At 35.7% G+C, this 72,089-nt stretch overlaps 4 protein-coding genes, 1 non-coding gene and 1 pseudogene across 5 annotated transcripts in view; 2 read left to right on the plus strand and 4 right to left on the minus strand.

The window, feature by feature from the left end:
- Positions 1-699, minus strand: part of LOC133293066 (UDP-glycosyltransferase 91A1-like) — a 1,410-nt gene extending 711 nt beyond the window's left edge. The window contains exon 1 of the mRNA XM_061491582.1: positions 1-699. This exon is cut by the window's left edge and continues 711 nt beyond it. Coding sequence (XP_061347566.1) covers positions 1-699 — 699 coding nt within the window.
- Positions 700-22,976: 22,277 nt separating this feature from the next.
- Positions 22,977-32,649, plus strand: LOC133293064 (uncharacterized). The gene is given in 4 exon segments (XM_061491581.1): positions 22,977-23,166; positions 30,403-30,768; positions 30,770-31,050; positions 31,938-32,649. Coding segments are annotated over 4 exon segments (1,341 nt in total). The 5' UTR covers positions 22,977-22,978; the 3' UTR covers positions 32,444-32,649.
- On the plus strand, positions 28,763-28,869 carry LOC133293068 (small nucleolar RNA R71). The gene has a single exon (XR_009749007.1). It is a non-coding gene; the product is annotated as a small nucleolar RNA R71 (small nucleolar RNA).
- Positions 32,650-33,003: 354 nt separating the features above from the next.
- On the minus strand, positions 33,004-33,720 carry LOC133293062 (DNA-directed RNA polymerase subunit alpha-like; annotated as a pseudogene).
- A 60-nt stretch (positions 33,721-33,780) lies between these two features.
- On the minus strand, positions 33,781-34,513 carry LOC133293063 (small ribosomal subunit protein uS11c). The gene has a single exon (XM_061491580.1). The coding sequence runs from the start codon at positions 34,195-34,197 to the stop codon at positions 33,781-33,783; it is 417 nt and encodes a 138-aa protein (XP_061347564.1). The 5' UTR covers positions 34,198-34,513.
- A 36,401-nt stretch (positions 34,514-70,914) lies between these two features.
- LOC133293067 (uncharacterized) overlaps positions 70,915-72,089 on the minus strand; it is a 1,383-nt gene continuing 208 nt past the window's right edge. The window contains exon 2 of the mRNA XM_061491583.1: positions 70,915-71,100. Coding sequence (XP_061347567.1) covers positions 70,915-71,100 — 186 coding nt within the window. The remainder of the gene's footprint in view (positions 71,101-72,089) is intronic.

Here is a 72,089-nt window from a genome sequence, read left to right on the forward strand (position 1 = left end):
CACTTGAAACCACTCCGGTTCGAACTCGGTGCAGCCTCGAATCGCAACGAGATCGCAGTTCTGGATACCCGCACCAAATCTATACGTGTCCGAAACGCTCGAGTCATTGTCAGAGAGACTATCTGAGATCCTCATGATTTCAAAGTAACGGAATGCCACGGTAGTCGGAAAAGGGACCCACGGTGGGGTAACAGTGAAATCTTCGAGTTTTGTCCGGACCGAGTCTTCACCAGTGAGAACTGAACCGGGTCCCAAGAAGCCCATACACGGAGCAGTATAAATGCTATAAAAGGCGCTCCTAATACCGAGTTTAGAAGCCAAAGAACCCACCCAGAAAGGAACAAAGTCGTAGAAGATCCAATCAGCTTTGGAAAATTCCAGAAAATGGGTCAAGGGTTCTTGGAGGGAGTCGTAGGCTTGTTTAAGGTATTGAACGACGTCGTAGGGGACATCGGTGGTGGCCTCTGCGTTTTCTGGGAGGTTATCCACTTTGGGTAATGGAAGGTTCACGTAATTGATGAGAGTAGACAAGTTTGGTGGCAGTTTGGGAAGGCGTTGTATGTTTCTTGGGGTGGATACGAAGCTGATTTGGTGACCCTTTTGAGCTATCAGCTTTGCTAGCTCAAGGTTTGGAATCAAGTGTCCAAAGGCAAGCCATGGGAACATTACGATGTGAAGCTTTTCCTCAAACACAGCCATGGCAGAGTCAACAGCCAAAATTGCTTCTACTTTTTCTTTTACTCGTGATATATGGTGTCTATATTATATAATGAATGATAGTTGTGAACGAGCCATGGGTGTTTTGAGTGGTTCGATGCAAATGGAGGAGCATGAATATTAAAAAAATTTATAATATTTTTTTTACAACGTGTGTATTAAATAATGGGATATGTATTCAAAAATAAAATAAAATAATGGGATATGTTACCATTTTTTTTCTTGTCTCTCTTTTTTTACCATTCTCAAATATCATTAGATCATAATTTAAATTAATATTTATCTTTTTCTCTCTTTTTTAGATTTTGATCTAACGATATTTGAGAGTGATAGACAAAGGTAAACAGAAAAAATAGTAGATAGAATAACATATCACTAAAATAATATAAGTTTATTTTTTATTTGAAAGAGTTCTGAGTAACCAGCTCAGCTCAAGGTATGGGACCACGTGACTAAGTCTAGCCATGTAAACTTTTACAAATAGAAAGCTAATTGCAGAAGATGCAAAAGAGAGAGGAAATATAATTGTATTTCGTTGATTCTACAGTAATGTGAAGGTTCCTACTATATAGGAATGATACAGAATAATTAACTCTCGCGGATTGCTCACAGGAGAGAAAACAGAAAAGGTAAACCATCAAAAGAGGGAATAATAGCTAAAAGAAAAGAATAAAACTATATAAAAAGGGAAAATATTTTCTCATGTTAGATGAGAAAACTTTTCCTTCTTATATATACAATAAATGAGTGGGTTCCACCTTGATTTTTTTGTCTTTTTACTTTTTTATGAACCTCACTCATTTATTGTGTATAAGAAATGAGAAAATTATTTTCCATATGAAAATTATAAAAGAATTATGTATATCTTTAATACCCTCGTCAAGTTGGAAAGTGGATATTGATAACTCCCATCTTGAAAAGAAAGAAATTGAATTGTGTGTGATGCAGGGCCTTGGTAAATAAGTCCGCAAGTTGGTTGGAGGAATCAACAGGGAAAATTTGCAATGAACCCTTACAAATGTGCTCCCTAATTAGATGACAGTCGATTTTGATGTGTTGTGTATGCTCAGGAAATACAGGGTTGGCAGCAATATGGAGAGCAGCCTGGTTATCACCAAAGAGGTCTGCAGAGGAAGAGAGAGCAATGCGAAAATCATGCAGTAAAGAGAGAATCCAAATTATTTCACATATGGCATTGGCCATAGATCTGTATTCGACTTCTGCAAATGTAGGGGTGTGCATGGAGTGGTTCATAACTGATTTTAACAAAAACCAAACCGAACCTGTTTTAAACGGTTTGGTTTTCAAACCGAACTGGTTTTCTTCTTTTAAAACTGGTTTTTAATTTTCTAAACTGGTTTATGGTTTATAACTGGTTTTGATTTTATAACTGGTTTATGGTTTTCAAAATCGATTTTAAATCAAAATCGGTTATGAACCATAAACCTGTTATCAAGTTCAAAATCGGTTTTTTCACAAATTCAAAATCGATTTTTGATGGATTGTGCTATTTTTATAAATAGTCGTTTGTTTCTCCCGGTTATAGGTAGTTGACCTACTATTTCTTGCAAGAATCTTCATTGTTTTGGAACTCTCACGACGAAATGATTCTTATAGAAATTGTTTCACGTTGTTTTGAGAGTGATAGGTAGAAGAATAGTTGAATTATTTTAAAATTTTAAAAAAATTGCTCTTCGTTCTCTCAAGATTTATGTTACTAAGAGTTTCATTTAAACTAATGGAGGAAGGTATGGGTAGGGATATTCAAAATATCCAAAAGAACTAAACCAATCCATAACCAAGTTGTTCCACATTTTAAAAACCGGTTATTTTTAAAAATCGATTTCATATGAAACTGTATTTTATTTTTATAAACTGGTTATTTAGCAAACCATAAAAATAATTGGTTATCCATAACCAAACTCCTTTATAATTAAAGAACAAATAAGTAAATCCATTGTGAGTTGTCCTTTTAACAGCGCTCTCTCAGAGACGTTAAGCCAATTGATTAATTTTGTTGCCCTTTTCGTTATGATTTTTTAACTTCATCTTTGTCATTTCAAAATCTTTGCCTTGTCAAGTTATGAATTTGACAGGAGGCATGTATGTGGGTTTTTTGGAAAAAAAATTGTTACATTACATAAGAAGTGCTTTTATTAGGATGCAACCTTTCGATTTATGTGTAATTTTTTTTAAATAAATATTTTCTACTTGAGCTGCTTAACTTTTTTTGCTAGTTTATTGTTTGAAAGTTTGGGTCAATTGACTAATATAATAGGCATGATAAAAGATAATGCTTATTTGTTCTTTAATTGTAAAGTAGTTTGGTTATGGATAACCTTGGATAACCAATTATTTTTATGGTTTGGTAAATAACTAGTTTATAAAATAAAATGCAGTTTCATATGAAACCAGTTTTTCAAATTAACTGGTTTTTAGAATGTGGAGCAGTTTGGTTATGGATCGGTTTGGTTCTTTTGGACATTTTGAACACCCCTATGCAGATGATCTCGAGATAATGGATTGTTTCTTGGACTTCCAAAAGATAGGAGAGTTACCAAGAAAAACACAAAATTCGAAGACTGAGCGGCGGGTATCCAGGCAACTAGCCCAATCAGAATAAGAAAAAACATTAAGTTGAAAAGCATAATCAGAGGAGCGGAGGATGCCTTGACCAACAGTATGCTTCAGGTAAGTGTTGGGTAGTAAAATCTGAAGATTAGGATCGTTCTCTAGGAACGATTGTTTTAGTTCCTTTTTCTTGGTTCTAATCTTATTTCTTGAACTGTAAGTGACCAATCTTTTAAACTGCAAACTAAATGAATCAAATTATTTATCAGATTTGTATTTAACAAAAATAACAGATATGTCTATTCAACAATTGCAGCAATTATAACATCCTGGAATTCTTGAATTATGGACTTCCCTAAGCAATTCGCATCTCTGCGTTTTTACACTACTAAGGCACTTTTATAACAGAATTTGAACTACTAAAGCATGTTTAGCTAGAACTTCCCAGTTCCAGCTTTGTTCTTCAAAAGGGTCTTTTCCCAAAGTCTTCTGATTCTTTATACAAAAATGTCAATTCCACCTCTAGTTATCCCTAACCTAAAGGGTTCAATTAGCAAGAAAACATTTACTTGATTTCCCAATCAAAGCTCATGCAAGAATGTTCAAGAATCTTTTCCAAGATTTCTTGAAACTAAGAGAGTTGTTAATCAAATTAGATGAAAAGATGCATAACAGTGTTCTATAAAAAGAGGGGTTGTCCACTCATCTTGAATTCCAGAAAAGAGGAAATTAGCAAGCCATATTAACAAAGAACAAAACTAAAGATTATGAAATTACTTCTACAAGAATTACCAAAATAAGAAGGCAAAAGTAAAAGTACAGACCAATTATCCAGAATTAACAAAGGTTCTAAAAGCTATAACTAATCATAAAGTGCAGATTCAAGCTTGCATGCAGCTAGGTCCTTGATTCCTTCCCACAAAGCTTTGTTGTCAGCATTCTTCGAAGTCAAGAATTGAAAGAACATATGCACTTAGCCTTCAATAGATTGAAAAAAAAAATTATGAGAAATCTAACTTTTTTTTACAGCCAACTCTATCTTACGAAAAACTAATAATATGTATTTAACAAAAAAAAAACTAAAATAGATCCAACATGCAATGTTATCCGTCCAATTAAGCTTTATCCAAGGTTCAGACTTGTTCCAGCTCACAATTCATCCATGTAGCTTTTCCTATTTTTTTACCTTAGCTGAAAGTAAAATATAAAGAAACGTGTAAGAACCTACAACCACTTCTCTTTTTACCTTCTTTTTTACTTGGGCCATTTTAATTTTCTTTTGGCCCATTTACCTACAATATCAACTATTCACAGCCCAAATGTTATCAAAATTAACCCATTTATATCAGTAAAATATATGACTAACAGTAAGCCATAACATGATGTGTAGCCTGCAAATGAGGAATTCGAGGGGCCGATAAAAACTGGTTGAGGTGATTGACAACAAAAGACAAATCTGGTCGAGTGAAGGATAAGTATAGTAGTTTGCCAATGAGACGCTGATATGGAGTAGGGTCCTGTAGCAAGTCACCAGTATGCTAGGAAAGTTGCAAGTTTGGTTCCATAGGAGTCGATTTAGGCTTTCAGCCGAAGAGGCCAGTGTCAAGGAGAATATCAAGGATGTATTTGCTCTGGCTAAGGAAAATACCTTTGGAAGATCGAGAATATCAAGGATGTCTTCTACAAGCCTGCCCACACCTCCTATGATTCTAAAATTTTGACACAAGGTAGTTGACATCTCAAGCTTTAAAACAGTGTATAGCACGTTCCTATTGGACTTTTTTGGAGGGATATATGCTCTCCCAAAGTTCATCCAAATTCTATCAATTTTTAGAAATTTCGCCAGAGTTTCCTTTGTTTTTCCAATAAATCCCACCTTTGAATGTGTGTTATCTAACCTCAGTTTTGTAGCTAATAATCATGGGTGGCACTCAAGGATCATCAATTCCTTGGTGCTCTTACAACCCTTCACAATTTATATCAACTTTGATCCATAATCATAATCCATTCTTACTTTCTCCAAGTTAAACTAATTTCAATCAAAGTATTCATTTGCAGGCATCTTGAACATAAAACATAAATCCTCCAAAATAAAATGTGGTACACATAAGCTAAACATAGACAAAACATGGCATGAACATCAATGATACAATGCATAACTCTAACTCAATACGATGTTCATGTCCTAGGTCTATCCTAGGCCCAATGGCCCCAAAATGAAAAATCCAACATAAATTCATGAGCTCATCCTACGGGCCTCTTGCCCTCCGCTCCAACACCACTGGCACTACCTGAAATAAAGTCCCCAAAGCGGGGTAAGATATATCTCAGTAACCCAGAGGTTCTGGAGAATACTCTGCCCAATGACTCACTTCAATGTATATCAACAACATAATATAACATTTAAAACGGGATAAAGCAAGGGATTTAGTGAAGTAGGGAAGCATATGGAATCAAAATACGACGAAGCTGGAATGGTCAATGCCAAAGCCATGCAACGTCCAGCCTATTGGCCTTGGCATATAGCCTACGGGTTTCAGACCAAGGAGTGTTCCCAGAACATCAACCAAGGCACCCTTCATCCATATCCACCCGAGAATTCCTAGTGTGCTACTCTACGGATCACACACCACTACCCCAGGGCAACTGGAACTCCCTCATGGAGACCTATCCAGTGGAAGTCCGTAACGCCCGAAGGCAACTGTCTACTGGCCAGAGACTCGGTACATCCTATGTACCACTAAACATACAATAATGCTTGAACATGTTATACTATATTATTCACATACACCTCCAACAACTACCCTCAACGGGCATGGTGGAGCACGCACGGGGATCAAACCCCAGTACCAAGGGATTACCTGAATAATCTCCTTCTTACAGCTCCAAATCAATATGTTCCCGAGCTTGGTACAAACAGAAAAGCCTACACATAGGACATTTCCCAATTCAATTTTCATTCAACCAAATACATGTAAGTTTATCAAGTATACATGCATTGTTCCAGAGCACTTACCAAAATCCCTTTGGTCCGGGACCAAAGGCAACCCACCAATCTCACGGTTCTGAGTTCAATTCCGCGGGAGGCAACCTACAATGATCACACAAGGATCATCAATACAAGGTGAATCCACCAAAATCACAACATCAAAATCCTACCCACCAAGTCAAGGTTCGGCCATATTAGTGTTATTTTACAAAATATTTTTTTTATTTTTTTTTAATTTTTCTTTAGCATCCCAAGACTACCACAACACCATTTTAGGTCCCACTTTCCATCCTACACCATCACAACACCATTTTTCCATTTATTCCACTCTAGGTCCAATTGCAAATTCCATAAAATTCAAGTATTTTTCCTTTGATTTTCCATGCATCCACTCATCACACAACACCTCTAAATACCATTTAACAACATAATACATCCATTACATGATTTTACAACATCACACCCCAAGTGCCCTCATTTGGTCGAAATCATCAAGCTCCTCCACCAAAGGTTATTCAATCCAATTTAGCATTTCAATACATCATACAATCCTACCATTAACTCATACAAACACACCACAACTCAATTACACAATCCTACAAACAATCAAAATCACAAAGTCATGGAATCCCAACCCAAAAATTCACTAAGTTATCATCCAAATTGCTCAATAATTTTTATGGCATTTATCACTCTAAAACATCATTCTAAACCACAATTGTCTAATACACAATTTCTATTTAAGCTCTCTAACAACATAAACATGCTCTAGGTTTCATGAAATTGATCTATCAATTCAACCAATAAAAGGTGTAGAAACTTACCCACAATCAAGTCCCAAGACTCCTCCAAGTGATCCCCAAGCAATGGCTTGAGCAAACAACTCCAAAAATCCCAAACTTCCACCAATTTTCGTGGCTGACTTTTCCCTTTTCCTCACAAATGAGAGGGTTTCAAGGGAAACTAATTGGTGGGATGTGTTCGGATGATGATTTCCAACAACTTTGCTCGCAAACTTTTCTTGATTCGGGGTTGTATTGAAGGAGTTATGATGGAAACAAGGTTTGAAAGAAAACGACAATGGAGGGGGAGGTGGGGTCATGTTTTTAGCAGAAAGAGGGAGGAAAAGGATGATGAATAGTGGTTTGATACATGTGTCATGACTTAACTTAAGTGGGGTGGGACCCAGTGCCACCTCACGCAATTCAATTTAACTCAAATCTCCCTCTAATTTCACTAAACGTCCATAATTTCATAAACTATTTAGAAATTCTAATTTTTAACATTAACCATTGTCCTTTAATTGCCCTTGATCAGATGAATCTGGAGTTTTCCGGTCAATCGGAGAAATCGCAGTTTTGAGCTGTTATGCACGTCGTGGGCACGCTTCCCCAAACTCACTAATTTCCATCAATTTTCATCAGAAATCATATTTCCTAGTCCTATATACCATTTATAACTTATATCCAAACCTAGAGCTCAAAATTTAATCGGCACGCTTTACGGTGCAACTGTATCGCGATATTTTTACCCGGTAAAAACATTATTCACCGAATTTTCGGAAACTTGCCTAACCACTCAATTTTTTTTTTGAATCCATTTCCACGATTATTTTTATCATTTGAGACCTCCTACTCAATTTTACCTTCCTAGGGTTACGTGTTTAGCTAATTACTGTTTTACCCTTCCTTTGTATTTTGACCTAATTTTCAGGATTTTCACTAATTCTTCCCTTTAATCCATATTTAATATATTAATATATGTTTTAGAAATGTGAGGTGTTATATTAACCATTTCCGTAATCAATTAAAACAACACCGTAATTGTAAATGCAAAACTCGCGCAAACTTAAAACTTAGAGTAAACACCCTTTTTGGTCCCTGGCAATATCTACGAAATCCTTTTTAGTCCCCGACAATAAAAAAGGACCAAATTGGTCCCTAACAGTATGCAAAAAGGGCCACGTTAGTGACGGAGGAGTTGACATAAGGACTAATGTGGCCCTTTTTTATAATTTTAGGGACCAATTTGATCCTTTTTTATTGCCAGGGACTAAAAAGGATTTCGTAGATATTGCTAGGGACCAAAAAGGGTGTTTACTCTAAAACTTATTAATTACAACCCCTCCAAGCAATACCATTAACTTAGGTTATAAAAACACTTATTTTCAAAAATTACACAGTGGTAATCGATTACCACTGGGTACTGTAGAAGTCAGTAGCTCAATTTGGGCTCCCCTGTTTTGGATAATCGATTACCTTGACATAGGTAATCGATTACTGAACTAGGTAACCGATTACCAAAGAAAGGTAATCGATTACCTTGCTCACAGTGGCTCAATTTTTGTATAACAACCCTAAATATTGTATCATGATTAATGAAGAATTATGATAATTAATAAACAAGACATTTCAGATGAAATAGTTTATGATTAAGTAAATTAGAAGTATGGGTCCAATGGACCAAAGACATAAGCATTAAGGATCCAATGAATTCATGGATCAAAGTATAACCCAACAAAGGAAGTTTTAATTCCATTTAATGTGGACAAGTCCAAGTGATACAAAGAAAGCTCTATATGATAAAGTAAAGTCCAATAAGGTAAATGAAACCCAAATCAAGTTAAAGCCCAAAGTAAGGCCATGACATAATAAACCTAAAGAAGTACTATATGACTAGGAATTTAATTAGAATTCTTTTCCTACAAGCAAGAAGCCCACGGTTTTACAAGAGAAAACAAGCTCTAAGAAGTCAATTTAAAGTGTCATAAGATCATGGAAAAATAGGCACAAATTAGGTCAGGTTAATAGGTTAAAGGTCCATAATCTTAAGGAATAAATCATGGTCCAAAATTAAAGGAAATCTTTTCCTTCCAAGCATTTAAAATCCGCGGCCTAGGTGTAGGAAATGAATTTGATTTTATTTTCAAGCCATTAAATGCAAATCGAATTTCCTTAAGTCAAGCCAGTCAAATTCCTTTAAACAAGGAAGTTAGGATTAGGATGATTAGTAGTCAATCACTTTCCCTAAATCAAGCAAATTGATGACAATATGTCAATCAATCAAATAATTCTGTTTCTTAAATCAAGGAAGCAACCTTTATGACGATTAGTCACACCTCATCAATCCCTTAAATCAAGGGAGCAACTTTTAATGACGATTAGTCACACATCATCAATTCCTTAAATCAAGCAATCACTAAATTTCCTTAATCAAGGAAATTGACATCATGTTCTTGTCCCTAAATTAAGCAATCTAACCTATGACAACAAATCACCACCTTACTCTCATTTAATGTGATCGAAACCTACCAGCAATCAAGTAATGGCAAGGCTTCTAGGTTGCCTATTTGAACAAGCTTTAGTCTCTCCTTTTTCCCTCTATAGCCGCGGCACTACCAAAGGAAAGAACAAAGAGTTTAGTTCATTTTGTGAAGTCCATGAATGCTTCGAAATGGTGAGTGTGTTAGTGAGAAATACCTAATTGTTCCAAGATCAAACACAAGCCTGGATCTTAGTCCTTCTTCCTAACAATTCCACCAAAGAACCCTTCATCTCTAAGCAAGAAATCCCTCTTCTCCTCTCTTTAAGCTTGCGGCCTTGTATGTTCAAGGAGGAAGGAAGTTCATTCAAGAAGATTCAAAGTAGTCAAAGGTCAAGAAGTGTTTCCTTAAGTCGTTGATCATCATCAAAGGTAAGTCTATGAACCTTCTTGGTTAGGAATGACATGTAAAAGCATAAAAGTGATATCCTAAGTATATGATCCCTAGAAGGCCGAACCATGTATGATAATTATAAGCATGAAGAGATGTTTAAATGATATGAAAGATGATGAAATGATGATGTTAGATTAGCATGTTTGGTAGCCTAGGTTCTAAATCAATTTTGCATGATCATAACCTTAGTTGGCCGAATATATGAGATGATGTTTTGAATGATGCTCTAGGATTTAAATATGATAAATTATCAATAATGTTAGAAGCATGTTTTAGAAGTAATCGCTTAGGTATTTTAGGGCAATAAGGCCGAATGGTATGTAACTAAAAGAGGTTTTATTTGATTAATGTTGAAAGGATCTAACCATGTTAAGTTAATAATATAATTGAAAGCATGTTTTAAAAATTATATTCCTAGATGTTTATCTATTGTGGCCGAAACTATACATGCCTAGAATGAAATCTTTAATAATTCTATTAAGTGTTATGATGACCTAATAATGACCTAAAACCTACACAAGTGGGTAAGTAAGCAAAACAACTCCTCTAGGTAATTAAACCTGCAAAGCCGAGACCTATACATGGATAAAACACAAATGTTGAATGTTATATAAGTTACTAAAAGATGATATGATGATGTTAGGGAGTCAAGGGAGCAAACAGGCAAGTAAAGAGATCAAAAGTTGAAAGTATACAAGTAAAGAACGACAAGCACTGTAAGTGTTTACAGTTGTTGAAGTAATCTCTCTATGTATGCCACCATTATGAAACTATGATAAGTTATGGTCTGACTGCAATATGTTTATAGTGCTTTACATTATGTGATTATGATATTTTTTAAACTTAAAACCATGCTATTAAATGTTGGCCTGTGCACTGATACTCCAGTTGCAACCTGACGAGGACTCTGGGTATCTCCGTAAGTCCGTAAAAGCCGCCAGGAATATGATGATGATGATGATGATGATGGCATGATATTTTTATATGATGATGTTAAATGTTCCATTTTGTATTGTTATTATAAACTGTTGCAGGAGTAAGCGTCATAGTTGGAGAATGCTCCAGCTGTGAACCTTACTGAGATTTTCCCCAAAATCTCACCCCCCTTGACCACCCATTTCAGGAAAAGATGAAAGAAAGTAATAAGAAAGTTATGTGGGAAAGAAAGGGTAAGAGACTGGTACGTAAAGAAGAAGAAACTCCACCTACCTGGGAAGAGAAACTAAAGGATCTAACAGATAGAGGCCTATGGACTGAGGCTATGAAATTATTAATAGAAGTTTTTCCACATTATGATTTCGATGAAGCACTAAGTACACAATGGCTAGAGGAACCACAACCATATTATGACTGGGCTGATGATGCGGCATAAACTATGTTTTTATTTATGATTAGTTAATCTTTTTGGGATTACATTAAATAATGTTTAGTGTTATTTATTTTGTATTGACGTTTTAACGCTTTTAATTTTATATGGAATAAGTATGGTTATGTGTTTCCATTCCGCACTCTGATATTTGCATTCGTAAAGTTTAAATTTAGACTTCCGCGCGTTGAATGCATGATGAAGGTGCACCCTATATGTATATCCACATTTGGGGTGTTACATTTATGGTATCAGAGCAAAATTTCGGATTAGGATGGAACACTAACCATTTGTTGTATCTATGTACAGCAAGATGCCTCCACGAAGAACCCCTACGCAAGATATACAAGGACAAATTAACACGTTGCGGGACACCATCACCCAATTACAAACCAACACGGGAGATATGTTTCAGAATATAATGAATGAGATCAGAAGGAACCCAAATGCTAATGCAAACAATAACGGAGCAAGCGGCTCGGGAACAGGAGCCGGGGGTCATGGTGAAGGACCCCGACCTCCTCCAGGAAACGGTGCGGCAGGTCAAGATAACCAAGGACTACTGTTGACGTTTAGAAAGCACAAACCACCCTCCTTTCAAGGAAGTCCTGACTCAATGGCAGCTGTACAATGGCTGCAAGCAATGGACAAGATTTTTCGAGTTATCCAATGCACCGACGATCAGAAGGTGCTATTCTCGACGTACATGCTGGAAGGAGATGCTCACCACTGGTGGACGAATGCGTCCCAACCGTTGGAAATGCAGAATGCGGTTATAACTTGGGCCGTGTTCGAGGAAATGTTCTTGGAGAAATACTTTCCGATGTCAATCCGGGATAGTAAACAAGGAGAATTTGACAAACTGGTTCAAGAAACAATGACGGTGGACCAGTATCATGCTAAGTTTAATGAGTTACTAAGATTGGCAACGTACAGAGGAGCAATGCCTTTACCAGACTTTCTGATGGCGAAGTTTCAAAGGGGTCTGAATCCCAGAATTGCTGAGCTAGTAGCCGACAACGACCCATGTGACTTTGCAACCCTAATCAATCGATGCAGAAGAGTGGAAGCTATTGGCCAACAGAAGAAACCCGTGGAAGCTAGCGGGAATGGTTATAAAGGAAAGACTGGACCATGGCTAGGAAACAACGGAGGAAAGCCCTGGCAGCCCAGGCGAGATGACAACAAGTTCAAGAGACCCGGAAACTACCGGGGAAACAACAGCCACAACAACAAACCTCCGAACTGTCGAAAAGGCAAGAAGCCCCATTACGGTAACTGTCTAAGTGGAACCCCAAACTGCTACAAGTGTGGAAAAGAAGGACACTGTGTCAAGAACTGTCCACTATGGGGAAACCAACAAGCAACAGAAGAAGCACCAAGGATGGGCAGAGTTTACACCCTCGATCAACACACGGCAGACCAGGCAGCTGAACTGGTCAAAGGTACGATCTATATTTGCCATGAAAATTTAGATGTACTATTTGATTCTGGTGCTACGAATTCTTTTGTCGCCGATTATGTGGCGAAAACGTACGATTTATTTACTGATAGACTGCAAGTACCTATGCGGATCATGACCGCGACGGGAAAAGTTGCTAAGGCGTACCTACTATGTAGAGACGTCGCATTTATCTATGAAGGAAAGAAGTACAAACAGGACTTCATAGTCCTCCCACTAGAGAAGATCAATGTGATTCTAGGGATGGACTGGCTCGCCAAGCAGCGAGTGGTGATTGACTGCAGCAATCGCAGTTTGATTATCGGCAAAGAAGGAGCGGAAGAAAACTCAGCGCCTGAAACAGGAGAATGCTCCATGATGATGATGGGAACTCTTGTAGGAGAAGAAGAGATACCATTGTCCAACATTCTAGTGGTTAAGGAGTTTGAGGATGTTTTTCCCGATGATATCACCAATTTTCCTCCAGAACGAGAGGTACAATTTTCAATTGAGCTAGTACCGGGAACTGGGCCAATTTCAAATGCGCCCTACCGTATGTCACCACTTGAACTTGTGGAATTAAAGAAGCAATTGGAAGACTTAATAAAGAAAAATTTTATCAGACCCAGTGTGTCTCCATGGGGAGCGCCAATATTATTTGTGAAGAAGAAGGACGGGTCAATGAGACTATGCACGGATTACCGACAGCTCAACAAGGTTACTGTGAAGAACAAGTACCCACTGCCTCGTATTGAGGACTTAATTGATCAGCTGAGAGGTGCAAGAGTATTTTCAAAGATCGATCTCCGATCAGGATATCATCAGATCCGGATCAAACCGGAAGACGTTCCGAAGACAGCATTCAGATCAAGATATGGGCACTACGAGTACCTGGTCATTCCTTTCGGACTGACAAATGCCCCAGCAGTGTTCATGGGGTATATGAATCAAATATTCAAATCTTATCTGGATCAATTTGTTGTCGTGTTTATCGATGACATATTGATATACTCAAAGAGCAAGGAGGAGCATGAGGAGCATCTGAGAATCGTGCTGCAAATATTACGGGAGAAACAGCTATACGCCAAACCATCCAAATGTGAATTTTGGCTGCCCGAGATTCAATTCCTTGGGCATGTGATATCAGATAAAGGAGTAGCGGTGGACCCCAGTAAAATCAAAGCAGTAGTTGACTGGGAGCGACCCAAGACGGTCACAGAGATAAGAAGCTTTCTTGGATTGGCAGGGTATTATAGAAGATTTATTGAAGGATTCTCGAAGCGGGTGTTACCACTCACCCGATTGACAAGGAAGGAAGTCCCTTTTGTGTGGACTGATGAATGCGAAGTTTGCTTTCAGGAGTTAAAGAAGATGCTGACGACAGCCCCAGTGCTGACATTACCAAACCCTGAAGAACCATTTGAAGTTTATTGTGATGCCTCAAAGATGGGTTTGGGATGTGTGCTTATGCAAAATGGCAGACCAGTCGCGTACGCATCTCGACAGTTGAAGTCACATGAAGAGAATTATCCCACTCATGATCTTGAGTTGGCAGCAATCGTATTTGCTTTGAAAATATGGCGTCATCACTTATACGGTGCTACTACGACAGTATATACTGACCACAAAAGCCTCAAGTACTTATTTGATCAGAAGGAGCTGAACATGAGACAGCGCCGATGGATGGAATTCCTGAAAGATTATGACTTTGAACTAAAGTATCATCCCGGCAAGGCGAATGTAGTTGTTGATGCCTTGAGCAGAAAAGTCAAAGGAATTGCAAGTATGATGATAGCCGAACAACAATTGATTGAAGATTTCCGAGATTTAAATCTCGCAGTGGTAAACAGTGAATGCGGACAGGAATATTACGCAGTACAAATCCAAGATGAACTCTTAGAGAGGATCAAGGAAGCCCAACAAGCCGTAGATTGTTTGAAACGGTTAAGAAATCAACCTGGAGTTAGTTTAAATCAACAAGGTATAATTACCTTTCAAGGGAAAATTGTCGTCCCTACACGACTCTTGAGAGATGAAGTGATGGAAATAGCCCATAAGAGTCAGTACTCGATTCACCCAGGAGCCACCAAAATGTACGCAGACATGAAGAATAATTTCTGGTGGAAAGGAATGAAGAGAGATGTTGGAAGATTCGTAAGCAAATGTATGGTGTGCCAGAAAGTAAAGATAGAGCATCAACGACCAGCGGGCACCCTACAGCCCTTGCATATTCCCGAATGGAAATGGCAAAGTATTTCTATGGACTTTGTAACCAGTCTACCCAGAACTCAAGCAGGCTACGATGCCATCTGGGTAGTGGTCGACAGATTGACCAAGTCAGCACACTTTATAAAGGAACGTACACGACAGAGAAGCTGGCTCAAATTTATGTGAAGGAGATTGTAAGACTGCACGGAGTACCAGAAAGTATAATCAGTGATCGGGATCCTAAGTTTACATCCCGATTCTGGTATTCATTACAGCAGGCGTTCGGAACTCAATTACGATTGAGTACGGCGTACCATCCGCAGACAGACGGACAGACTGAAAGAACAATACAAACACTGGAAGACATGTTAAGAGCTTGCGCTTTAGAAAGAGAAGGTTGTTGGGATCAGTATCTGCCTTTGGCAGAATTTTCTTACAACAACAGTCATCATGCAAGTATAGGAATGGCCCCGTATGAAGCTCTGTATGGAAGAAGGTGTCGAACACCTGTATGCTGGGAAGAAGTGGGCGATAAAGAAATGTTTGGGCCAGACATGGTGAACGAAACAACTAAGCAGATAAAGATGATTCGTGACAGGATGCAGAAGGCTCAGGACAGACAAAAGAGTTATTATGATTTGAAGCACCGACCCCTAGACTTTGAAGTAGGGGAACATGTATTTGTTAAGCTCTCTCCTATTACAGGTATTGGAAGAGTACTCGGTGTAAGAAAGTTAAGTCCGCGTTATATCGGTCCTTATCAGATTCTGAAAAGGGTGGAGCCGGTAGCTTATCAGTTGGCATTACCTGCAAATTTGGCAAATCTTCACGATGTATTTCATGTTAGCCAATTGAAGAAATATGTAGCCGATCCCTCACATGTTGTATTACCGGATGAAGTGGAAGTACGACCTAATTTGAAGATCCCGGTGGTACCAATCAAGATTCTGGATAGAGAAGAGAAGCAGCTTCGCAACAAGGTGATACCCATGGTAAAAGTGCAATGGCAAGGAAGGACTCCCGAAGAAGCAACTTGGGAGCGAGAAGATGAGATTAGACAGAAGTACCCCGAGTTATAGTAATTTTCGGGACGAAAATTTTATTAGTGGGGGAGGATATAACAACCCTAAATATTGTATCATGATTAATGAAGAATTATGATAATTAATAAACGAGAAATTTCAGATGAAATAGTTTATGATTAAGTAAATTAGAAGTATGGGTCCAATGGACCAAAGACATAAGCATTAGGGATCCAATGAATTCATGGATCAAAGTATAACCCAACAAAGGAAGTTTTAATTCCATTTAATGTGGACAAGTCCAAGTGATACAAAGAAAGCTCTATATGATAAAGTAAAGTCCAATAAGGTAAATGAAACCCAAATCAAGTTAAAGCCCAAAGTAAGGCCATGACATAATAAACCTAAAGAAGTACTATATGACTAGGAATTTAATTAGAATTCTTTCCCTACAAGCAAGAAGCCCACGGTTTTACTAGAGAAAACAAGCTCTAAGAAGTCAAGTTAAAGTGTCATAAGATCATGGAAAAATAGGCACAAATTAGGTCAGGTTAATAGGTTAAAGGTCCATAATCTTAAGGAATAAATCATGGTCCAAAATTAAAGGAAATCTTTTCCTTCCAAGCATTTAAAATCCGCGGCCTAGGTGTAGGAAATGAATTTGATTTTATTTTCAAGCCATTAAATGCAAATCGAATTTCCTTAAGTCAAGCCAGTCAAATTCCTTTAAACAAGGAAGTTAGGATTAGGATGATTAGTAGTCAATCACTTTCCCTAAATCAAGCAAATTGATGCAATATGTCAATCAATCAAATAATTCTGTTTCTTAAATCAAGGAAGCAACCTTTATGATGATTAGTCACACCTCATCAATCCCTTAAATCAAGGGAGCAACTTTTAATGACGATTAGTCACACATCATCAATTCCTTAAATCAAGCAATCACTAAATTTCCTTAATCAAGGAAATTGACATCATGTTCTTGTCCCTAAATTAAGCAATCTAACCTATGACAACAAATCACCACCTTACTCTCATTTAATGTGATCGAAACCTACTAGCAATCAAGTAATGGCAAGGCTTCTAGGTTGCCTATTTGAACAAGCTTTAGTCTCTCCTTTTTCCCTCTATAGCCGCGGCACTACCAAAGGAAAGAACAAAGAGTTTAGTTCATTTTGTGAAGTCCATGAATGCTTCGAAATGGTGAGTGTGTTAGTGAGAAATACCTAATTGTTCCAAGATCAAATACAAGCCTGGATCTTCGTCCTTCTTCCTAACAATTCCACCAAAGAACCCTTCATCTCTAAGCAAGAAAATCCCTCTTCTCCTCTCTTTAAGCTTGCGGCCTTGTATGTTCAAGGAGGAAGGAAGTTCATTCAAGAAGATTCAAAGTAGTCAAAGGTCAAGAAGTGTTTCCTTAAGTCGTTGATCATCATCAAAGGTAAGTCTATGAACCTTCTTGGTTAGGAATGACATGTAAAAGCATGAAAGTGATATCCTAAGTATATGATCCCTAGAAGGCCGAACCATGTATGATAATTATAAGCATGAAGAGATGTTTAAATGATATGAAAGATGATGAAATGATGATGTTAGATTAGCATGTTTAGTAGCCTAGGTTCTAAATCAATTTTGCATGATCATAACCTTAGTTGGCCGAATATATGAGATGATGTTTTGAATGATGCTCTAGGATTTAAATATGATAAATTATCAATAATGTTAGAAGCATGTTTTAGAAGTAATCCCTTAGGTATTTTAGGGCAATAAGGCCGAATGGTATGTAGCTAAAAGAGGTTTTATTTGATTAATGTTGAAAGGATCTAACCATGTTAAGTTAATAATATAATTGAAAGCATGTTTTAAAAATTATATTCCTAGATGTTTATCTATGGTGGCCGAACCTATACATGCCTAGAATGAAATCTTTAATAATTCTATTAAGTGTTATGATGACCTAATAATGTCCTAAAACCTACACAAGTGGGTAAGTAAGCAAAACAACTCCTATAGGTAATTAAACCTGCAAAGCCGAGACCTATACATGGATAAAACACAAATGTTGAATGTTATATAAGTTACTAAAAGATGATATGATGATGTTAGGGAGTCAAGGGAGCAAACAGGCAAGTAAAGAGATTAAAAGTTGAAAGTATACAAGTAAAGAACGACAAGCACTGTAAGTGTTTACAGTTGTTGAAGTAATCTCTCTATGTATGCCACCATTATGAAACTATGATAAGTTATGGTCTGACTGCAATATGTTTATAGTGCTTTACATTATGTGATTATGATATTTTTGAAACTTAAAACCATGCTATTAAATGTTGGCCTGTGCACTGATACTCTAGTTGCAACCTGACGAGGACTCTGGGTATCTCCGTAAGTCCGTAAAAGCCGGCAGGAATATGATGATGATGATGATGATGGCATGATATTTTTATATGATGATGTTAAATGTTCCATTTTGTATTGTTATTATAAACTGTTGCAGGAGTAAGCGTCATAGTTGGAGAATGCTCCAGCTGTGAACCTTACTGAGATTTTCCCCAAAATCTCACCCCCCTTGACCACCCATTTCAGGAAAAGATGAAAGAAAGTAATAAGAAAGTTATGTGGGAAAGAAAGGGTAAGAGACTGGTACGTAAAGAAGAAGAAACTCCACCTACCTGGGAAGAGAAACTAAAGGATCTAACAGATAGAGGCCTATGGACTGAGGCTATGAAATTATTAATAGAAGTTTTTCCACATTATGATTTCGACGAAGCACTAAGTACACAATGGCTAGAGGGACCACAACCATATTATGACTGGGCTGATGATGCGGCATAAACTATGTTTTTATTTATGATTAGTTAATCTTTTTGGGATTACATTAAATAATGTTTAGTGTTATTTATTTTGTATTGACGTTTTAACGCTTTTAATTTTATATGGAATAAGTATAGTTATGTGTTTCCATTCCGCACTCTGATATTTGCATTCGTAAAGTTTAAATTTAGACTTCCGCGCGTTGAATGCATGATGAAGGTGCACCCTATATGTATATCCACATTTGGGGTGTTACATTTTGCGTCCCCTATTTTAGGTAATCGATTACCAAAGAAAAGTAATTTATTACTCTTCAGTAAAATTGACAGATGACAGCATTTAACACACAAGATGATGTCCCCAAACACAGGGTGAGATATACAAATATATCTTAGTAAACCAAGGGTACTAGAGGATCATTCCACCCAATGGCTCACTCAATGGGCAACAATAACATCATGTAAAATTCATAACATCCAAAATCACGTTTGGATCATCCTGGTGCCGCTCCCAGAGTCGGCCCCACGGCAAAACCCGACCGGAATCCTCAAAGGATATCTCCAGCGGAAGTCCAAACCACACACATCAACTAGCCAGAGATCATAGATATATCACACACAACTTGCTCCAAGCATGTAACACAATCAACCAATAATGCATAAACATACATATTCACACCATGTCAAAAAGCACAAAATCCCACCACAACCTTCCACTAGGTGTGGTGGAGAACACAAGGGATTAAACCCAAGTTCCAAAGGTTTACTTCAAGTCCAAAGCAATGCTCCCCAATGTACGCTCCAAGTTTAATCCTCCTCTATTGGTTCCGTGAGAGGCAGCCTATATGATCAACAAAATGACCATCAACCAATTGCAAACAATCAACCAATTCACAACACTAATACATAAACATAATCACTTAGGCCTAATGGCCCTCTCACAATTGATTCCCTAACTCAACCGCTTAAGTAATCAAACTAACTCACCAATCCTTCAATTATGCACTGAAGCATCAACCATTAATTAAACCACATTTTACACATCATTTTTGCCTAAATTTTTTTTATGGTTCGAATTCTTCAAGAGGCATAAACCAAGACTTTCAATTCAATTTAACACTTATACACATCCTTTAATCCTATAATTAATCCATACCAATGCTCCATAATTCAATTGTTCAATTACACCCCATACCAATTTCATAAAGTATTGAAATTCAATCACAAATTTTCCTAAGTTATCCAACAATTTCACCAATAATTTTTATGAGTTTAATCACTCTAACACATCATTCTAAGCCACTTTTATCTAATACACAATTTTTATTTGAGTCCTCTAACCATATCAATTCAAGAACACAACCCTAGGTCACATATTCAATACAATTCAAAATCAAAGTTGGAGAAGAAAGCTTACCACCAATCAATTCATAGGCAACCCAAGAACAAGATTCAACCTTTGAATGGTCCAAAACCGCCACCAACCACCACCCATTTCACCAAAACAGCCACCCACAATAGGAAAATGATCTCCTTGTACACTCAATTTCGTGGCTCACTCAAGGAGGGAAAGATGTTCACAAGGTAATTTGGAACAACTTTGATGTTTTACACTTTTGGATTTGAGTGAGTTTTGATGGAATTTTTTTTTAAATGAAGCTTTGAACTCCAACAAGCACAAAGGAGAGAAGGCTATAGGTGAAGAAGAAGAAGGAGGAGAGAGAAATCATATTTTGAGTGAAATTTGACTTTCCCCCATTTAAGTCACTTAAGTGGGTCCCACATGCGAATTAACTTTCTTAAATAACCCATTTTAACCCACAAATTCATAACCTACGTATTTTTCTTGTTCAAGTCATATATTTTTTTCCTAAAATAGTGACCATATTTTCACGCTTATCGGTACAATTATACCGCAGTATTTTACACCGGTAAAATCACTATTCATCAAATTTTTCGAAACTTGCCTATCCACTCGATTTTTTGTCCTGAATCCATTTTCGGCTTTATTTTTATCATTTGAGGCTTTCTACTCAAATTTTATTGCATTGGGGTACGTGTTTGGTAAATTACCATTTTTCCTTTTTTACGTATTTGACCCTAATTTCAGGATTTTCACTAATCCTACCCTTTTAATCAACATTATCACATATAATTATTCATTTAGAAATACGATGTGTTATACTGCCAGTTGGAACAATTACTTGTTTTTGTGAATTATCTATATATATGTTTTGATGTGGTATAACTAGTGTAGACAATGTTTTGAGAGGCCTACGTTGCCTATGTAATTAATCTTGTAAAGGATAACAGAGATATGTATTTTTATATACATGTTTATGTGGTAGGTTAATGTAAGTGGCACAGAGCCATCTTTATTATACAGTTTGAATGGAATGAGTATTGTGTCAATCAAGTGATTTTAACTAGTGGAATTGTGAAATTCCTAGTTGTTGAATAAACAGCATAGATGCTGTCAAAAATTATAAGAGAACGTAAGTGTAGTGTGTATGACTTGAGTAAGTCATAACTCGCTCAATTATTATTCAAATGACGTGTGTGAGCTATCATTTTGAAGCTTAGGATATAAGCTTTAACATCATAAACTATGGGACTGCAATGAGAGAAAAATAAGGTGCAGTTGTTGTTTAAGTTCGCTCCCCAGTTGCAGTGAAATTGACGGCGAAAGTTGGTTAACTTAGAAAATTCATAACTCATTCGTTTCTTATCAACATAAGGCTTATAATATATCAAATTGAAGGTCTGGTGTCAGCTATAACATATCCAAAATTGAGAGAAAATAAATAAGTGGTTAAGCTGCAGTTCTGAATGCAGTGAAGCAACCCAGACTCGTTGTGGATGTATGTTGAGAGTTTTGAGTAGTTAACTTACAGTAAACATATCTAGAGTTGTAGAAGTCCAAATTAAGCTTATGATACCTTGTTGGAAATCTTAGAGAGTCTAGTTTAACATACTAAAAGATGAGAATTTATTTGTAAACCAGTCAAGTGAACTTTTGGAAATACCGAACCTATATAAGGTTGGTATAGTACATAAGTGTGTGTTTAAGCTTTATTAGTTTATGGAAACCACTTAGCAAATCTATTATATGTATGGTGTGATATTTAAGCAGTAGAGATTTATATTTCGTAATTGTTTTTGGTTATTATCTTATTTTGGGAATTGTTTTTAAATACGGTAGTTTTAAGTGAAAACGTCATTTAAAAAGAAAAAGTTCTACCGTATTTTAATTCAAATGTCGTGATTCTTCATATGTGAGTTAATACGCCAATCCGGAATGAGGTGTTACAGTTTCTACAGTTATTTTTTGAGTAAATACCCTTTTTGGTCCTCAGCAAATTTCATAATGCCCACTTTAGTCCCTAGCAAATAAAAAGGTCCATCGTGGTCCCTAAGAAATTCAAAATAGACCCATTTAGTTGAAATCGTGGCCCCTCACAAATTCAAAAAGACCCATATTAGTCCCTAAAAGGACTAAAATTGGTCCATTTTAAATTTCTTAGGGACCACGATGAGTCTTTTTATTTGCTAGGGACTAAAGAGGACATCGTGAAATTTGCTGAGGATCAAAAATGGTATTTACTCTTATTTTTTTTTATGGTTGCAATTTTCATCCTTTACGGTTTGTTGGATATAAGCATTATGCTTGTTGGATATATTTTTCAAAACAAGATTTATCCATTTGTTACAATTTTGTTATTATCCATTTTTAATATAAAAAAACACGCTTCACCTTTTGTAGTCCATACACCACTGCTTCATCTTCTTGTTATGGCCTAACAAGCTTGCTAGCCATTGGACACTACACTTGTGGAACAAAATTAACGGAACATACTCTTACGAATCTTGATTTCGAACACATATACACTGCCTATTATTTTATTAACTTCATAACATATTGTGGCTCAAAAAAAGAGTTCTTTTGTTATAGAAAGATGATACGTTGTGTTACTATGTTTGAATTTTTAGTTGCCCTATGTTTATTATGCTCGTTGATTTCATAATTTGGGTGTTTAATTTGCTTGTCTGACATGTTTTGAATTTTAAGTATTTTATGGATTTTTACAGCAGAATGGTATACAAAGTCAACATATCTCAATGAGTAAAAAATAGGATTTATGGCTACACAAACCGCTGAGGATAGTTCCAGATCTGGTCCAAGACGAACTGTTGTAGGAGATTTATTAAAACCTTTGAATTCAGAATATGGTAAAGTCGCTCCGGGGTGGGGGACTACTCCTTTGATGGGTGTTGCAATGGCGCTATTTGCCATCTTTCTATCTATTATTTTGGAGATTTATAATTCGTCCATTTTATTGGACGGAATTTCTATGAATTAGATTAATAAGAACCGACTAACTAGCTTTTCAATACAAAAATAAGTCTTTAGTTCTTTTTATTTTTAGCCCATTCTATTTTCATTTGGTAGTTCGATCGTGGAATTTCTTTATCTCTTTATTTCCGGAATATGAGTGTGTGACTTGTTATAATTGATCCCGTTCATAGTACAGAGCATAAAATGGATCTGTCGTCTTGTGGCATTATAACCACAGAGAACGTTGGAATTATAGGGTTCACTTCAAAAGTTTCAAACTTTCTATTACACATATCCATTTACGTTATAACCAATATTTGGGTATTTTTGTTTGAGCCGTTGTTGCGTAAAATCGACAAGTGCACCGATCGTACCAAGTAATAAAAGTGAGTAAGATATTGTCCCACGAGGATTGAGGCACCAGATTTAAATTTAACTATTCCTTTCTTATTGGATGAACAAGGGTTGGTTTGAAAATAATGGTATTTGTAACAATTGTGAACTATTCAATATTTCGTGAATAATTCAGAGAGAAATTTGAAGAAATTAAAATCAAAGATTGAGATTTGAGAAAAATATTTAAAGAAAAATTATTGCAGTAAAGGACGCCAACACCTTTCCGATCCCCACCTTGTAATATTGATTAATATTTATATTTAATTACCCAATTGACCAAATAATTCACCATCTATAATTAATGAGTTAAGCCATAATCCCTTAGTGATCTTAACTTTATTAACCCTATTAGAATCCTAATCCCTTACAAATCCCTTTTCAAGTTAATCCTTAAGCCCAGTGAATTTTCCACATTTGCAGTTCATGTAGCCTATCCCTAGTGCATACATGAACAGTTATCTTACCCTTTGTCGGGAATTAGAATCTCAATATCCCTATTGTGAACCCTAACCCTCGCAATCCTAATAGAGTCGCGAAATCTAAAAGAATTATGGGATGAAGAACAGAGTAAAATAAATTCAATTGAATAATTAATCATAAACTTAACCAAAATACAAGGGGTTCACATCAAGGGTTGTGACCCTTACCACAATATAAAAAAACTAGCCAGACATATTCATGTCTGACAAAACAAAGTATTCAAAAGAATTCATAAAAAGTAAAAATAACTGGAAAGAATGAAAGAAGAAATCTTGATCGGCAGTCAACGAAGGCTTGCTCTGAATCCTGTTGCTCCGTGCAAAAGTGTGTTTTTCTCTTGAGGTCTGAGTCTATATTTATAGAGTCCTTGACCTAGTGGAGAAGCCTGGTCCAATTTCTTTTCAAAATCTCACTGTGATCTTGTCTTTGATTGAAAAAGATTCTATGTTGAATTATCCGCACCTCCCACGCCACTGGCGTGAGATCCACGCTGTGAGCGTGGGCCTTCAGATTGGCTTTCCCTTTTTAGCTCCAATTTATCTATTTTTCCTATGAAATCAACATAAAATTAGTATGCAATCTCTGATTAAGAATTTTGACAGATTAACAGTGATTATTGCCCTTTTTGCTTAAGATTTAATCACATTCTTTCTCTTTTTGGTTTAGATTTCCTTATATGCTGAGCGCATATCAAACAATTCCCAGATTTGAACTTTGCTGTCCTGAGCAATGTAATAGATTCAAGTTTATCAGCAAAGAATAATTCAGTGAAAACATGGAACACAACATCTTAAGAATTCAGACTGCTATGCATGTATAAATCTTTGTTGAAAACTACCAGTAATGCTTTTCAGTTATATAAAGAATTTAAATCCTAACTTTAATATTCCTCACCAGTTAAAATGTACTCTCATTACGCTCAGTGTTTGAGGGTTTCACACTTATTCCATCAGTGTAGTAGTAATTCCATAGGCTTGAACTTATTCTCAATTCCTAAAAATGAGGAATCCATTTGACATGCGTAGACTGATCAAAAGGTCTTTGATAGGTTGTACTTTGGCCTGGTTTGGGGGTGAGAATCTTTTGGTCAGAAGCTGATTGGAGAGATTGAAATACTGATTTTAACAATACTTCCTTATCTTCTAGGCTTTGCCTCATTTACAAACTTGGGATTCTTTCCCTTTCTTCACTACCTTTTCTCTCCTTGGTTGCAGATGTTTTCTTCCTTTTTTTCTTTTGAGCTGCAAATTTTCTCCTCTTTTTTTTTCTTTTCGGCATTTTTGCCATATTTTGCAAACCAGTCTTTTCAACTTCTTATCTTTTCCTTGTTCATCAACTGAACTTTTCCTTTTTGAGAAGTAATTTGACTTTTCTTCTTTGATCAGCATTCAATCTCTCAAGGTGTGTCAAGAGGAACAGGATTAAGCAATTTTCATCAGGTTTGAATGAACTGGTTTAAGGCTCAAAGAGGCTTAACAATGTAAATTCTTATGGGTAGGCTGTTTGGCTCTATGTTATCAAGAATAAAAATGCCTTTATCATTTCAGTCATGCATACAAGCCAGAGAAACAATTCAAGTTCTAGAAACTACTACAGTGAGGCCTCTCAAAAAGAAAAATTTCTATTCAGGCTCAAATCCTCACAGTTATAATTCAACTAGAATCTTTAATTCGCAATTTAACATCAAGCATTAACCAAAAATTTCTACCAAAACAGTTATAAAAACGAGCAGTCATTCTCAGATTAAAACAATTAATTGCTCACAGATATAATGCTTCATCCAACTTAATCCAATTATTTACTGAGTAAGCTTAGAACACTCTGGGACTGCTTGTCTAGGAATTTTCTAAAAATTTTCCCTTTTTCTTTAAAAATTGAATCTAACTAAAAACAGCAAATAAATAGAAAAAAAAAACTTGAAGGTTAAAATATCTCCCCTTTTCAGAAAATTTTCTGTTAGACGTTCTTCCCGTGGTGTAGTTCCGCAGTATTTAGCAAGTCTCAAGTCTCGCATACAACATGCGACAATTCCCAGATTTAGAACGTTGTTGTCCTCAGCAACAAACTATACTAGTCGAAGAGCTAATTCTGCCAGGTGGAACACACACACACACTTGTTAAACAGTAAACACAGAATAATCATCAAAGCAAAATGTATAAAAGAGAGACATAATCAAACCATAACAGCAAAATAAAAGTCAAAGTAAGTGTCTTGGTGAAGTGAGTTGGCGCTCAGGGCGTGGGTTTCACGCTGTGAGCGTGGAACCTACTGCCATTTTTTTTTCTTTTAGGCGCTCTCAGCGTGGAACTTCGGGAGCTTTGGGTCCTTTGACGTTGAGAGCGCAGTTCCCACGCTCCGAGCGTGGTATTCACTGCCTCTTTTGGCTGTCTGACGCTACTAGCGCCAAATTGGCGCTGACGGCGCCAATTCCTAGATTAAAATTTTTCCACATGGTCACTAATTCACCACTTACTTGACTTATTTAAAAATTAAACTAACCTAAGCAAATAAAATAAATAAAATAAATAAAAAAACAACTATTGGGTTGCCTCCCAATTAGCGCTTGTTTAACGTCACGAGCCTGACGTACCCCTTGTGATTTATGGTGGTTGGAAGCATGCTACCAATGATGACCCAGTCTTCTTGATCCGATGTTGTGTCTTTCTGGGATCATATGTATGTGGTTGAGGAAGAAGTTTCTCAGAACTTTTAGGCTTGGTTTTCACAAGTTTCTCCTTACTCTTGTGTTTTTCCATCTTAACCTTTGGCTTGCTTTCTTCATGCTGCCGATGGACTTCCTTCTTACTCCCTCCCTCAACTTTAGACAAGTCTTTATTGATAATGACAGGGTATTGATCTTCATCTCCAAAGAAGGCATATTTCAGAGTTTCAGGTAACTCCTTCAATTCTGCTTTTGGTGCTACTGTAATTAGATCATGTTCCTTCTTTTCTAGCATCTCAAAAACAACTTCTAACTCTTCTTGTGGAGTAGCTTCATCTAGAGCCTTCAACTCTTCTTCAAGCTCTTGAAGCTCACTTTTCTCTTCCATAATCACCTCTTTGACTGCTTCTTCAACCACAACAAGTCTGAAGCAATCATTGCGGTCAGATGAGTTCTTCATAGCTTTAAACACATCGATTGTGATTTTCTCATCATTCATCCGTAACTCGAGCTTTCCTTGTTCAACATCAATCAAAGCCCGAGCTGTGGCCAAGAATGGCTTTCCAAGCAGAAGAGGTATTTCAGTTTCTTCTTCCATATCCAACACAATGAAATCAGCAGGGAAGATAAATTTGTCAACTTTGACAAGGACATCCTCTAGTATCCCATTGGGTCTCCTTGTTGAACGGTCAGCTAATTGTAAAGAGACCATGGTTGGCTTCAATTCAGAAATTCCCAATTTTTTGCATATTGACAGCGGCATCAAGTTGATGCTTGCTCCAAGATCACATAGTGCCCGGCCAACATTAGTATTGCCTACCGCAATTGGAATGTTGAAACTTCCTGGATCTTGAAGCTTTGGTGGGAACTTCTTCTGAATGATGGCACTGCACTCTTCAGTAAGTGCTACTGTCTCACAATCCTGCAACTTACGCTTTCTAGACAATAAATCTTTCATGAATTTAGCATAGTTAGGCATGCTAGCAAGAGCTTCAGCAAATGGAATATTAATATGCAATTTTTTAAACATTTCTAAAAACCTGGCATACTGTTGTTTCTGTGCTTGTTGCTTGAGCTTCACAGGATATGGAGGTTTCTCAAAACGAGAATAATCCATCAGTTTCTTTGGAGCTTCAACAACTTTCTCCTTTGCTTCTTCTTTGTCTTGCCTTGCAGGTTCTTCTTGCTCGTGCTCCAGTTCAGGTGTTGGCTCATCAACTTTCTTTGTCTGAACTGATTTAGGTTTTTCTTGAGAAGTGATCACAATTCCACTCCTTGTCACAATGGACTTGCATTCCTCCTTTGGATTCACAATTGTATCACTTGAGAACTGTCCTTGAGACCTTTCAGCCAACTGCCTAGACAACTGGCCTATTTGACTCTCCAAGTTTCGGATGGAAGCATCCTGGTTCTTGTGGTAAGCTCTGGTCTCCATTATGTGATCATTGGTGGTCTTGGCCAATTGTATCATTGTTTTCTCCAATTCGGATGGCTCCTTTTGTTGCTGAGGAGAAGGTTGCAGATAGTTGTTGGATTTATAATCCAAGCCGCTCCCTTGATTCCTCCTTTGAAAGTTGGTCCCTTGGCCTCCATTCTGATTCCTTTGATAACTTTGAGTGTTCTGTGGAGGCATTGGATCATACCAAATTCCATTGACCTGGAATGGTTCAGCTCTATTGAGTGTAGGGCACTCATTAGTATCATGCGGCTCCTTACAATACTCACAGTCGAATACATCTACCTTGGATGTTGAGAGCTGCATCCTGTCGAGCTTGGCATTCAGACTGGCCAGCTGCTGCGAAATCATCCTTTGTTCAGCTAATGAGGCGTCAGTGTTCCCTAGTTGTAAAATTCCCCTTTTGGGCTGAGCTGTTTGAACTAGAGGAACTGTAGTCGACGCATTATCATTCCGTGCCAGATAATCAATGAGCTCTAGGGTTTCCTCTGTTGTCTTCTTTCCGATGGTTCCACCGGCTGCACTGTTGACAATCATCCTGGTATCCAGTGTCATCCCGTTGTAAAAGACTCTGACTTTCTTCTCGTCCGGAAAGTCATATTGTGGGCATTTTCTGATCAACTCCTGGAATCTCAGCCAAGCATCACACAGTGTCTCTCCTGGTTGCTGAATGAAGTTAGTGATTTCGTTCACCAACTTGTTGTATTTTTCCCGAGAAAAATGTTCAGCAAAGAACTTAGCTGCTAAGTCCTCCCATGTTCGGATACTGTTGGGAGCTTGTCGAGTTAGCCATCTGAGGGTTTTTTCGGTCACAGCAAAAGGAAACAACCTGAGTCTGATTGCATCATCAGACACTCAACGATGCTTCGTGTTGTCACAGATTCTCAGAAATCTGTCCGTGAAGTCATGAGGATCTTCGTAATCCTCTCCACCGAATGGGCTTTTCTCTACCAAGTTGATCAGCGACGGATTGATGTCAAAATTGTTGGCATCTATCTGTGGCCGAACAACACTTGAGTTCGGCCTTGTGAACATAGGAGACAAAATTGACTCCATCAACACCGCTGGAGGAGGAGGTTGATCTCCATTATTGGTAGCCATCACGGGTGTTATTTGTGGCTTGGAACTTGAGGACTCCTCTTGCTTTCTTTGCTTGGCTTGTTTCCGATTTTTCTTTGCAGTTTTCTCTATTTCTGGATCGAACTGTAAAGAATCCCGATGTACTTTACCTCGCATAAACTAAGCAAAAGGTCAGTAACAACAAAATCCAATAAATAAATTCAAAAGTTAAAAATAAATTAGGCGTAGTCAATCCCCGGCAATGGCGCCAAAAACTTGTTGCGTAATTTCAGCAAGTGCACCGATCGTACCAAGTAATAAAAGTGAGTAAGATATCGTCCCACGAGGATTGAGGCACCAGATTTAAATTTAACTATTCCTTTCTTATTGGATGAACAAGGGTTGGTTTGAAAATAATGGTATTTGTAACAATTGTGAACTATTCAATATTTCGTGAATAATTCAGAGAGAAATTTGAAGAAATTAAAATCAAAGATTGAGATTTGAGAAAAATATTGAAAGAAAAATTATTGCAGTAAAGGACGCCAACACTTTTCCGATCCCCACCTTGTAATATTGATTAATATTTATATTTAATTACCCAATTGACCAAATAATTCACCATCTATAATTAATGAGTTAAGCCCTAATCCCTTAGTGATCTTAACTTTATTAACCCTATTAGAATCTTAATCCCTTAGAAATCCCTTTTCAAGTTAATCCTTAAGCCCAGTGAATTTTTCACATTTGCAGTTCATGTAGCCTATCCCTAGTGCATACATGAACAGTTATCTTATCCTTTTGTCAGGAATTAGAATCCCAATATCCCTATTGTGAACCCTAACCCTCGCAATCCTAATAGAGTCGCGAATTCTAAAAGAATTATGGGAAGAAGAACAGAGTAAAATAAATTCAATTGAAGAATTACTCATAAACTTAACCAAAATACAAGGGGTTCACATCAAGGGTTGTGACCCTTACCACAATATAAAAAAACTAGCCAGACATATTCATGTCTGACAAAACAAAGTATTCAAAAGAATTAATAAAAACTAGAAATGACTGGAAAGAATGAAAGAAGAAATCTTGATCGGCAGTCAACGAAGGCTTGCTCCGATTCCTGTTGCTCCGTGCAAAAGTGTGTTTTTCAAATTCTCATATACGGTTCTCTGGGGGGGTTCGTTGGTTTACCTATCTCAATAAAGTCTATGACTGGTTCGAAGAACGTCTCGAGATTCAGTCGATTGCCGACGATATAACTAGTAAATATGTTCCTCCTCATGTCAACATATTTTATTGTTTAGGGGGAATTACACTTACTTGTTTTTTAGTCCAAGTAGCGACGGGGTTTGCTATGACTTTTTATTATCGTCCGACCGTTACTGAGGCTTTTGCTTCTGTGCAATATATAATGACTGAGGCTAACTTTGGTTGGTTAATCCGATCAGTTCATCGATGGTCGGCAAGTATGATGGTTTTAATGATGATCTTGCACGTATTTCGTGTGTATCTTACTGGTGGTTTTAAAAAACCCCGCGAAGACTTGGATTACGGGTGTAGTTTTGGCTGTATTGACTGCATCTTTTGGTGTAACTGGTTATTCCTTACCCTGGGACCAAATTGGTTATTGGGCAGTCAAAATTGTAACAGGTGTACCCGAAGCTATTCCTGTAATAGGATCGTCTTTGGTAGAGTTATTACGTGGAAGTGCTAGTGTGGGACAATCTACCTTGACTCGTTTTTATAGTTTACATACTTTTGTATTACCTCTTCTTACTTCCGTATTTATGTTAATGCACTTTCCAATGATACGTAAGCAAGGCATTTCTGGTCCGTTGTAGATAATATGAATCATTTATCATTTGGGGGGGCAATAGTATTTCATTGCTACTAATATGGATTATTTAAAAAGATAAGACATGTATTTAGATATTTGCCTTCAACTTAAGAAAATTAGATTATTTGTATTTGATTTTACATACACAAATAGTTGAAGGGAATTCTCCGAAGAAAAAATGGATTATGGGAGTGTGTGACTTGAACTATTAATTGGGCCGTACAGATATATGATTTTTTTCTTATCTGTCACATTTGAATTTACAATTAAATGTGTCTTTGTTCCAACCACCGCGCAAGTCCTCTATAGAAGATATGCCGGTTCGATTGAAGTGAAGAGAATCTTTTCTATGATCAGACTCGATCCTATCCTGGCTCCGTAAGATCCAGTCAAATAAGTGATGTGGTATGATCAAAATGAAGTCTTTAGCTATTTCACTTAACTCATATAGTATGGAAATGCATGCATTTCCTATGCATTGATTCTATTTATGATACTATCGGAGTGAAACAAGTAGATCTAAAGAAGAACAGGGGTTAGATTTTATTAGTAACAAGTAAATCCTTTGTATGTAAAAACTCCTGAGATTTATTGGGGGCGTAATAACAATCGCAAGGTTTGAGATCACCCAGAAAGCACTATGCACTTTGAAAGCCTACTTGGGTATTGAGCATTTGATAAAAGAAATAAGAATTGAATTTTTTGCAATGGATAGTTGTAACTCCCGAAAATAGAATAGGGTCCATTTTCTTACAAAAAATACTCATATATGTGTCTATAACATATCCATTTTTTCTATAGATACATTCGGTTCATTTGATTCGCGCTCGAGCCGGATGGTGAAAAATTATCATGTCCGGTTCTTTCGGAGGATGGATCTATAAGAATTCACCTATCCCAATAACAAAAAAACCTGACTTGAATGATCCTGTATTAAGAGCTAAATTGGCTAAGGGAATGGGTCATAATTATTATGGAGAACCCGCATGGCCCAACGACCTTTTATATATTTTTCCAGTAGTAATTCTAGGTACTATTGCCTGTAATGTGGGTCTAGCGGTTCTAGAACCATCAATGATGGGGGAACCTGCGGATCCGTTCGCAACTCCTTTGGAAATATTGCCCGAATGGTATTTCTTTCCCGTATTTCAAATACTTCGTACAGTGCCCAACAAGTTATTGGGTGTTCTTTTAATGGTTTCGGTACCCGCGGGATTATTAACAGTACCCTTTTTGGAAAATGTTAATAAATTTCAAAACCCATTTCGCCGTCCAGTAGCAACAACCGTCTTTTTGATTGGTACCGCAGTGGCTCTTTGGTTGGGTATTGGAGCAACATTACCTATTGAGAAATCTCTAACTTTAGGTCTTTTTTAAATTGAATCAATTGTGAAATAAAATGCCATGTATATTGTGTATCTAGGGAGAATTCACTTTAAGACGACTGACTAATCCCTAGATACATCTATTCCATTTTTTCACCTATTTCGAGTGTAAGGATTTGTTCTAAAGATTCCATTTCTATTCTATATTTTGATCCTTACTTTTTATAATAAAAAAGAATCAAAAAATAATTTATAATAAAAAAGAATCAAAAAATAATACAATGGAAATACAATGGATTTAAAATTTATACAAAATGTTTTTCGAAAATATATTTCGAAAATATCGAATATCTTTTTTACATCTTCTCGAAGATCTTCCAGCAAAAGGTCTTCTTGACTCTTATTCAAGAGTTCTAATAATGTATTTATATTATATCTTTTAAGACAATTATAGATCCTAGGGGGCAACTCTAATTGGTCAATAAAAATGGATTTCAATGCTATTTCTTTTTTTTTTTTCCTTAGGTTAGACCTAGCCAATCTATATCTATCATAAAAAGTAAAAAGGGGTAAGGTCACTTTGTGTTGATTGTTTTCTAATTTTAAATTTTCCTCTTCCGCGTGTAAAAAAGGAATAAATAAATCAATCAAATTCCGGGAGGCTTCATAAAGTGCTTCCTTCGGAGTTAAACTTCCATTTGTCCATATTTCGAGAAAGAGTATCTCTTGTTTTTCATTCCCATTCACATAAGAATGAATACTATGATTTGCATTTCGAACAGGCATGAATACAGCATCTATAGTATAACTTCCGTCTTGAAAGTTTTTGAGTGTTTTTATACGATATCCGCGATTCCTATCAATTTTTAATCCAATATACAAATGGATTGGTTCTGTTACGTTAGCTATATGTTGTGTATTATCAACGAGTTCTACAGAAGGTGGTAAAATGATGTCTTGAGCAGTTACATACCCAGGACCCTTGAAACAAATAGACGCGTCCCGAGTTCCATACAGATGACTTTTCAATACAATTTCTTTCAAATTCATTAAAATGTCATGTACTGATTCTTGAATACCCGCTATGGTAGAATATTCATGTGGTATCTTATCAGATTTTGCACTTGTGATACACGTTCCCTCTATTTCTCCGAGCAAAACTCTTCGCATCGCAATGCCTATTGTATCGGCTTGGCCTTTCATAAGTGGAGACAGAATAAAACGTCCATAATAAAGACGCTTACTGTCTACTCTTGATTCAACACACTTCCACTGTAGTGTCCGAGTAGATACTCTTACTTTCTCTCGAACCATAGTAATATATTTCATCAACCCTTTAATTTTTGTTTTCTCTTGAATTTTAAATCTCTTCGATGTTTATTTTTAGTTTTACACACGTCTTTTTTTTGGAGATCTACATCCATTATGTGGCATAGGGGTTACATCCCTTATACAATTTAAGACTATACCACTTCTACGAATAGCTCTTAATGCCGCATCTCTTCCGAGACCGGGACCTTTTATCATGACTTCTGCTCGTTGCATGCCTTGATCCGCTACCATTCTAATAGCATTTCCTGCTGCGATTTGAGCTGCAAATGGCGTTCCCCTCCGTGTACCTTTGAATCCACAAGTACCGGCGGAAGACCAAGAAATCACCTGACCCCGAACATCTGTAACAGTCACAATGGTATTGTTGAAACTAGCTTGAACATGAATAACTCCCTTTGGTATTTTACGAGCATGCTTACGCGAACCAATACGTCCATTTTTACGCGAACCAATTTTTGGTATAGGTTTAGCCATATTTTTTATGATTTCATATTGAAATTTATACTATTTTTTTCTTTTATCTAAATTTATTTTATCTGTGCATCTGGTTAAAAAAAAAAAGTCCTCTTTTTGTGGAAATATTATCCTTGTCTTTGTTTATGTCTCGGATTTGAACAAATTACTATAACGTGTCCCCGCCTGCGTATCAATCGACATTTTTCACAAATTTTACGAGCAGAGGCCCTTATTTTCATATTTATCATTCCTTTATTTAATTGCAAATCTATTTATTGAAAGAAAATAAGGTTTATTTATTACATTTTTCCGTTTTGAATTTCGAATTGTACCCCCCCCCCCCCCCCCCCCCCCCCTCGTTAAAAAAAAAACTAATAGAAGGTTCTCGATGTCAGCATTTCGTATAGAGGTTATTATGTCAGCGATGATATCCTTACCCATGATAAAAACTTAAATTCACTATACTGGAGCTATTCTATAGTCTATTACTGCGTCAGCAGTGAAAAACAACAGATAAAAATTCACCTGACTGGAATACCCTCAATATGGGTATCCAAATTCTTAGAATTTCATTTTCATTCTATTTATGTCCATAAGGTCCTCATCATAATCCTCTAATTTAAAATTCATGTAATTAGAGTTATTATACACACCACTTTAAACTTTCTTCCTTCCGTAGACTGTTTTGATTTTTTTTTATTTTTTTTTCAAGTCCAATTAACAAATGTATGGAAGTCTACATCAACCATTATTATTTCTATGAATAGATGGAAGTTTCTGGTGTTTTCTAGACCTAACCCTCTACTCTCCGAAGAGCTTTTAAAATAAACTTTATCAAAATGAGAGGATATGTCAATAATAAGATTAACAGTAAGGGCCTCTTTGGTGTGACGTATAAGGCATGATAATATAAGTTTATATTATACATTATGACATTTTCAGTTGTTTTGTGTGATCATCGTATAGTATAAGCTTATACAGCAGGATCCCTTAATACTTCAAAACGATGTATAACTTAATGCGGCATAAGGGAGAAGAATAAGGCCTGATAAGAGGTTGGTGTATTAACATCGTTGACTAGTGTAATTCTCAAAAATTAATATATTATTTTAATATTAATATATTAAAATAAAAATTAATTTTTCAAAATATTAATTTTTAAAATATTGAATATTTTTATTTTTAAAAAAATTAATTTATGTTTTGGACACACTGATCAATAAATTTTTATAAAAATTAATATCATATGACATTTTTTGAAGAATTATATAAATTCTTTATTAAAGGATATTTTTATTAAAAAATTATTTTTATCCTATATAGTATTATACAGTGCATTACCAAATACTAGATGATATTATCTTATGCAATATATTATTTTATACAATACCATACCAAACGCTGGATAATATTAAAATTCAATCAGGTCTTATTCAATCAGGCCTTATACTATCAGGTCTTATACTATCGGGCCTTATCCTATACTATGCACCAAACATAGTCAAACACAACAAATTTGTTTAAGTGGGTCAATGATCTCATGGACATAAATATTTTCTCTCTCTCTTTTTGTGGGATCCGAAAGATTTTCTCTGAGCAATAAGATCCGAAATCGGTCGCATACATTATTTATTACGTTGTAAAATAACGTGGACACCACTATAACTGTCTTCCTTCCGTTCCCTGTATTGTTTTTATTTATGTATTTATTTATTTTTTCAAGTCCAATTAACAACCCCATTTAATTAATGAGGAGAGATCTTTTGACACTTTAGAGTAAGACTTACAACTCTTACTTTCTATCTCAACCGTTGATTTCCGTCCATCTAATTATTATTATTTATTTGAAATAAATAAATAATTAATTGTTATAGATAACCATAAGAATTGTAAATGTTACTTTAGAGTCAAAAGATCTATCTCCATATATATATATATATATATATATATATATATATATATATATATATATATATTCAGGATTAAACAAATCTATCAGGTAGCTGAAAGGGCATATCACATTGACATAATCGTCCACTTGGGAGAAATCAAGGGTAATAGAAAACAAGAAAATCCAGAAAACGCAATCAGGTCCACAAGTTGCATTCTCGCAAATCCCACTTCTTCATTCTTTTCTTATCTTTTCCATCGCAAAATTTATTTCTTTTTTCTTTCTCCATCCAACACTTCCATCATTCCTGTCATAATAAGGATATAATTTAATTTTTTAGACCATAACGTAAATTACAGACTATGAATGTAGACTTTCTTTGACACACCGGAAATCTTAAAAGTCGATCTATAACTTTATTAAGCCAAAACTAAAGCTAAACATGAAGTTTTTGCAGTGCTGTCATTGGATTTGATTCAGTTTTAATATATTTTTTTTTTGAAACTTACAGTTTTAATATTTTGACCATAATATAAGCTATAAACAACAAATTTGGAAATTCTGCAGTGTTATGAAAGCATAAAAGCAAATCTAATTCTGATATTTGAGAACTTGAAACAAAGCTTGAAGTTACTATAATTGTGTTGTTATGGGATTTGAGGTTGAACTTTTTTCAAGGATCGGAAGACGATCTGCAAAGCTTACGAATGAATCAATATCTAATTTTGCTATTTTGAAGTAAAAATTATAGTTGGAATGCAGAATATTTAATCTAGCTTGAGTATCAAATCCAACCCAACTTTTTTCTCTCATTCAAAACTGAATTTGGAGTTAGTAAAATTAGATTAAGGCTCCATTTTTGGAAAGATAGAATCTAATTCAATATTCTAATGTCCCACTCCGCAACTTTTTCTTACAACACTGTGAAAACTGTAAGAAATTTTTATAATAATTGTGAGCTTCAATCAATTGTAGTTTTTTTCTTATTTTAATAAAAAGAGGCTAACTCAAGATCCATAAAGGGATGCAGTATAAAGCCCATTTAATTAGTGATCCTTTTGTTTGGACTTGGATATCTGTAAATTAATTAGTGTGGTAACAGTGTAGGCCTAACACATAGGCCCATGATGGGAAGGGGACTAGGGTTAATAAGTTTGGCTAGGTTCCCTCTGCATTCACAACATGATAGAAAACCGTTACTCCACAACTCGCCCCATCGACGATTGTGATCAGGGAGTGGTGTGAAATGCAGAGGAAGATCCTAGTCTTTCCATTGCAGGAGCGTTAGAGGAAACAAGAAGCTTCAAGAAATCAAAAATCAAGTAAGCCTGAATCTTTTGGTGTTCTAATATCATATAATCCTATTTTGAAATTTTCTTACATTTGGTATCAGAGCCTATATTATATGATTTAGAATCCAATTACATGATGAAATATACTTTTGGAGTTAATCGTTTCCCTTAGTTTTGAATTAAAGTTTTTTTTTTAAATTTATTTTGAATACTGTTGTGGAAATGAGATGAAATGTTATTTGACGCTTCTATACCACTTAAGCGATTTATAAATTCTTGTTTGTCTTTTGAATACTGACAGCGTTAATTATGAGAAGGAAGGTCTATTTCTTAATTTAGTCAGGTTATTCATCTTTGGTTTTGCTTGACGTGAAATTTTGACAAATTATTGATTTTATGACCCAAGTATATTGCAGGTCGTTTTAATTGATCGTTTTGCTTTCAATTAAACTATAGTTTTATGGTTGAAAATCATATAAAAAAAATGGCATATTATATGCTGAATTAAAACTCATATTGGTCTTGAAAGATGGACCTGATTAGAATCGCTGGTTGACGAGTTTGATGGTGAAAATTTATTTGGATCCTTTTGAATGATGTTCATAGGCATGTTGTGGAAATCTGTTGCTATCCATTTGTAATAGCATTGAATTTTAAATTCTTGTGTGGTTTATTTATTTATTTATTTTCAAACATCGGAAAACAAAATTTAGCTTGATTTTACATTTTGTATACAATTAGCATTGATCTGTTAGCACTACAGGTTGTATTATTTTTAATCAATGCTCACAACTCGTTTGCAATTTGTTTTGGCTTCGTAGCAGTATAACGAGAAATCTATTTGTTAATATAATAGTATAACAAATTGTTAATATGCTGATAATTATAACTTTTCAAATTTATTTTGACTTGGAATTAATCATTTATCTTATCGTTATAATAATTTGAAATATGCTTGTGTATGCAGTGCAATGTCAATTCAAAAATCATAATTGAAATTATATATATATACTAAGAATTCAATTATAGAGTTTGTTTCGCCACACCAGATTATAAGGCATATGTATTTAATTTATTGTTGTCGTGAAACAAATGTTATAGTTTGAGATGCTAAGAATTCAATTATAGAGTTTGTTTAGCCACACCAGATTATAAGGCATATGTATTTTATTGTTGTCGTGAAACAAATGTTATAGTTTGAGATGCTGAATTAGTAGAGGATGAGTAATGAAAGACAAATAAGATGTTTAATATATTTTATATTTAGTTTTTATTCTAATGAGATAAATATTAAAAATTAAAATAAAATATGTACATTATATTTTATTTTACTTTTTGAATATAGCTTGAAGAAAAATATGATAAAAAATTAATATTTTATATTTTGCATCAAATGATGATGTGTTTTGGATATTATATTCTAATGCTTGCTATAATATATTTTTTTATTGAGGTTCATGCTTCTGCTTGAATTATTTGAGTGCAAAATTTTGTTAGAAATGCTATTACCTTTGATTCATTATCATTAGAGATATTACACTTTTTTGTGGACTAGGTTGTGGTTTTGGGCAAGAGAAAATTAATTTTGGCGCAAGAGTTTTCATGAATTACTATGGGTAATTGCCACTAAAGTGGGATTACTTATATTGGTTTGTGAAAATTTCTTTGTAAAATTTGAGAAATAATTTTGGTTATTTCATGCAATTTCCTGCCCAAAGGGGGTAATTGTGTGTTATAACTGTGAACTTGTTTGAGATGAAGTTAATGGAGGTGCATTGATCTAAGTGATCTGTCTGCCCAAAGGTGACAAATCTTTGAAGTCAATGTATGCTCACTGAGCAACTTTTCTTTGAGGTTGTAGATGAAGTTATTGGAGACTCATTGGTCTAGGAATCTATCTGCCCAAAGGGGATAGATTTTCAAACCCAGTGTTGTGCTCATTGATTAACTCATCTGAGGTTCTGGTCTTGGTTAGTGCATTCTGCCCAAAGGAGAATGTACTGTTATGTTGGCCTTGTTATAACAACCTGTTGTGCTCATTGATTAACTCATCTGAGGTTCTGACCTTGGTGACAACCTTGGTTAGTGCATTCTGCCCAAAGAAAAATGTACTATTATGTTGGCCTCATTATAATATCTTGATTTAATTAAATGCGTATATTGCCCTGTAATTTACTCTGATGCATTCTTGTTTTGCCTTAACAATGAACTTTATGTTTGATTCATTTTGAAATCAATATCTTGAGATATATATTTTAATTTTTATATACATATATATTTATTTGGAATTATTTGCTCTCATTCATATTTAATTTTGTGAGCTCTTATTCATGTTTAATTTTGTAATAAATATTCATGTTTCCCTTTTCAAAATTTAATTAATGAAAATTGTTACATAATATCATGATTATAATGTTAGTATTTACTCTCTCAATTTTAGCGTAGATTTTATGTGCTTTGTCAATTAATTTGGATTAGTGAGCTAAGATATATAATTGTTGATATTGAAGATTGAAATTTGTAACACAAATTGCAGTTTAGTAAATGCAATATGAATTTGGGAAACATATGCTATAAGGTTTTTCATATTATTTGGGTATGATTGTTGAGAAAGTTATTTGTGAATCGTCAGGATTCTTTGTTAATAAAAATTATTATTTGCAATTATCTGCCCAAAGGAGTGTTTATAATATGCTAATTATTTCGGTAAAGTTATTTCATTGTTCATAATCAATATAATTGCATTTATGTAATAAATATACTTTTGATATGAACGATAACAATGCCATAATAGAATTGTTGATTGCATTGAATTGTGATTGATGGAGATGAGATCTAGATTTTTATTTTATTTTTTTATGAATTTTGATCTTGATAGGGCATTGTGCGTTAGCCCATAATTAATGTAGAGAACATACTTGACGTGTTTTTTAGTGGGAGAGATATGATTAATTTTGTGTGATCTTGAAGTTATTGTCGATTTAGTTGGAGATAATTGCTTAGTTTTTAATGTCAGGATATGAGTTTATTTTGAAATGAATTTTCTATAAGGCCTCTTTGAGAAGGATTTTGAATTCTATATCCTTTTTAAATCAACATGGATTTTATTTTACATTAATGGTGATCTGATGAGATAGTGAATTTCTTGAGCTATGAAGAAAATAATTTCTGTTAGTTTATTTACCATTAGGCCAGTGAGAGAAAATTTCCTTTTCTTGTATTGTATATTGTTGAGAATATTGACTGACTCTCTAACCAAAGAATTTAGGCCCATGATAAATACATGTGAAGAATATGGGCATTGTGAATTCCTTTGATTTAGTTGGTTAGCGGGAGTTTGAATCATTTATTATTTTACGATGTTGAGCCATTCATTTTGGATTTAATTGATGTTTGGTTGTCAGATAAATTATTTTGGAGCAATTGATAATGCTTTTTATTATTGTATATATTGAGTACATGTATTTATGTTTATCAATTGTGAGATATTTTGGAACTCAATGTCGTTGGGACCACCATGCCCGTGGTTGACACTATATTGGAGTTTGAGGCATAATTTTGGAACTCAATGTCGTTGGGACCACCATGCCTGTGGTTGTCACTATATTGGAGTTTGAGGCATAATTTTGGAACTCAATGTCGTTGGGACCACCATGCCTGTGGTTGACACTATATTGGAGTTTGAGGCATAATTTTGGAACTCAGTGTCGTTGGAACCATCATGTCTGTGGTTGACACTATATGGGAGTTTAAGACATAATGGTGTTGTTAGGACTACAGTGCCCGTAGTCGATATCATATTTGATTATATGATGGTTTTTGATAAACCATGAAATTTCTCTGGCTTTAAGGCATTTGAGAGAAATTTGAGGACTGACAGAGAAAATAACAATTTGGCTGTTGTTGGATCACATTGGCATGCTATTTTCTTGCTACACTCCACACTAATGACTAGTCGACGGAGTCAAGTAACATTTGTGATCATGGAAGGGTATAATCACCGCCTGATTCAATGTTATTTGATTTTAGTTGGATGGAGTCATGTTCAGATATCACACCTTGGATCATGTGTTTTCTTAAAATGTGGCCACATTATAAGAATTAGCCCTTAGCCCGAGAGTCGTTTTTAAATAACTTATTTTCTTTTTCTTTTTCAAATTAAAATTTTACAATTAATTTTGCCTAAGTGGGAGAATGTAAGAAATTTTTATAATAATTGTGGGCTTCAATCAATTGTAGTTTTTTCTTATTTTAATAAAAACGGGCTAAGTCATGATCCATAAAGGGGTGCAGTATAAAGCCTATTTAATTAATGATCCTTTTGTTTGGGCTTGGATATCTGTAAATTGATTAGTTTGGGTAATAGTGTAGGCCTAACCCATAGGCCCATGATGGGAAGAGGACTAGGGTTAATAAGTTTGGCTAGGTTCCCTCTGCAGTCACAACGTGTTAGAAAACCGTTACTCCACAACTCGCCCCATCGACGGTTGTGATCATGGTGTGAAATGCAGAGGAAGATCCTAGTCTTTCCATTGCAGGAGCGTTAGGGGAAACAAGAAGCTTTAAGAAATCAAGAATCAAGTAAGCCTGAATCTTTTGGTGTTCTAATATCATATAATCCTATTTTGAAATTTTCTTATTGGAGGCTCCCTGATCTGTTTAAGAGGTGAGAATATAGATCTATTTTTCACTAGGGGTGAAGTATCTTAATGTAATAGTTATTTAGCAAGGCAATAATATGAACTAGAGCTCAGAGGTAGAATCACCCTTCAAGTTTCAGGCTAGAGCTAAGTATCAGGAGGAGATGAAGGGCATGATTGGCTATAATGACGCTTAATCACAGCATAGTAACAACGGATAATGTGATGTAGAAGGAGAATCCTTCAAGAAGGAGTGAGGTATATATAAACTAAGAAGATTACTTGACACGGAGCCTAACCATTTTGCCTTGTAGGCTCCACTGAGGTTTGAGGAAGTACTCCCTCACCTTTGTTTGAGGTGTGTACGCATGAGAGAGGCAGATCAGGTGTGAAAAAGGAACATTTGTAAGTGATTAGAATTAGTATACTAGTTAGGGATTTAAATAGATTGTATTAGACTATGTTTAATTTTCACTTATATCAAAAAAGAGAAGAAAAAAAAACATTTATCCACTTTGAGGTTGCAGGAAATGGATCCTCTCATGTGTAATTTAACATGATCATGTCATGTGAGAGGATCTTAACCATTAATAATTAAATTAATGGTGATGATTGTGTAATTTTCTATCCTTATATTTTTTTCTCTCTTCTCTCTTATCACTATTAACTCACCCATGTATAATTATAATTACCCTCACATGACATGATCATGTTAATTAGTACATAAAAGGATCCACTCCCAAGGTTGCATGCAGTGGCAGACGTAGGTGAGTGCAAGTGTGTGCAAGTGCACTCACAAATTTTTTGAAAAAAAAGAATAAAATATATTTTGAGTTATGAACAAAAATTATAGGATCCAATTTAATCTCGTAAAAAAAGTTGATTCGTGATCCCTTTAAATTCCAAAATAAACTCATGTTAGTCCTTTTGAGGGATTAATCTAGATCTTTTTGAATTTCAGATATCATGATTTTGATTATTTGGATCTATTTTTGAATTCTGAGGGATCACGAGTAGATTTTATTTCTCTAAGATTAAATTGAGGCCCGTAATTTTTGTTGATGACCCAAAATGTTGTATTGTAATAGTTTAATTGACTCTTGATTACTTTTTTTATATTAAATTAAATTTTTCTTTTTTTATATATTCTTTTGTATTTTAATATATTTTAAATATTTTAAAATTTTTTTTCTTTATTCTTTTAATGTAAATGTGCAGACATTAAATTTTTTTTCTAGATCCGCTAAGTGGTTGCATGTGTTTTGCACTGCCATCATTAGTTTTAATAGTTACACAGCTTTAATGTTGAACGTTTAAATGCTTCTGAAATGTCTATCGTATCCTTGGGTGAAAGGACCGTTATGCCCTTGCTTTTATGCAAGTTTTTGGATTGACAATTCTGCTTCTCCTTTTGCCTCGGTGAAACTAGGGCCGCACAAAATAACTGGTTCACTTGCCTTGTTCTTGATCTGATCTTGACCTGATTTGTAAATACCCATTTTTTTGAACTGGATTTAATACTGACCCACTTTATTTGGGTCAGGTTTTAGACCTGACTCATTTAATAATTAACCCATTGACCCAAAACTTGACCCATACCCATTATGCGAAAAAAAATGAAAAAAAACCACAATTACATTAAAAGAAAAGTTTTAAAGTAAAACAATTACGTCAAAAATTTTTACGAAAAATATTTCCACAAAAAATTTTCGCAAAAAATATTTTCATCGATATTTGTGACTAAAAACATTTATGTAAAAAAACTTTGACGGAATATTTTTTTGTCAAATTTTTTTACGGAATCTAAATTTAGTCAAAATATTTCACAAAAAAATATATTCATAAATTTTTTTGACAAAACACATTTCTATCGAAATTTTTTGACGGAAAAATATTTCATCAAAATTCTTTACAAATTTCAAATTTCGGTGAAAGTTTTTGACGAAAATATTTTCGTTAAACTTTTTGCGAAAAAAAATTTCGTCGAAATTTTTAGCGAAACACATTTCTATCGAAAATTTTCGTCAAGTTTTTTGATAAAAAATATTTCCATCAAATTTTTCAACAGAACACATTTATGTAAAAAAAATTTGTAAAATTTTTTGACAAAATATATTTCGATAAAAAAATTTCACGGAAAAAATATTCTGTCAAAATTCTTTAGTGAATCTAAATTTCGTCGAAAGTTTCGAATGAAACATTTCCCTCAACACAATTTCCATCGAAAATTTCGACGAAACACATTTCCATCAAAAAAATTTGACGAAAAAAAATTTCATCAAAATTCTTTACAGATTTCAAATTTCGGTGCAAGTTTTAGACGGAAAAAATTTCGTTCAAATTTTTGACTAAAAATATATTTCGTCAAAATTTTTAGCGAAACACATTTCCATCGAAAATTTTCAATTAAATATTTTCGTCAAGATTTTTGATAATAAATATTTCCATCAAAATTTTCAACAGAACACATTTCTGTATAAAATTTCGTATAAATTTTTAACAAAAAATATTTTGATAAAAAAATTTGACGTAAAAAATATTCTGGCGAAATTCTTTAGAGAATCTAAATTTCGTCGAAAGTTTCAAATGAAACATTTCCCTCAAAACAACTTCCATCGAAATTTTCGTCAGAACACATTCCCGTCGAAATTTTGAACGAAAAACATTCTGTCAAAATTTTTGACAGAATTCTTTTTTCGTTTAAAACATTTGATGGAAGAAATCATTTTCGTCAAAACTTTTGACGGAAACTAAATTTCTATAGAAAATTTATTTTTGTAAAATTTTTATTAGAGAAAAAATTTCGTCATTTTTCGACAAAAAATATTCCGACGAAAAAATAATTTTGTGACAAAATTTTTGTCATTTGCAACGTAGAAATTTTGACGAAATTTTGTGAGGAAACCAAGTCAAAAACGGGCCAGTCAGATTTGACCCACTTCAGAAACCAAGTCAGACCCACTTCAGAAATCAAGTTAGGTCAGATCTGATCCAGTTCTGAACTAGTTCAACAAAATCCAAACCAATTCAGACCTGACTGGGATCAAATTAAAGCGGGTAGGGTCAAAATACCTGACCTATAAAAACCAAGTTGGATCGAGTCGAACAAAAGCCTGACCCGACCTGACCCATGCACAGCCCTAGGTGAAACGTTTCATACGTTAAGAGAAAGACCATTCTACCCTTGCTTTTACATGCAAGTTTTTAAATTGACAAGTCTGCTTCTCCTTTTGCCTCGGTGATAATTTTAGTGAATGTATTGTTATTTTTATTTATTTTCTGAATTGTCTTAAGAAATTACCACACATGCATGCAAGGACCCATACACTCACATTCACGTACATAACCACATTAATTTTCATAAGATATAAATAATTTATTTAAGAGTAAAATATATTTTAAATTCTCGATAAATATCACGGGATCTAATTTATTTTTTTTAAAATAAAAATTGACTTATGATCCTTCTGAAATTTAAAATAGACACATCTTACTTCTTTAGAGAGTCTAACATGAATTTTTTTTTAATTTTCAGAAAGATCTAGATTTTGACTAACACTACAAGAAAAACGTTATGTAACCACATTAGTTTAGCGACATTTAGAAAGAATATCGCGAAAAATATAAAATTCCTAAACCTGTTATTTAATATGCCATTGTTTTCAAAATCCCCTTTTATTTTCTTCCCGTGATAATGCCTCCCAAACTTTATAGTGCGCTCCCTCAAACACTAAAAGGCCCTTCAATTGAGTTAGTGTTTTCTTTTTCTTTTTTATTATGTAATTTTTTTACTTTTAAAACATCATTTTATTAAATTCATAATATTATTATTTCATTGTAACATTAGATTTCGATTTTGAAGAAGAGGATGAAATCTGAAAGGGTTTTTGGTGCTTTGCAGCAATGCCAATGGCGAAGCAGAGGATTCACGGACGTCATCGGCTTCGAGCTCTAGAAGTCGTCGTCGCCATCGCCAGAGCAAGACAATCAGAAACCTACTACATCGTCACTGAAGTGATTCGTATTCTTGGTTCCTTCGTACTTCGTGACTTCCAAGGTTTAGGGATTGAGGGATAAGGCTAAGTTAATGTATACAGTTTTGTTATCATATTACGGTATTAAGCGCAACTCAATTAAATGTGGAAGTTAAAATAAATTACGATATCAGACATGCAAGGTTACTTTTTTCTTATTAACATGACAAAATAAAAGTTCATCTATATCCTTATGCAATTGCAAAACCACAATAGAATTTCTGAAATGCCTCAATATATAAATAAAATACTAAGTCATGAAGCTACATCGCGTAGTCATGACAAACGTCCACACCTCATGGCATATACAAATATGTATGTCCATCAACAATACCAATTATTAATAAGTGACATGGACAACCCCCATGCTCACATCAAATAAACATACAAAGTTTAGCATATAAATAATCATGTCTCAGATACAATAACCATATCTAGAATAATGTGAATAAAGCATGCATATAAGGAAACTTTACTCTGGCCTTTTTCCTCGGAAATCATCTATCTCATGACATATGTACTTGAAAATGTGCCATATAAGGGGTGAGATCTCTAAGCAGAAATCTCAGTAAGCAAGGGTTCTCGAAGAGTTCCTCCGTCCCAAGCTCACTTCGGTATAATAGTTTAAAATAACAGTTCAACAGTAATAATATTCATATGATGCAACAACACACACACACACACACACACACACACATACACACACACACATATATATATATATATATATATATATATTATGCATGTGTGCTAACAAGTCTACTGGCCAAAGAACAATATGATTTACATACGTCTGCGACATACATAAGAAGTATAAGGCTCTTGTCTTATACCCACACTCAGGGAATACAGTCTTGTGCAGCTCCATACTACACTTATGTATTAACCATCTTGTGTATAATACACCATATAACATACATATATAAGAGTGCATCATTTCATCATCTCAAATAACATATAAGTACATATACCATATAAAACTACCAACCTCCTCTTGGAAAATGGTGGAACAAATGGAGTTTGACCCTGAGAACACGAAACTTACCTGTCAAGTAGTATAATCAAGCTCAAAATTCGAACAACAGCTCACAGATCACCAAACAGTAGAATCACAGTATGTTTTATGTCAAAAATATCATTAACAATTAGATTTTCGAATTTCATGACATTTGGACTACGTTTTCTTTTTCATTTAGTGACTGCAGGCTCCTCCTAAAGCCTCCAAGCACAAACCGTCTTTACCATTTTTAAAACTGCAATTGCAACTCTTTACCAAAAATTCTAAGATTTTATTATGTTAATCTAGACACCCTAAGATTTCCAACACATAATATATGTCTCATTTAGAGTTGTATAACTTCGGTTATGTTTTTCGCAAACTGACTGAATTAAACTGAATTCCAGCAACCAAGATGTGACTTCAAACTAATACTATTATCAAACCACTTATCCAATGGCTGCAAAATTTTACAAGGTTTTAGCCCTTTGTATCAGCTTCACATAGTCCAAACCTCGTTGAATTTGGAGCTTTGTAGCTCGATATATCGCGATTTACTAAACTAGGTCGCTGTAGTCTCAAAAAGTATTCGATTACTGCATTTTTTTAGAAAGTATTCGAATACTGATCGAAAAGTATTAGAATACTTCTTCGACAGAATATAGAAAACTGAGTTTTTAAGGTATAATTGACCTCCAATGATCCCCCAAACTTGTTTATGTAGATACAAGGTATGTTTTGATGATAAAAAAGTGGCAACAACAAAAAAGCAAGATCATTTGGTCAAGAGCAAAAAGCATCAACCATATGTGGATATTGAAGATGTATAATGCAGCCAAACAAGAAGAGTGATGTCATATCAAAGTGGCAAGATCATTGGATCAAGAGCAACAAAGAATAATTAGAAGAACAATAACAAGATCAAAGACAACTAACCATGGACAACATCTAAGAGAAACTCAATATCATAACCATGGTGAAAAATGATCAAAACCAACAAAGTGTCAAGCATTGTCATATTCAACAAGTCAAAGCATCAAGTTCAAGAAAAGATCCAAAACACAAGACGTGAAGCTAAGTCTAAAATCATATTTAGAATATATCTTTAGGACTTAAAATATATGTGAGGGTATATGATAGATTGCATTGCATGAGCTCAAAGTTTTTCTCAAAGTAAATGTGTTTTTCAAATTGCATAATCATAACCTTTATATACTTGAAATAAATTTGAAAAATTCATGGAAAAGATCCTTTACATATTTTATAACTTCAAAACATATTTATCAAGTCAAGATCTTTCACAAAAAGTAGTTGGAAGCAAGCTAGAACACATTTGAACTTAAAATTTGTTGCTTAATTTCGCTTCTTCCTTCCATACAATTTTTCGTATCCAATATTATGGATTTGGATCTTGTGTTCTTCATAAAAGTTGTAGATCTCTCTTTTATCTTTCCAAAGAGACCAAAATCACATCAATCTGACAAGTATAACTCAAATTATAGCAAAAATACGAAAAATGTTCTTGCTGTCAAGTTGGGAATCGATTACCACTGCAACAGATCCCAACGGCTAGTTTTTCAAAAGCGATCCCAACGGCTATAAACAGCTATAAAACGGCTAGTGTTTCAAATCAGATCCCAATGGATATAAACGGCTATTTTTCCAACGACTATAAACGGCTAGTTTTCAAATGAGATCCCAACGGCTAGTTTTCAATGAAAACACTATATATGCATTCCCAATGACTCAAAAACATTGGGTATCCTACATATATTAAGCATACTTTGAGAGCTTCGACACTATCATTTGCATATTCTTTCATATCTTTCAAAGATCAAACATATTTGAGCTCATATCTTCAAAATTCATATACCCATAGTGCTTCAAGTTGTATATCCACACTTTGAGAGTCTATATTCATTTCTAAGTATTTTCCTCCTAGTATTCTTGAGTTGAAAGGGTTGTGAGACCCATTATTTGAGAGGTGGCCAAATACCTAAGTAAATTTGGAGTGAATTGTAAGGTTACCAAATACCCGTAAACTTGGAGATTGAAAGGTACCCAAGAACCCAAAGTCTTCGAAGATTATAAAGGTTTTAGTCTGCACCCGTGAAGCTTGACCATTAGTGAAAGAGTTGATTGAGCGGCTTTAGTCTGGACGTAGGTCACAAGTGGTGGTGACCGAACCAAGATATATTGTGTTTGCAATTCTTTAAACTCTAAACTCTTTATTTCTAAGCACTTTAATTGCTTCTTTGATATCTTGTATGTGCTAGTATAAGTTCTATAATTGTGACATATTATATATTATGGATTGTCTGAATGTATTGATTAGCTTTCCACATATCAAAGTTTACTTGAAATGATTATTTAGAAACTAGAAGGGGGCTTTTATGAAAATATTGTAATACTCAATTCACCCCCTCTTGAGTATGGAAGCCACATTCCTAATAGTTTAGTCATTTAATTAACATACCGACACGTTTTAAACATCAGAACAACTATAAGACTCAATCTTTAACCTAAATCATGCTTTCTATCATGAAAAACAAAGGAAAGGTCATTATTTTCACATGAACACAAGAGGGATTTTTGATATATACCTTGGGCTCACCAAAATAGAGAAAGAAGAGGACTTTAGAGGCTTAGACTCCACACTCTACCACTGTCAAGTGATGCGCATGAATTTGGGTCTCTCAACAAAGAAGACAACCCTCAAACTCTCTTTAAGCACCAGCAAAAATGTCTCAAGAATGGTTCTTTCACTTTCAATGTGCAAGTTTTTAAAGGGTTTATAGAGATCAAAGAAGAAAAGGATGATGAAAGGTAGGAACTTGGGTGGTTTCTATGGAAGAGCACATGGTATTGTTTGAAGGGAATAGTAGAACACTTAGGCTTTGTTTGGGAGTTTGAAGGGGAAGGAAATGAAAGGGTTCTAAGGGGAAGGGAGGGGAAGGAAGGGAAGGTAATTGAAGGATATTTTCTTCCATTGTTTGGAAGTTAAAAAAATGGTAAGGGAGAAATTGGGAGGTCAATGAGATATGTTTACAATTTTACCTTTTTTAAAAAATTAATATAATTATTATACTTTACAAATAAGATTAAACTTAAAATTCCTAAACAAAATTATTTATCTATTTTTCACACTACCAGAAAAGATCATACTTTCGACGAAAATTCTATGTTGCAAACGACGAAATTCCCTCAATTTTTTTTTTCTTCAGAACATTTTTCATTGAAAGGCAATGAATTTTTATCCGATGAAATTTTTTACAAAAGTAAATATTCTGTCAAACTTTTTGACGAAATTTACTTACTATCAAAAGTTTTAACCAAAAAGATTTGTTAAATATTTTTGACAAAAGAAATTCCATCAAAAGTTTTGACGGAATATTTTTCGTCCAAAATTTTCGATGAAAATGTATCCCAATGAAAATTTCCAACGAAATTTTCAAGAAAATTTAGGAAAATGCTTCTGTGAAACTTTCGACGGAATTTAGATTCCAAAAAGAATTTGGATGGAATATTTTTTCGTCGAAATTTTTTACAGAAATATTTTTTGACGAATTTTCTTACGAAAATATTTTCCGTCAAATTTTTTTACAGTAATTTGAGATTAAAATGATAAGCGGAGCTATTAGTGCTAATACAGTGGAATTAAACTTAAGTGCACCTATAAATACATGGGCACAAGGCCCTAGGTCAGATTATTTGTTGTTCTACGTGAGTTTCTGGAGCTTTTTGGCTGCTGCCATCTCCTCTCCACCATTTAATTGCCTTCCTCTCCATTGAACCCTCCAAAGTGATCATCTTTATTCATACTTCCTTCACCAAAATAGCATAGGTGTGTGAGACCAAGTCTTGTGAGGGTGTAAGGCCACTCATTGCTGAGTTTAGGCTTCTGAGTTGAGTGGTTTTGGGGGCTGAGTTGTGGGTTCTCATTGACGGAGCCATTGTCTTGGCATTGTGGCTTCAAGAAGCCATTTTTAAATGTAAAAGAACCAACTTGAGGTGCCAAATTCGTGGCCTTGTAAGGTCAGAACCTGTGTATTGTGTAGAAGGCTCCAAGTCAGTGTCTTTTCTGAGTTTGAGAGACTTAAGGTAAGCCATGATCACTCTCTATGGTTGTCATGAGTTTAGTTTGATTAAGCCACTAAAAGAGGAAACTTTGATTATATGAGTTAAATGGTGATAAACTATGTCTAAAAGATAGTAATGAACATCTGTTTTGGGAGTCATTAGACTCTAATTCGTGAGAAGGCCATTAAAACGGGACTTATGCAGTGAATGCATGAAATTCTGCATTATGACTGATAAGTATTCGAATACTTTTCGTGAAGTATTCAAATACTTATCAAGTGGTAGTCAAATACTCTTGAAGGAGTATTGGGATACTTTTCTGGGATGAAAAGTATTCGGATACCTTAGTGTAAGTATTCGAATACTGAGTAGTATTCAAATATTGTAGTAAAAGTATTCGGATACCATGTGGTATACGAATACCTTAACGAAAGTATTCAGATACTTTCTGGAGACATGGAGTATTCAGATACTCATCGAGGAGTATTCGAATACCTCCTGTAGAATAAGCCTTAAATCACTTAAAACAAGTGGAAAAGCCTTAAACATTTAGTGAAACCTTGGGCTATGAATAGTAATGATTATTTCTATTACAAACAGACTGTGAGGGTGCTGTTTGGTGACTTCAGGCTGGTGTGGACTCTTGATTTGACAGTTAGCTTGAGATGTAAGCTTTTGTGTCCTCGATTTTGCCCATTATTGGTTCCACCATACCTCATGGAGGGATGGTTTATATGCATGATGTGCTTTTATGAAATGTTGATTTATTGAAATGCTATTGAGTTGTTAAGTGTGAATGCCTTATGATATGTATGTCTTGTTCCACCTAAACGGTAAGCCTGAGTATGTAGCGTCATACAAGATGGTGATTCTGTGGGTGGGTACAAGTGGTGTCTTGTACTATTGTAGGTTGTAGACGTATGTAATTCCTACATGTTCTCTAGCCAGTAGGATTCTGACACACATGACATGATTATATGCTGCATTGCACAGATTTTGGAACTTAAACTGTTATACTGCTTTTGAACTTATATTGCACATGTAAGTGAGCTTGGGGTGGAGAGATCCTTGAGGACCCTTTTTCTTACTGAGATTTCTTTTTAGAGATCTCACCCCACGTTTGGGGCACATTTTCAGGTTCAGGTACCTCGGGGGTTGATACCTCTAGCGGCAGGAGGCCAGAGTTGAGTTGAGATGCATGCTATTTTTACTGATATGCCTGGATGCTGACTATGCTTTAATTTCATTATATTGTTATCTGTGTTGAGACAGTTGTTTGGCTTTATTGCCCGATTTGGTGAGCATGGGGTTGTCCTTGCCACATTGACTTCTGTTATGTTTAAGTTTAATTGAGTGGTATAATGTATTAGGATATTGTCCGAACTACGTGTTGTAGTTCCCTGATTAGATACACACTCATTTATATTATGAGGTTATTCAGTTAGTTGTTTAATTGCAATTTACATACAGGCAATGTTTTGTAAAAGCATTAAGTAATCAACTTGGTTAATAATGATGACGTCATAATTGAAAAAAAAAGTTAGCTTCCACATTTAATTGATCTGCGCTTAATACTGTAATATGATAACAATCTGGGTATACACGGGGTGTTACATTTTGTGGTATCAGAGCACTTTCTAAGGAAAAAGCCTATATGTATTGCAATAACTTAGGATGCTATATATATCAAATCTTTAGGAGATGATATCTCACACAAAACAAAGCCTCAGGGTGTATGGTTTTAGGGTTTTTGCTCACTAGAATCTTTTTCATGTTGAAAGTTTCTTGAAAAAAATGGCTAAATTACACGTTCTCTCAAGCTCTTCACCTCACCAAATTTCATAGTCATGGAGAAGAAGGAAATATAAAGGTGTCGTGGGTTTTGAGAGAAAGAAAAAAAGATGACAACTTTTACAATTTTTAAAGACATAATGTGTAAGTTTACATTATTTTAATACTTTTTAACTGACATATTTTCAACCAACTTTAACTTAGCTTCCAATAGAAGACAAGCACTCTTCTAATCAACCAAATGCCTCGTGGAATACATCCAAGAAGAGGGCAAACTGATAGCATACCATTTTTGACTTTTTTCATGTATAAAGTAACTTAATTTCTATTATTTTCACTTTACACATCACACACTTGAATTTTTGACTAACCAATCATGGAATAACATGATTACGTATAGGATATAGAAAATAAAGCAAGACAATCATCTTTGACCAAGAATTAAACTTAGTTGTAAAGTTAAAGCTTACTTTTTAACCTAATTGACTTTTTAATTAATCAATCTTTGACCTAATTTTTAAATTATTCTACACATCATTTAATTAAATTAGACACATATATATCACTTAAAATTCATCAAAGAATTTAACTAGACTGTCAGAACTCAGTTCAGACCTAGTTTGCAAAATTACCAAAATACTCCCGTTATCACAAATTTGGACTTTATATCTCTAAACATAATGTATGTGCTTTTTAGGTCTTAATTGACTTGTTAGGCATGAATTGTATCCCTTTATTTATTGGGTTTTATAAGAGTTATGTTGTAGGAAAAATGATTGTGTTATGTTATAGAGATTCGTTTTGCGTGCCAGAGTTTTTTTTTTTTGCTGCGGGCCCCACAAAATGTTGTGTGTGTAGGAAAATTTTTGTGGTCATGTTAAATGATAGATGATAAACCCTTATTTATTATCATAAAAATTTCATGATTTAACTGTTAGAATCATCTTAACAGTCACAAAATTCACACACTATTTCACTTAAACCTCTGTTTAACATATCTTAAAATTTAGGATTGTTATAATTGACTTATTAAACATAAAAATAAAGGGAAATATACTTCTTTTGTCGCTGCAAATAATACTTTTGCAGCAACACATAACAACGCCAAGATACGATGTCGGATCCTGGCTTCTTTTTTTTTTAAAAAAAAAAACCACTAGGTCTCTCTTTTTTGTGTCTGCTGCACCAAAAAAAGTTTTACAGTCATTGTAGAAAAAATATAACCAAAATGAAAACTGTGCACAACAGGGATTTTCTCTTTGAACTTCAAGTGCAAGATAGATTAAACATAATCTGGTTTACACCACAGAAAATCATTAAGGTTGTTCTTCTCATCCAGTGCTACCTAAATGGAAACTATTGAGGACAATGATGTTATTGGCTTGTTGATGAACCTATTTTGAAGAAAGCCAAGAAAGAGAAACGCTAATGCAGCAGTTATTATGGCGAATGAGGGAACTTTATGAAGAGGGTCAAAATATTGAGAATATTTGGCTTCTGGGTATTGGAGACTTTCTTGATAAGAGTCAAAGGAGAAAATTTTGGGAAGAGGGTTGAGAAACTGAGGAGTTTTGGCTTCTAGGTATTGTAGATTTTGTTGAGGAGGGTCACATAAAGGAGGTAATGGTGACAATGAAGCTCTAATGGAAAATGATGTCGGTGATCATGAAGGTGGTGAGAGAAAGAGAGAAGAAGAGGTTGTTGGTGTTAGAAAAGACCATATTAGTGGACCAAGGAGCATAGAGGTTGGTTACGGTGGTGAAGGTTAAGGGTTGTGTTATGTTCCTGCAAGAGGAAAAGTTCTGTTTAAGATTTTAACTATTTTACAAAATGTATTTATGGTTACGCCATTAATAAAAACACCAAATTCTTCTAGTTTTCATTCTTTTGAGAACAGAAAGTGGAAAATAGAACAAAAATATCTCAAAGTTGTTCTCTAAAATCTGTTTTAAAATCTAAAAATAAAAACTATTTTTAAAATCTTTTTTCCCAGAACATGATGTATTAAATGTATTTTTTTGGTTTTTGGTTTTTAAAATTAAAAAACTGTTTTACAAAATCAAAATCAAACATACCCTTTACCTCCCATTTTGCTAATTTTGGCTTCAGAATTATTTTGGACTAATAATGAGCCCAACCCATATAGGCCCAGTTTGCATGACCCAATTAATATGGTCTAAATATCCAATACCTAATCTTCATGGAGCAATCTGATAATCACTAATCGCTATGGACACCCTAGCACTAATTGTTCAAGTGGCTATGGCCAGTTGATCTCCTCCAAGATGCAACACCATAATACTATGACATCTCATTCAGGTGGTGGTGTGTGCGGCGCATCGCTTTCGTCACCTCGGTCACTAAACATTGTTTGTGTGCACAACTTTCTATTGCTCTGAAACATTTGGTAGCTCGGCGCCGAGAGCTTCTTTTTTTCAACGGTACTATCAATATCCCTCCCAAAAGATGATAAAAAATTGAGGACTTAAAAAGGGAAATAGAAAAATACATTTGGATTCAAATGAGACTCAATTTTCCTTATTTAGGAGAGAGATGCACTGACTTGATACTCCCGCATCACACACACAAAAAAGCCCTTGGCGCCGCAATATCACCTCGAACAGACTATTCCTACTATGCAATACCTAATATTCCCTAGAGTAATCACTAATTGCCAAAGACACCTTGGCATAAACAGTGCAAGTGGCTCTGGTTAGTTGAAATGCAAGGCACAAAGCCACATTGTTATGATGCCTCAGTCAGGTAGGGCGTGTGGCTCATCATTATAGTCGCTGAGGTTACTAAACACTCTTTAAGTGTCCATCGTTTTGTTCCTCTAGTAGATTTGTTAGCTCAGCGTCACAATATCACCTTAGAAAAACTATTCAAGCTATGCGAAGATTCGAACTTGTCAGTGCACTAGTTGGGTCACAACACACAGGCACCAAAGCAGCTAATCCCCACATTATGAATACAAAAGCTCAAGGCCCTCAAATACATGTTCCTTTCCATGTTTTCATATTCTACCTTTTTTTCATACTCTGAGCGTCGGAGTCATTATTGATGCACCACACATCTACCCACCAAAAACACATGGCGAATTCACCTCCAACCACCAACAACAACACCCTTAACAGTCCAAGTAAGCAATGTGGATAGATCCCAAATATATAAATATCAGGATAAAAACTACTAAGCTTTTTATGTTAGGATAATAGGATGTACAAAGGTAAATAAATCTGGGGTTTGCATTCACCCATTGCATTGATGTTGTTAATTAGATTAGCCATTATTAAGCACCAACGGAAAGGTGCCATCAAAACTACAAGTACCTTAATTGTAAGTATATATATATATATATATATATATATATATATATATATATATATATATTTGTTAGTATATGGATGTCCTAGAGACAATCTTTTAATTAGATTAGGACATATGTGGACCTTTGTATTGTCGCAAATAAATAAAAGTACTATTTATCCTTTTACATATTTTGTCTCAATATTATTGTTAATATTTTATATGAGTAACTCGATAAACCCCTTGGAATAAAAAAGGTATCTCTTAAGTATCTGTGATGAGATCACGATCATGAGGATTCAAGGATACTGGATATTTATTCCAAATTTTATGTTCCTAGTCTAGAGACACTGAGAATGAGGATCAGTGATCTCGGGTAAGACTAGCACGACTTATCTACTTGTATTCGGATCCAAGGTAAAGACCTCATGAGCTACAGATATGGAGATGTCTTAGCTAAAGTCGTGGGTGGATCTATAATGGTATAGCTCGCACGGAACAGACCCACAAAAGAGACTCTATGAGGAAATCTCACAGAGAGTATCATTAGAGCAGTCTCTTTATATTTGGGTATGTCTTTCCTTAGACCAGAAGTTATTACCTAGACTGTGTTCTAGAAGGCATGCTTTGACTGTATACCTCGTCTGCCTGAAACATGGAGACTCATAGGTATACTGTTGGGCTTGTCCTGAAAGAGCACAGGGCTAGGGTGATAAACTGACGGAATTCGTCAAATCTCTGTGAGAGATTAGGTTATTTGTAAACCGGAGAAATCGGGATGACATTTACAGGGACTCGGGAATCTATGCATAGTAAAAGAGATTATGAGATGATCTGCCTTTAGAGTCAGTAAATTAAAGATTCCCTATTTCGAATAAAGCTTACCCTAAACCGCAAGGGTTGATACGCTTCCTTACCTTAGGTTTTATGGGAAGTTAACCGAGACGAAAAGAAATACATACGGCAACCAAATATGTGTAATAGGATGATCAAGTCATTAATCTAACTAGCTCTGGGGCAACAAAACATTGCTAGTGCTCTGTGTTGTCATTAAATGGGTTGTGGGCTTGTTGGGCCCGAGCCCATTTATGTCAGTGGCTATGTTAGACCTAATGAGTCACACTAACACCTTAATGTCATGATGATATAGCATTAAAAGTATTGGGCCTAATAATGGTTGTTAGCCCAAGATGAAGTTTGGAAGCCCACCTAAGAGGGAGAGGGCGCATGGTATTGTTAATGGGCTTGGATGGTCCAAGACATTACTAATTAATTTAATTAGTTAAATTAATTATCAAATATTTTAAATTTGAATTTTGAATTTGAAATTTGAAATTTGAAATTCGAATTTTGAATTTGAAATTTGAAATTTGAAATTTGAAATTTGAAATTTGAAATTTGAAATTTGAAATTTGAATTTTGAATTAGAAATTTGAATTTGAATTTGAAATTTGAATTTGAATTTAGAATTTAAATGTTTGAACGTTTGAATTTAAATGTTGAATTCAAATTTGAATTGGCTATGAAAAGTTGTTTCATAACAAAAGGATAAGATGAGATCTTGTTGGAACAAATCCCTTGTATCAAGAGAAGATCTATGGAGATCTCCAAGGGCTGATTTGGGGCGCCATTTTGGTGGGAGATGATTGTCATCTTGTCAAACCAACGAGCTCCAATCAGATTTGGTTGTTGAGAGAATCAGTGAGCTAGTTAATTCAAACTTGAATGCAACAGCTCAAATGTATCTGGAACCTTTTTGGGCTAAATAGGGGCGCATGAATTGGTGGTCATATGATGACCATTGGTTTAGAATTTTGACTAGATAAAGACCTAGTCTTATGAGGATTCAAAGGGGAGGTTGTTGGGATTTTTGAAATGTAACAACTCCACCTTTGTCTCACTCACTTGTGCGCCACTTTCATTATAAGTAAAGTAAAAATTCTGATTTGATACACTAATTCTCTCCCTCTCTTGGGCGCCTAGTTGGTGAGTTCCTCCTTAAGGTTTTTCAAAAGAACCTAGCTAATTCTTCTATATACCATTCTCACTCTTGTGAAGTTTTCATGCTAGAGACTTCACTCTTCTAAACACATATACTTAGCCTCCTTCTTCACATATTGAGCGCATAACAAGCCTCTCTGTGGTGGTCAATTGGTGGCTTTCAAGAAAGCGTTCTTGCATCTTGACGTGGGTGGTGTAGATCAACGTTAGAGGGATTGAACCCTTCAAACAAAGGTAACATCACATGCCATAAAGCATGATTCTTGATTGCATGTGTAATTCTGCATATGAAAAATTTTGTTTTTCCCTATCACATGCTACAGCCTTCAAGGCCATTTTACTTTCAAGTGGTATCAGAGCCCGGTCGCTTTACCATCGGCGGGTGATGGTACTTTGTTTGTGAAATTAATTTTCTCACGATCAAAAGGTCTTTTTGTTAAAGATTAATTCTTTGCATGTGGATTTTTTTATGAAGATGTTTAATATGATTATGGTGTTCATATATCTACATGACCTCATGGTTTTGTTTGTTTTGATTCTTTGTGAAAGTTTTCAAAAGAAACATTTTTTTTTAAAAGGGAATATGATTCTGCCATGATGTGAATATTCAAATGCATTATTTTCTCCATAATTTTATTTAATAAAATTTTTGTATATGATGATGTATGGTTCGACCATATGAGTTATGGTTGAATAAATGGTTTAATTTTTGTGATCTTTGAGAAAGATTTGACAAAGATTTGAATTATGCATAAAGATGCAAAATTCGACTATTGGGAGAAAATTGGAAAATTTTTGAATTTTGATTCTTGTTTTGATATTTTAATTGTTAAATTATCAAAATATATGTGAGGAAATATTTATATAATATTTGATATTATGTGCTTGCAAGCTGTTTAAATTTTCAGGTGCAATTTGGAAGGGGATGGTCATGGTGCCCGAAATTCAAATTTCAAATTTTAAATTAATGTGTAATTTTGCTCTATTTTAATTATAGTTGTAATTTGAATTTTGAATTTTGAATTTTTATTATTTGTCTCTCCAAAGATGTTTTGGAGTTTCTTTAATTATATGTAATTAGAGAATTAGGCTAATGGCGTATAGACGACGAGGAGTCGATGCTTGAGAAGCAAGATGGACAAATGCACGAGCACCATGACCATCTCAAATAAAACTGTTTTATATGCATGTATGATTTTATGTTTTGAACGACTGATATGCATGAATTGGACAAATCACGTTTGTATGTATTATGATGCATGTCCAATTACGACTAGTGTAATCCGATAGATGTTTCACATAGGATAATGACTAGCATGATAATAATATAAATGTGTTTGATGAGACCTAATAAACCCCAAATAAAAGGAACCCTTAAAGGAATAAATTATTAAGCATATGATTACCTCCCACCACCAATATTACTCGAACCTCGTCTACATAGTGGTGCTCCACAACTCAGTTGGGACCCACTGTTTCGTTGAGTAAGAGTAGTATTAGAAGTGTTAGACACTTAGGGTGCTGGTTAATACTTAACTGAGAGATGAGTTGCAGGCTCAGCCGGGCTTATGTGCTTAGGGTAATAATGCTAGGTTGGTTGCATGAGATGCACCACTAAGTGACAAGGAGTTGTCAACCTAATGTTAAGAGAGGGTATGAGATACTGTTGATGAGGATCAACCCATTATTTAAATTAATCTTGCGGTCACAGACAGGGGTTAAAATAGATAATCGCACTCTTAATCTCACTAAGGTAAAATCTAAAAGTAGATTAACCCTAAGTGAAATGGGAATGGTCATTGACTTAGATAAAATAGTGGGAGGGGCAAATTATTTAAAGTCTTTAATAATTTGTTTATACAACATGTCTAAATATATTAATTAAATCATCTTTACATCTTTTTCAGTTTTTAGTATGACTAATCCACTGTCACTACGCTTAATACTCGATACGAACAAACTGATTGGTTCAAACTTTATGGACTGGTATCGGAACTTAAGAATTGTTCTTAGGGCCGAAAAAATAGCTTATGTCTTGGATGCTGCATTACCCGTAGCTCCTAGGGAAGGGGAAGATGGGTTCGCGAAATTTGATTTCGAGACCCACAAACAGCACATGGATGACAATATGTTGACTGTCTGCATCATGTTGGCATCCATGTCGCCTGAACTGCAAAAGCAGCATGAGCATATGGATGCTCCCTCTATTGTCTTACATATCAAGGAGTTGTATGACACTAAAGGCAGGCATAAGAGGTATGGGGCGTCTAGAGAATTGTTCTCATGCAAGATGTCTGTGAGCAGTCATGTTCTTAAGATGATCGGGATCATTGAGAAGCTAGGAAATATAGGCTTCGTGATGGATGCTGAGCTAAGTAATGACTTAGTCCTGACCTCGCTTCCACCTTCCTTCAGTCAATTCATTATGAATTACAACATGCATGGGATGCTTGTGAGCTTGCCTGAATTGTTAAGCATGTTAACAACTGCTGAAGTGTCTATCAAGAAGGATAGGACACATGCTCTTCTGATTGGTGGGCCTAGCAAGGCAAAAGGTAAGGGCAAGGAGCCTGCGAAAGGAGACTCCCTTAAACCCAAAGGAAAACCCAAGAAGAAGAAAGGCAAAAAGAAGGGTAAGAGTGCATCCAAGGACAAAAGCGATGCTGAGTGCTTCCATTGTGGCAAGAAAGGCCATTGGAAGAGGAATTGTCCAGACTACCTGAAGAGTGTGAAGGACAAGAAGCATGGTGATGTTTCTACCTTAGGTACTTTCATGATTGAGATAAATTATTCTTGTGCTAATCCTACCTCATGGGTATTGGATACCGATTGTGCTTCTCATATCTGCAATATGTTGCAGGAGCTTAGGAGCTCAAAGAGATTGGAGAGAAACGAGGTGGACCTCCGCGTTGGCAATGGAGCAAGGGTTGCTGCTCATTCTGTTGGAGATGCCGACCTTATTTTGCCTACGGGCCTTTTATTGCATTTGAATAATTGTCTTTATGTTCCAAACATTTCTAGAAACATTATTTCTATTTCTTGTTTAGAACAAGATGGTTTTACTTTTAGTATTAAGAATGGTACATTTCCTATCATTTCGAATGATATTGTTTATGGTACTGCTTCTTTAATAAATGGATTGTATGTTCTGGAAATGGGAACTGAAGTGCTCAATATAGCCGTGAAACGACCTAGGATAGATAATCAATCTTATCTTTGGCATTGTAGACTAGGGCACATAAACGAAACAAGATTGTCTAGGATGCATGCAAATGGATACCTAGATTCCATGAATTTGGAATCCTATGGACAATGTGAATCTTGTCTAGCTGGGAAAATGACTTGTCACAAGCCCAAAGGGCTTGAGAGTCATAGGGCTAGTGAGTTATTAGAACTCATTCACACTGATGTTTGTGGGTCAATGTCTATAGAGGCTAGAGGGGGATACTCCTATTTCATCACCTTTACTGATGACAAATCAAGATTTGGGTACGTGTACCTAATGAGATATAAATCTGAAGCCTTTGAAAAGTTCAAGGAGTTTAGGAATGAAGTAGAGAAACAGCGTGGCAAGATGATTAAGTCATTACGATCAGATCGTGGTGGTGAATATCTGAGCCATGATGAGTTTCAGGATTATCTGAGAGAAAATAGAATTCTCTCGCAGTTTACTGCACCTTACACACCACACCAAAATGGTGTCTCCGAAAGGAGAAACAGGACCTTGTTAGACATGGTCAGGTCTATGATGAGTGAGACTCAACTTCCAAAATCGTTATGGGGATATGCCTTAGACACAACGGCATACCTTCTAAATAGGGTACCGTCTAAATCTGTTCAGACCACACCATATGAGATATGGAATGGTAAGAGACCCAACCTGAGTTACCTCAGGGTATGGGGATCGCCAGCTTATGTCAAAGCGTTGGCATCAGACAAGCTTAGTGATAAGAGTACTAAATGTCTATTTGTGAAGGTACTAAGGGATACTACTTTTACTCTATGGATGAACACAAGGTGTTTGTGTCAAAGAATGCTGAGTTCCTTGAGAAAGATTTGATCTCTCAAAAAGCCAGTGGGAGTAAGATTGATCTTGAAGAAGTTCAAGAACCACATGAACAGATTGAGGAACCCGAGTCTGCTCCGCAGGCGACGTTCTCCAATGGAGAAGTAAACACACAACTCTGTAGGTCAACGAGGGTAATCCATCCACCTGAGAGGTATGGCTTTTTGATTGAGAATCAGCAAACCATCGAGGATGATGAACCAAGTAACTATGAAGAGGCAGTCAAGGGTGTTGACTCTTCTAGATGGCTTGAAGCCATGGAATCTGAAATGGATTCGATGTATCAAAACAAGGTATAGACCTTGGTTCCTAAACCGCAAGGAATAGTTCCTATCGGTAACAAATGGGTCTTTAAAAGAAAGACTGATGCATATGGAAACGTTCAGACCTACAAAGCTAGGTTGGTTACGAAAGGGTATTGTCAAAGACAAGGAGTTGACTATGATGAGACTTTCTCGCTGTTGCCATGATCAAATCTATTAGGATCATGCTTGCAATAGCGGCATATCACGACTATGAAATTTGGCAAATGAATGCCAAGACCGCCTTCATGAATGGGTTCTTGAAGGAGGAAGTGTACATGACACAACCTGAGGGCTTTGAAATCAAAGATCAGGAGCATATGGTATGCAAACTTCAAAGGTCGATATATGGGCTAATGCAAGCATCAAGGAGTTGGAATATTCGTTTTGATGAAGTCGTTAAGAGTAACTGTTTTATCAAGAACGAGGATGAACCTTGTGTTTACAAGAAGGTTAGTAGGAGTAATGTCCTCTTCCTGGTACTTTATATAGATGACATATTGTTAATAGGAAATGACATTCCCACATTACAAATAACGAAAGAGTGGCTTTCAAAAAGCTTCACCATGAAGGATTTGGGAGAAGCGGCCTTTATACTTGGTATAAAGATCTATAGATATAGATCCAAGAGGCTGCTGGGTTTATCTCAATCCACGTATGTTGACAAGATGCTAAAGAGGTTTAGCATGGAAGGGTCGAAAATGGGTTTTCTTCCCGTCAGTCATGGGGTACATCTTTCAAACGCTATGTGTCCTAAGTCACAGCCTGAGAAGGATCGCATGAGTGGAATTCCACACGCTTCGGCTATTGGATCCATCATGTATGCCATGATATGTACGAGACCAGATGTCTCATATGCTTTGAGCATTACGAGCAGATACCAGTCGGACCCTGGAGAGGGTCACTGGACAGCAGTCAAGACCATCCTTAAATACTTAAGAAGAACTAAGGATGCGTTTCTGGTCTATGGTGGGGTTGATGAGCTAACAGTGAAAGGGTTCACTGATGCCAGCTTTCAGAGTGACAAAGATGACTGCAAGTCACAGTCAGGGTTCGTATTCACCTTAAATGGTGGGGCAGTATCTTGGAAGAGTTCCAAGCAGGAGACAACAACAGATTCAACGGCATAAGCTGAATATATATCTACTTCAGAAGCAGCTAAGGAGGCCGTGTGGATCAAGAAGTTCATATCTGAACTTAGGGTGGTTCTAAGCGTGGATGAGCTCATACAGTTGCTTTGCGACAACACTGGAGCCATTGCGCATTCAAAGGAACCTAGGTCTCATCAAAGATCTAAGCACGTGCTCCGCAGATATCACCTGATTAGAGAAATCATTGATATGATGGATGTAAAGATGGATTATATTTCCACAGATGATAACCTAGCCGATTCTCTGACAAAGGTTGTTTCTCAGAGAAAACATGATAGTCATTATGAGGCTTTGGGTATACGACTTAGGTCTGATTGGCTCTAGGCCAAGTGGGAGCTTGTTAGTATATGGATGTCCTAGAGACAATCTTTTAATTAGATTAGGACATATGTGGACCTTTGTATTGTTGCAAATAAATAAAAACATTATTTATCCTGATTCATATTTTGTCTCAAAATTAACAGTAATATTTTATATGAGTAATTGGATAAACCCCTTGGAATAAAATAGGTATCTCTTGAGTATCTGTGATGAGATCACGATAATGAGGATTCAAGGATACTGGATATTTATTCCTAATTTTATGTTCCTAGTCTTGAGACACTGAGAATGGGGATCAGTGATCTCGGGTAAGACTAGCACGACTTGTATTCGGATGCAAGGTAAAGACCTCATGAGCTACAGATATGGAGATTTCTTAGCTAAAGTCGTGGGTGGATCTATAATGGTATAGCTCGCACTGAACAGACCCACAAAAGAGACTCTATGAGAAAATCTCACAGAGAGTATCATTAGAGCAGTCTCTTTATATTTGGGTATAGTTTTCCTTAGACCAGAAGTTATTACCTAGACTGTGTTCTAGAAGGCATGCTTTGACTGTATACCTCGTCTGCCTGAAACATGGAGACTCATAGGTATACTGTTGGGCTTGTCTTGAAAGAGCACAGGGCTAGGGTGATAAGCTGAAGGAATTCGTCAAATCTCTGTGAGAGATTAGGTTATCTGTCAACCAGAGAAATCAGGATGACATTTACAGGGACTCAGGAATCTATGCATAGTAAAAGAGATCATGAGATGATCTGCCTTTAGAGTCAGTAAATTGAAGATTCCCTATTTCGAATAAAGCTTACCCCAAAATGCAAGGGTTGATACGCTTCCTTACCCTAGGTTTTATGGGAAGGTAGCCGAGACGAAAAGAAATACATACGGCAACCAAATATGTGAAATAGGATGATCAAGTCATTAATCTAACTAGCTCTGGGGAAACAAAGCATTGCTAGTGCTCTGTGTTGTCATTAAATGGGTTGTGGGCTTGTTGGGTCCGAGCCCATTTATGTCAGTGGCTATGTTGGTTCAAACTTGAATGCAACAGCTCAAATGTATCTGGATCCTTTTTGGGTTGAATAGAGGCGCATGAATTGGTGGTCATATGATGACCATTGGTTTAGAATTTTGACTAAATAAAGACCTAGTCTTATGAGGATTCAAAGGGGAGGTTGTTGGGATTTTTGAAATGTAACAACTCCACCTTTGTCTCACTCACTTGTGCGCCACTTTCATTATAAGTAAAGTAAAAATTCTGATTTGATACACTAATTCTCTCCCTCTCTTGGGCGCCTAGTTGGTGAGTTCCTCCTTAAGGTTTTTCAAAAGAACCTAGCTAATTCTTCTATATACCATTCTCACTCTTGTGAAGTTTTCATGCTAGAGACTTCACTCTTCTAAACACATATACCTAGCCTCCTTCTTCACCTATTGAGCGCATAGCAAGCCTTTCTGTGGTGGTCAATTGGTGGCTTTCAAGAAAGCGTTCTTGCATCTTGACGTGGGTGGTGTAGATCAACGTTAGAGGGATTGAACCCTTCAAACAAAGGTAACATCACATGCCATAAAGCATGATTCTTGATTGCATGTGTAATTCCGCATATGAAAAATTTTGTTTTTCCCTATCACATGCTACGGCCTTCAAGGCCATTTTACTTTCAATATTATTTTATCGAAAGAACCAATTCTCTTGCAACTTACTAAAAAAAAAAAAAATTAATGAATGTAAATTTTTTAATTATTAATAAAACCATATTCACCTTTTATCTATTGATCGAGTTATGAGGTTTAGTTTTTATATTTTCCTATTTTATCTATTATCTATCAATTTACAGAATGTAGAGACATAGAAAATCCAAGGTATGATAAATCCTCTCATTTTCCTCATATTTAAACTAAATGAAGTGTTGTGTGCACGATAATTGAAAATGCATTCGTGGAAAAGGGTTAATATAATAGCTATAAACTGGCTTTTTGACCCTTATGACCCTTAATTAATAATTAATTACCAAATTGTCCTTCATTCAAAACTATTTCGAAAATTTACCCTCCCCAACAAACATAACACCAATCTGCCCCTGTTTGACCGTTGACCACGAAGCCTACCCGGGTACACCATTACCTACCCAGGTAATTTTTGAAAATTTTTTATCTACCCGAGTATGTAGGAGTGTACCCGGGTAGAGTTCTTGAATCTGGGAAAATGGTTGAATTATTTACCCGGGTATGGATCAGTGTACCCGGGTAAATCGCGTCCAGAAACCCCAATATGTATGGGTTTCGGCCATTGTTGCGAGGTATAGGGTTTTTGAAACCCCAAATCTCTCTCTCTTACCCTATCTAATCCGAAACATCACACATATTTCATCTCATCATTTCAGAAAGCTGAATCTTGGTGGGACATTGAGATTACATCTCCACACTCCCATTTTGTGCTCAAAAATCCGAACCAACCTCCAAACCCAAAACCTAGATCTAATTTTTGTGTGAAAGATGAGTTCAAGTCCAAACATGGTTCCTATAGTTATTTACTACAATGGGAGGCATTTTGAAGGTCCGAACGATGTCCGATTTGAAGGAAAAACAAAAACGATGAAAATCAAAGTGGGCACTACATGCAATGAACTGAAGGAAAGAATTCTTCAAAAAATGGGGTCAGAAGGCATACATTCCATCCACCGCATGATAGCCAGGTTAGAGACTGTAGTGGATATGGATACAATATACTACATTGGAAACGATATAAATGATGATGAAGATGTGGAGTTCGTAACAGAATCAAATGATATAAACGAAAATACAATGAATCAGAACAGAAATCATAACATAATTGAAAAAACTGAAGAAAAAAAAATGCACCTTTGATCGATTTCAATCGGTAGAAGGCAGAGAGGTTGCAAGGTCCGCGAATGATGATCAGAAACAAGACGAATTGGTGCAAGATTATGCCTGAAATCGCTCAAGAAGACACTCCCCCAGCAGCTCTACTCGGGTACCCCTTTTGTGGGTTTTCGAAATGAGGCTGCTGGGGTATTTTAAAACCCTACCGTCAATGTTTACCCGGGTACACTGCTCCATACCCGGGTAAATAATTCAACCATTTTCCCAGATTCAAGAACTCTACCCGGGTACACCCCTACATACTCGGGTAGATAAAAAGTTTCAAAAATTATCCGGGTAGGTAATGGTGTACCCGGGTAGGCTTCGTGGTCAACGGTCAAACAGGGGCAAATTGGTGTTATGTTTGTTGGGGAGGGTAAATTTTCGAAATAGTTTTGAATGAAGGGCAATTTGGTAATTAGTTATTAATTAAGGGTCATAAGGGTCAAAAAGCCGCTATAAACTAGTTGAATTAAACATTATGCTTATTTCCAAGTCAATTCAAAACTTTACTGTGCCCATAACATTGGTAAACAAGAACGAATATTTTTTTGTAAGAAAAGATAAATTTTGTTGTAAAGAATTATATATATATATATATATATATATATATATATATATAGAGAAATTATTTGTGTATATATTACAGTTTTGTTCATGAATTAAAAAAAAATGTTTCTGCCGAAAAATAAAAAATAAATTTTTTTGTTACAGTTCGACTTATATGCCAATAACATAAAATTTGAGCTTCTACCCATGAATATTTGATTTCCACCACTTGAATTTGGATTTGGAGTAAAAATAGACTCGGCAGGATGCTTGCACCTAGTCTAGCTATACCATACACCAAATGCTTCTTTTGTTACTTTAAATCCGCAACTCGATCTCTTTCCCAATGCAAGCAGCTTCCAGCACAAATTGGCTATCAGTAGCATCCCAAGAACCTTTCTTGAAAGAACCACACTTACCTTTTGGGCCTCCAAAGCTAGCAAATTGGATTTCTGAAATTACTTGTCCTCCCTGGCATGACAGCTCTAACTATTCACCTTCATATATATATATAAAGAACTTTGAGATACACCACTCTAAAAGCTAGCTCAAAGAGTGAGGATGCTCAAGGCCTTATAAACTCCACATTAGTTGCTCATACAACCAATGTGGGACTATATATCTCAACACGCCCCCTCACACGAGAGTCCATTAGGCTTGAAGGGTGGACAATGCACAGACCCACCTACCTGTGCTAAGAAATTCCACAAAAGAAAGTGAGGGCGGCGAGGTTTGAACCCGGGACACGACATGAGGCTCTGATATCATGTACAGAACCTTGGGATACCATGTACACCTTGAAATTTTTTTTTCTCCGGTGAACTCACTGTTAATCTTCTTTTAAATTTTTTTCCGGAAGTGTCTTGCTGTCAGTTTCCGGTACATTTTCTTCCGCATTCAAGCCTCTGTCCACGTCAATGACCACCGTCCGGTGGAGTTTTCCGGCGAACTGCATACCGGCGTGCTCGTCTTGGAAGCGCGATCACAACGGCACCAGCCGTGATATGAACCTCAAGAGAAGTGACCGGATTGGATCAACTAGGAATGGAATTTATGCCCAAAATTCAGCCTCCAACGCGTCCTGGCTAAAAATGATCATATCTCACGCTGCACAACTCGGAATTGAGTGATTCCAAAATGACGTGAAAGAGCACGTTTCAAAACGCGAAATAGACCCAAGAATCACCGAAAACGGACAAGTGGATCGCGAGATTTGATCTGAGGTAGGGTAAAATGAAAATTAAAACAAGAAACAAGGGTAGGAAGGCACCACAAGGATAAGAACCCTTGATAAGCCTATGAACGCCACAAGGATAAGAACCCTTGATAAGTTCAGAGATTCTCAAAAGAACCCAAGAGAACTAGTCTCACCAAAATAGGTTAACTTGATATTCAAAATCTGATTACAAGAGTTGTATCCTCCCTTATTTATACTTGGAACATCCCTCCAAGAATAGAAAAAGACTAGCAAATGAAAAGACACTAATCATCCCCACTAAGCATTTATTACATTGATGACATTAACTAAATTCTGATTGGGATATGGCTTGGACTTGATGTCTTCATGATTAGTCCGCATTTGCAGAATTAGCCCACTAAGAGCTTCCGTAAACTTCTTGGCCCTTGACCTTGTGATTGGCCCATTTGGCAATTGCAATGGATCATTTGGCATTGTCTCCTTATTCATATCAGTGATGCCACCTCCTATGTCTTCATCATTCCCTCCTTCTTGAGAAGAATTTGCCCTCAAATTGTAGTCCTCTTCTCCTACATCAAAATGGGACAAATCAGCCACATTAAAAGTAGCACTTACACCATACTCACTAGGGAGGACTATCTTGTAGGCATTATCATTAATTTTGGACAGGACTTGGAATGGTCCATCTCCTCTTGGTTGAAGCTTAGATTTCCTTTGGGAAGGGAACCTCTCTTTTCGTTGATGAACCCAAACCCAATCACCTGGTTCAAACACAACCTTCTTCCTGCCTTTATTAGCTTGTCTAGCATAGCTCTCTACTTTTTTTTCAATTTGTGTCTTTACCTTCTCATGTAATTTACGAACATATTCAGCCTTAGTCCTGCCATCAGCATGCTTTAAAACAGAGTTGTTAGGTAAAGGTAGCAAATCAAGAGGAGTGAGAGGGTTAAATCCATAAACAATTTCAAAAGGAGAATAACCAGTAGTGCTATGAACTACCCTATTATATGCAAACTCAACATGGGGCAGACATTCTTCCCATGACTTAATATTTTTTTATTACAGCTCTTAAAAGAGAAGAAAAAGTTCTATTCACTACCTCAGTTTGCCCATTAGTTTGTGGATGACAAGTAGTAGAAAAGAGAAGTTTAGTTCCGAGCTTACTCCATAAGGTCCTCCAAAAGTGACTTAAAATTTTTGAATCTCGATCAGAGACAATGCTTCTAGGAAGCCCATGGAGTCTTACCACATCTTTGAAGAACAAGTCAGCAACGTGGCATGCATCATCAACCTTTTTGCATGGGATGAAATGCGCCATCTTAGAAAACCTGTCCACCACAACAAAAATAGAATCCTTGCCATTTCTAGACCGAGGTAGTTCTAACACAAAATCCATAGAGATATCAATCCAGGGGAAGTCAGGAATTGGGAAAGGAGTATACAGCCCATGCAACATTACTTTAGATTTAGACTTCTTGCACACAATACATCTTTCACACAGTTTTTGTATACCACGTTTCATGTGTGGCCAATAGAAATATTCATGCAACATGTCTAAAGTCTTTTGGACCCCAAAATGTCTCATTAATCCCCCCTCATGTGCCTCCCTCACAAGTAGCTCTCTAATGGAACTTTTAGGCACACACAATCTCTTCTCTTTAAACAAGTAATCATTATGCCTAAAGAAACCATTTTAGGCAGCATGCACACAAGATTTATAGATTTGTGAGAAGTCTAGATCATGCTCATACAATGCTTTAATATGCTCAAAGCCAATGAACTTAGTTTCAAGAGTAGATAATAAAGCATACCTTCTTGAAAGTGTATCTGCTACCACATTGGACTTACCTTTCTTGTGCTTGATCACGTAGGGAAATTGCTCCAAGAACTCAACCCATTTGGCATGCCTTTTGTTAAGCTTGCCTTGCCTTTTTAATTACTTTAAGGACTCATGGTCACTATGGATAACAAACTCTTTGGGCAAGAGATAGTGCTGCCATGTTTGCAAAGCCCTTACCAATGCATACAATTCTTTATCATATGTGGAATAATTAAGGACGACCCCATTTAATTTTTCACTAAAATAAACAATGGGATGTCCCTCTTGCATCAAAACTGCCCCTATCCCCACATTGGATGCATCACATTCAATCTCAAAAGATTTGACAAAATTAGGCAATGCAAGAATAGGTGCATGGGTCAATTTTTCTTTAAGAGCAGCAAAAGCTTGCTATTGTTTTTTGCCCCATGTAAAACCCACATGCCTTTTAATCACTTCATTCAAGGGTGCAGCCATTGTACTAAAATCTTTGACAAACCTCCTATAGAAACTGGCTAAGCCATGAAAGCTCCTTACCTCACTTACATTCTTAGGAGTTGGCCACTCTTGAATAGCTTTCACCTTCTCTTGATCAACCTGCACTCCTTGTGAGCTAACAACAAAACCAAGAAAAACTACATGTTCCATACATAACTCACATTTTTCCACATTAGCATGCAATTTTTCACGCCTTAGAGCTTCTAAAACACACCTCAAATGCACAAGATGATCATCATAGGATTTACTATAAATCAGAATATCATCAAAATAAACCACAACAAATTTTCCTAGAAATTCCCTTAACATATGATTCATTAATCTCATGAAGGTACTAGGAGCATTGGTTAAACCAAAGGGCATAACCAACCATTCATACAACCCATATTTAGTTTTAAAATCTGTTTTCCATTCATCCCCTTCTCTAATCCGAATTTGATGATATCCACTTTTCAGATTAATTTTAGAGAAGAAACAAGCACCATGCAATTCATCCAATAAATCATCCAATCTAGGAATGGGATGTCTATACTTTACCGTGATATTATTGATGGCTCTACAGTCAGTGCACATCCTCCAAGTCCCATCTTTCTTAGGCACTAGAATGACTGGAACTGCACATGGACTTAAACTTTCTTGCACCCACCCCTTTTGCATCAAGTCTTCCACTTGACTTTGAATCTCCTTGGTTTCTTGGGGGTTACTCCTATAAGCTGGCCTATTAGGTAATGAAGCTCCTGGAATGAGATCAATTTGATGTTCTATGCCTCTTAGAGGGGTAGTCCTTGAGGCACCTCTTTAGGAAAGACATCTTCAAATTCCTGCAACAAAGAAGAAACCTCATTTGGAAGAGAGTTAGTAGTACCTGCATCTTTTAAATTACTCTCTTTACTCAAAAGTAAAAGCATTGGCTTTTGCAAATGCATAGCCTTTTTAAACCATTCCTCTTTTTATAGTCACTTCACCATCCTCACTAAGCCATTGAAGCTTGTATGGCTGTGGGTGAGGTTTAGTCTCCAATCCTAATTTAGACACCATTCTAGCACTTGCAACATCGGTACAACTCCACCCATCAATAATTAAAGAAC

Source organism: Gastrolobium bilobum, unplaced genomic scaffold (genome assembly GCF_033153095.1).
Source record: "Gastrolobium bilobum isolate Gb01-03AN ecotype WA unplaced genomic scaffold, APGP_CSIRO_Gbil_v1 utg10420, whole genome shotgun sequence".
NCBI lineage: Eukaryota > Viridiplantae > Streptophyta > Magnoliopsida > Fabales > Fabaceae > Gastrolobium > Gastrolobium bilobum.

Excerpts from the sequence above, each read along its gene's own strand:
- LOC133293063 (XM_061491580.1), bottom strand. The coding sequence starts at position 34,197 with ATGGCTAAACCTATACCAAAAATTGGTTCGCGTAAAAATGGACGTATT.